This window comes from Photinus pyralis, unplaced genomic scaffold, assembly GCF_008802855.1.
Source record: "Photinus pyralis isolate 1611_PpyrPB1 unplaced genomic scaffold, Ppyr1.3 Ppyr1.4_LG1, whole genome shotgun sequence".
Lineage (NCBI taxonomy): Eukaryota > Metazoa > Arthropoda > Insecta > Coleoptera > Lampyridae > Photinus > Photinus pyralis.
Window position 1 is genome coordinate 60,464,705 of NW_022170249.1, and position 72,089 is coordinate 60,536,793.

Consider the following 72,089-nt stretch of genomic DNA (forward strand, 5'->3'; position numbering starts at 1 on the left):
AGAAATGATGCAGAAGAAGAGGAATCTGATGAAGAAAACATTCCACTTTCACTTTCAGAACTTCAAAGACGACTTTGTCAAATAAACGAGGAAGATTTAAAAACCATTACCGCTTCCTTGCTTGTGATAGATCCTGAGAACAATTTGAATCGGGAAGAAATTGTTGAAAAAGCGACTGAATTAGCAAACTCTAAGGCAGTTCAGAAAAAAATTGATAGTTTTTTCAAAACCATTTAAACTTTTTCTTTGTCTTGTACATATGTATGTACGTATGTATGTACATACATGCATATTTGTTTATACATACGTACATACATACTTATTATGTATACATATTATAATTTGAAATATAAACATAATTTTCTTTGTAATTAGGGTACAATGATTTATTTATACCTAGAAAACAGCTAGTACATAGTTGTATAGTAAAATAAAACTATGTATTGAAATATTAATCCAGCTATCCGGACACCTCGCTAATCCGGCGCTGCTTGGAACGATATGTGTCCGGATTATCGAAGTTGTACTGTACTGACAATACTGTGCGTGAAGATGTAGATGGGGTTGAGATGAGCGTGCGTATATGACGTATCTTCATCACTACCGTTATTTTGAGTAGCATATTCACTAGTGTCATAATTGTTTATTGCCCAAGGTTCATGAGATGGGTGCGTACTTAAGTTTGTTTCACAATCATTTTCCTCCGTTTCCTCCAGATTGCTTTCGGTATTTCGAGGTACAAAAAAACACATTTTTAAAATAAGGCCATTGTGATTTGGTCATCATATTACCAAGATCTCCAGAACGAAGTTCAGGAATTTTTGTTAGTGCATAACTAAAATCGGGCATCGATGCTTGCCTCTTTGACTCGACGCTCCACTATGTTTGTACCTTTACCTAACTAACTTTGCAGTTCAGGGTAATAAGCCTCAGACGTTATGTTTCGTCAAGGCAGCCTTGATTTCTGGGTTTAGTTTTGGTGGAATTAAAGAGTTTAGATTTACCGATTCTTGCACGCAAGTCACTTTTTCCAATTTCACATTTTGACGTTCGACAACTACATGTTGATTTTCATTTCGCAATAATGGATCAGAAACAAGAGGTTAAGTGATATTAAGAATGTAATGGTTAATTAATGAGATTTCATTTCCGTTTTTCTAAAAATAGTAAAAAATAAGGCTGATTTTGTCATTAAGTATTATAGTGAAGGTTCGGAGATTGTTGCTAAAGAACTACGCGGACTTGAAATGGACATGAAGGAACTTAATAACTGGCACGGCTCAGAGGAGTTTAAGGGTAAAATGAGAAAAATTGAAAGGATATGATTATAATTCGCAGAATTGATGAGTGTGACAGCTATTGAAAAATACGGAAAATTGTCAACATTTTCGTGCCAAGCGATGCTTATTGAAAAGGGAAAGGGTGATAATAAAAAGGACCTTATTTCCCCTAAAACATCTGATGACTGTCGAGAAGTTGCTCTCCGATGAATTTGATCTGTCCCAGGAAGAGTCGAGTAAACTAGACAAAACTAGTGAATCTATTGCCAACAATGATTTCGTGCCAATTGGAGATAGCGGTCAAGTTCAAACAACTGCTTCAGTCGGTCCAGATGTCCAGAAGAATGGCGAAGAAAATGATTCAAAGAAGAGTTAAGGAAAACAATTAACTTATAACCATACTCGATAACTTTTATTAAACACAAATAAAGATTAGTTACTGAAACGTAAAATTAATGCTTTATGATAAGAAAAATAGGATTCGTAAATATATGTCTCGATATCCAGATTTGACTTTGCAGAATGCCATCAATTGTCGTGCCAGTATTGGTAGTACATTTTCTTCTTCTTGTGGAATCGTAGGAAATTTTAAATTTGAGTTGTTGATATTGAATCTTGGATATTGTTTCTTGCAAATGTAAGTCATGCAAGTGGCACAAAAATTATATTCATGCAATTGAAACGGTTCATCAAAATCAATATTTTTAAATAATCGATATCGCAGCCTTTAGACAAAAGAGATTCTTTGGTTTGGTGGTTTTAACAACTTGAGTTTTAAATAAGTTTGTCACAGCTGAAGCATCGGTGACCCGGTCCATCCTTGATGTTTTGCTTATAAATTACAACAGCATATTTCCATGGTTTCAATTCACTGCACTTTGCTCGCCGAGTGGTATTGTCTCGTGCCAATTCGTTTGAGCTACAAACTGGATCAGAACGTCTGGCACGACGACTTATACCATCTCGTGTCAACTCATTTGCGCTGTAAATTGGATCAGATCGTATGGCACGACGTGTTCCGTATCACTGAAAGAAATATTCTGTTATTATTACCGAAATTGGATAGACACAACCGTAAAGTATTACTCCACCAGGGACGAAAACTGTTAGCTAGAGCAACAAAACGTTTTTGGTTAACCGATATTTGGTGTTGTTATAAATTGGTTGTTAATTGGAACAAAAAAATATTGTATTGTACTACCAAAACAATGGATCGACTACAAAATAAGAAATGCTGTCCTAAGCAATTTGTTCAGTAATGTATGCCACATCCTTTGCTATTTGCACATTTGACTTTGCTGTGTAAACAAAACATTTCCATTGTATCAACCGCTCACTTTGCTGCCGCCCAAATTCATTCTGTGACTGTCCTGCTACGTTGACGTTCATATTTGCATCAGATGCAAAACTTCAGTAGCGTAGGGTAAGCAGTATAGTGATTGGCCACTTAAAATCTCTGTTTGTGACATTAATAGTTTTTTGGTATAGTATATTGAAAGACAAGTGTTACAATCCGACCTATTGTAATACGACTATCTTGTGGCACGAGTGGCGTAGCGAAGCGGAGCCCACGAGTGTCCACAAGATAGGAGTATTAGAATAAAATTGTAACACGTGTTTTTCATACTATTTTTTCTATTTCGGAGCTTTAATTTACACATAAGCAAGCAATATAATGCGCTGTGCTTCAAAACGTTTGCGCAATGCATCACATAAAATGTGTTGTGCTAAAAAATAAATGCACAATGCACGAAAATAATTGCAGAACGCCATTAATTTTATGCGCGATGCATTTTATTAATTGCATTTGGCACATGTATTTTTGCACTATGCTTTCAATAAATGCATTAGACATAGTTTTTATTTATGTAGTACCTATATTAGCGTATTACACACATAAGGAGAAAAGATTGTATGTCTTATAAACTTAAAAAAAACAGAAAGGTACCTAGTTTAATTATGAAATGTAATATGTAAATTATGTTGGTACAAAGGAAACGTTTATGTAAACCTACATTATATTTATGTGGAATAGAAATCATAAATGTTTCAAAACTACAATATAAAAATTTGTTAGTCAAATCTGATTTCGTTATATGCTTTATTTAAATATTCTCGCATATGATGGTAGAACCTCAGAAAATCCTGTTCTTGAAGCGATTCCAAGATAGTTTCAAGTGCTTCTATCACATTATCGCCTGTACGTGGCTTTGGTCGAAGATGTATATATTTTGACTTTATCATTGAAAAAACTTCTTCTATCGGGTTAAGTAGAGGGGAGTAAGGAGGTAAATATCTGTGCCTAACATTATTTTCCCTAAAGAAGTTAGAGACATCATTGGCATGATGGATGCGGGCATTGTCCATAATTATAATATCGTCTTCTATTTGAGGCAAAGCAACAGTTTCAAGAAAAGTTTTGTAATCGTTAGAGTTAATAGCTCCAACTCTTGTAAAAAATCCAACCAATTGCAAGTAAAAGTGAGATGTTGGTACCTCTATTTCCAGGAACTTCTACTGACGGCGTGATTCCTGGGGAAGTATACCCATATAAAGGCCCTAAATGTAGGTTAAATCCTGATTCATCAATAAAAATCATGTTATCATCATTCACGGCTGCCATTGCGGTGGCATACATTTTTCTAGCTTGAATATGCGCCCGCGAATTTCGTTCATGTGGAATTTTCTTTGCTCTTTTTTTCTTGTATGAATGCTGTTTTAGCACTTTTGCAACTTTATTGCGATTGCATTTCAAATGTCCTGGAAGTCTTTCTATAATCTGCTGAATGGTCAATGTACATTCTTGCAGCAGTATATTCTCTATAGGCGTCCCATAACTCTCCATTGTTGTTTGGTTTTCTTCCTTTCTTGTTTAGTTCAAAATTTCGCAGAGGTCCATCAACAAATTCGGACCTAGTGTGGGAAATGAATTTCTGCGCTGAACGAAGACTTTCACCAGTGGCTTCCATAATATCTTTTGCACTTCTGCCACTAGCATAAAGTTTTCTAGCAACATCAAGTTTTTCTTCAGTAAAACAAACATATCTTCGTGGCATTTTCACAATTTCACAAATAATTCATGAACTGTCATGTACCTTACATGCGCGCGCGTGTGCTGTTTTACATAAGCTACATACTAGATTTTATTATAAACGCATTTATTTGGATGCATTATGCAAAAATTATGGTGCAAGCTGCAATTAATAAAATGCATCGCGCATAAAATTAATGGCGTTCTGCAATTATTTTCGTGCATTGTGCATTTATTTTTTAGCACAACACATTTTATGTGATGCATTGCGCATTATTTACGATGCAGTGCGCAAACGTTTTGAAGCACAGCGCATTATATTGCTTGCTTATCTGTAATTAAAAAGTAATTAGCAAAAACTACAGGAAACTTTAGAATTAATATGTCTTAAGTTGGCAACACCATTTACGTTGACAAATTTTAAGTTGGCAGCGTAGATAAACACAACACTGACATTCGGAAACTTAAATTCCGTGAATGTGTAATTTTTTACTCGTAGATAAATTTATTTATGGTGGATGTGTAAACTGCTGATTTGGAATGTATTAAGTTCTTCGTGTACCAAAAATCAAGGAAAACATAAATTTTACGTAATTTGATTTCACATGCATCTGATGATTTGACGTTGACGTCTTGGCGAACTGCCAACTTAGAGATGAAAAGTTACCAAAAACAATGTTACAATGGAACTCATTGAAACACTGTTTTTGCCGAAAACAGTTGCACAAAATTCTCATTGTAACACCGAAATAGAAAAAAATACTTTCTCATTGCCCCTTTTTGAGCACCGTTGGAAGATTCTTAATACAACGTTTTGTTTCGGAGAAATGATCACAAACTATACTATTTTAAATGTCCCGTGACAAAAGTACACACTGTATTTAGTAGCACTTTTTATTACGAATACAACTATGTACGTCACACAAATAAAAACAAAAGTTGGAAATTGTTGGTTTCAACAGGATGGTGCATCTACGTACAACTTAATCGTACAAGTATACGTATCTAAAATTTTTTCTATTTTCCAGGAATTTATCCGATAGGTATGCTCGCAAGGTATGCGCGGGTGCTGTCTTGTAGAGTTTAAAAAGTGGCAATGAGAAAGTGTCTTTTGTCTTTCTTGTTGTATCTGTTCAAATAACACCAGCAAAAAATAAACATTAAATCGGCAAGTTTCGGTTTTTCTATCATATCTTCGGAAGTAATTGGAACTTTTTTGTTTTCTCTAAAGCACGATAATAATGGTTTAATTGCGCATCTTTTCTCTAATTTGACCATCATCGTATCTTCTATAGTTTCGATCTCCATGATAGACATCCTTATCTTGGACACTCTTTCCAAGAGAGAGAAAGCCCGTACCAATGAGTACCTCGTCGTATCTACTGTAGTTTATAGTAAATCTTGAATTACTTCTTACACCTTTGGTAAATTTAATCCCTTTATGGCTTAATTGTATGTTGGGTCGTTAGACGTTAAAAGGAATTGTAGTCATGGTAAACCTTGCCCTTTTTATAAATAGAATTTGCGGACATGTTTTTAAAGCAGTTGCAGATGTAGGGTAGGTAGGTACGAATTTATATTTTATATCTTGACGATTATTTTCATAAATTAATTAGGCTATTTTTTGCTTTCATTTTTAAGAAAAGAGTTTTTTATTTGCTTGCCTTTAGAGCGTCACATGTTACGATAACGCATCTAATCTGGTGCTATGTATATATATATATATATATATATTGTTGTGATACCTTCCTAAGACTGAAACTACCCACACAACTTACCCTTGCTAGCTCAATCTCACAAAAACTCTTTAAAACACAAATCTCAGGGCCCGTAAAATGAGTCCGACTACCCCTTTTTTCCGTCCGGACAAGGGGTAGCAACCTCGCCAGGTCGGTGGCTAATCCCTTAAATTCCAAATAAAATAATCCCTTGTTAACTGACTTCTGGAATGAAATTTAAGTCCCACCGATGATCCAAATCTTTTTACGTTACCAAACTCGTTTCACACTCGGGATAAAAAAAGAAAACTTAAAATTTGAGAAACTCGAATCCTTGACCTTTACTTAGACACACACAAATAATAAATGACAAACAAAAAAAAAATAAAAATTTTACAAAGCTAAATTTACAAAATCTGAAAAAAAATAATTTACACAAATTGAAACACAAAACCGTCTCAGACGGCGATTCTAACAATTAAATTAAAACAAAAATGACAGTACTCACGGTGCTAATCCTTTTTACAAATGCACAAACTACAGATGCACACAAAAACACAAACACAGCCCCAGGTATGTGTTGACACAGCTACTCCAACAGCTCCTCGGCGATGCTGGCGTTAAACAAACGTTCCGCCTACTCCAGATGATGTAAAATACAACGCAAACGAACTTTTGCTGCTAAAATGGCATTATTGTACCGCTCGTTTCTCTTCAACAAACTCCGAGACAAACTCCTTCCCAAAGACCTTCTTAAAACTCCTCGATGCCGGCGTAATCCACACGTTCCCGGACTTTCAAATAACAATAGACGAAGAATAAACTGGCGTAACTTTAGCAAACGCCGCTACAATAAACTTTCCAAAAATCTTCACATAGACAAACGTAGGCTTCGCGAAACGGTACAATAAGCGTCTTCTCTTCGCTGTTCAAAACCATTTACACCCCAGTATCGTCAAATCTCGGTGCGACGCTTTTCCATGAAAAATTCGAATTTCGGGGCCGATAAAACTTAACGGTCGACTCCGCGGACCAATACCATAATTGCATAAATAAAACTATTATCGATCGTAAATCAACTTAGACTGGCACTTTTACGAGTTTTAACACGCCAAAATTCCTATGAAATTCGCTCTTAAATAACTAAAAGTTTCCTTATCTAAAGTAACACTTGTGCAAAGCGCGTGCACTCTGCTAACTTCCACGAATTTAACAATAACAAGACAAAATTTATTACATTTAAAATTTACTAATTACGGATTCGATTTTCCCAGACTTAAGTTTCTTAATTAACTCCGGCCGAGCATTAATTGAACTAACAACTAACAACGATTCTCTGCATAAAAATGGGAAATAAACTTCTTTCCAGAGTAAATAAAGAGACAGGACGAATACAATTTTATTTACTTACATAAAAACTTTGGAATATCTTGGGTTTCACCGCGTGCGACGTCTTCAAAAAGTGCAGTAGGGAACCCTCTCATGCAGTTCCGATGCCAGTAGGTTATTTTTGTTATCATAAGTAAATTCCCTGACCCCAAAAACATAACTCTAAGACACCTTACACGACCCGGTGTGCCTTAGAAATATAATTCGATTAAAAGTCTGTAATTTTCTAAAAATGGCGGCTTTTCACGGACTTCCTGTATCCGGATTACATTTCTGGCGCTACATTGGATTCCTCGGGTTAAAATCATACGAAATCGACACCCAGATCTCGTCTCTAGGCCATATTTAGTTTTTTAAAAAAATGTTACAATAAATCACCCCACCCCTCTAAAATCTACCCACACGGAAAATGTAAGTGTTCTTCGGCGCAAATCGAATATACGATTACAGAGAAACAGCTGTACAAAGATGGCACCTGGTCATCTCAAAAACAGAACATACGAAGTATCTTGTTGTGGTATACCCGCTAAGTATTACCAGAGGCACGTGGGGCGCAGTGGTCGGCTCAGATGCTATTGGGAGGTTGTGGGTTTCGAATCCGCTGCCGACTGCTCTGCTGGGGTTTTGTCAGCGGGGTTTTCCTCAAGCAGTAGTAAGCTTGCATAATGCTAGCATTAATTTGAAATCTACGAGGCGAATGCTGGAGCAGTACTCTCCCCCCTCAGCACCTACATCCGTTCCTTCGTTCATCCTACTTATACCATCCTTACAATCCAGATATCTGCACTGAGAGGGGACCTGAGCAGCCGCCTCCGGTATCCCTGTAGTCAGGGGTGCCGGAGGAATGAAACACGTTGGCCTTTTTCCTTTTTAGTACTATACCCAAAGTTTCGTCGCAATCGGATGAACGGTTTAGGCAAGCATAAGGGACATTCATACGTACCGACAGACGGAAATTTTTTTATTACATAGAAACCTTCCCGGACATACGTTCAACTATTCCCCAAAGTTTTATCGCAATCGGATGAATGGTTTAGACAGGCAAACAGTCATTTTTATTTATATAGATTGGCCACATCCTGACATTGGTTGCCCCCCCAATTTCTCGTTGGATATCATTGAGCGATGCAGTTGGATTTGCAGCAAAATACGCCAGTACTATTATTTCTTGTTCTTCAGAGTCTACCACAGGCTTCCTTTTTTGTATTTTTGTTTGCAAGATACCGTTATTCCTGAAATTTTGTAATAATTTGCGAATTATAGCCTCTGTGGGTTGTGCCTTGTCAGGGTATCTTTCGGAAAAAAGACGACAAGTCCTGGCAGCTATTCGGCTACATTCACCGTGTACTAATATTAAATTCAAAAAATCTTCATTAGTGTAACCCAAACGAGCCATTATTGACGAGAAGACAGAAGTATAAGTTCAAGCAGCGAAAATTTGACGTTTAAACGTTATCATAATAAAAACAAAAAAATAACATCAAGCGACATAATTTTTTTATCAATTTTCCACAAGAAGTAACTAAAACATGGAATATCTCGGAAACCGTTTGAAACAGCTTTTGACATTTTGTATCAAATTAAAGATCTGGGAAAAAGGAAAACAAGGGTGAGGAATGAACCTCGCAAAAGAGGATAGGAACGAGATAGCTGGTAATTATTTACTTACATAATGTACATAATAATGCAGGTGCCCACGTATCCATCTGTATCATATATTTTTTAACCTTCCTTTACCCGTTCACGGCATCGGACCGACCTAAAATTCAATTCTGCGTAAGTACTTACGACATACGTGGATATGCAGTGTTCACTCCTCTATGTATCTATTGAGTGCACCACCTGCTGTAGACTAGTACATACTAGAAACAAATTGATCACAAGGATATAACGAGCGATCAAAAATGAGTTTCTGTCTGTGAAAAACCGACTAAGAATTGTTTTTTGACGGAGTTATCAAATGGGCGCGATTTTTTAAAATATTTGTTTAAGAGCTACTATCAACGTTTTCATTTGGTGTATAACTTATTTTCTCGAAAAACAACCTTTCAGAATTGGTGCCGCAAGAAGTACCCGCAGCGCCTTAAGTCATACGACCTGAGGCGGCAGACGATCGATTTTAGCATACTCTGATAGGGCAAAATGGAACTCCATCGGTTAAAATTTTGATCATTCTCGTTCAGTGGATTTCGTGCTAGCTCCCCTACTAACATGGCATGTTAATAAAAACTGGACACAACATTTAAATAAAATTATAAATAAAGATAAACGATTGTTGGTTAGTAAAACTTTACAAGTTTTACAAAAAATTACTGATCAAGACAAATTCTTATTATGCCTCCAAAATTTTATAAACGACTTAAAGGATGATTCGGATACTCGAATATTTTATGAATATTTTGAAAAAAGATATGCAAATCGATATCAATTGTGTGCTTATGCTTACCGAAAATATGTTGGTATAAAATTTTAAATGCATTAATGAATCTTGTTCGTTACAAATGTTTGAAAGAGTCATAAAAATGTCAAAAGGCAAATCCTCCACCAAACTTAAAAAAGTAATCAAGTCATGAACAAGGGACTTTCATAAAAGTACAGCATTCAAACATAATTGATAGTAAGCAGTGGCTAGTGAAATCCTCGAGAGATGTAAATATACAATATGTAGTTAGTAAGATTTCAGATTCCTGTAAGCATAAGTATTGTTTAATGTGTTCTGTTTGTAAAATATGTGTACATAAGTGTAAATGTTCATGCTTAGATAATGTAATTAATGTGAGCGTGAATTTGTTACTGCTATGTATTCGTTTTCTTTGTAATAATAATCTTTATTGTCCAAACAGGTGTAATAACAAAACCCTAGAATAGGACAAAATTATAAGTGAGAGAGTAAAAATGAATGAAGTAACTAACTCGTAAAAAAAAGTAAATAACTAAGTAATATAATTAAGAATAGATAAAGGAGTGTGAAAAATATCTACATGACTTGAAATATCATTATAGTGATAACACATTGTATGAATCGTTGAGCTTTGTCTGATATTGGTTCTACATCTTGGCAATGTGGAGGATTTGCCTTTTGTAATTGAAGGGGTTGATGGATAAAGGTGTTAAGTAACAAAATTACAATTTTACAAAAAACTGTTTTTAATTTAAGTAGTTGTAACTTTGTCAAAAATGAATATAAACACACCAGATTTTTTTCAAAAAATATTATTAATATGTGCACAAGTTCATATATATTTTTAAAGACTTAAATAACGGTGATATAATAGTTACACAGGTAAATAGGTGAATAACCCCTTTATCCATAAAACAAAAATACACAGGTAACAAAATATAAATTTGGACAAAAGTGCTATACAACACAGATTCTGTCATACACTGAATTTTTTCTAAGTTTATAGTATCGACGTGAAAAATATACTGCCAGAACACACTTTTCATTAGTTGTAAAGCAAAACTTTCCAGAAAATCACCTTAATATCTGGCCATTTACTACAAATTCAGAAAAAAAGTTACTATAGATGTTCAAGGTTTTTATTTCTTTTTGCGCATTTTTTTTTTAGTTTGATCGGTTCCGCTCATATCGTCTTCCTCATTTATGAACTGTTCATAAAACCATTTATGCTCATCATCTACATACGGAAGCTGTATTTTTCAATTTTTTCTGTTGATAGGCTTCCGGTTGTCTTGAATCCGGGCGCGAAAGGGGTATAAAAAACAGTCGCGCTTACGTCATCAATGAAAACCGCATTTTTATTAACATCAAATGGCATGATTCGGGACCAAAAATAACTTCATAAAAAGTGGCAGACATTACTTTGGCACAGAAATTTGCCCGGCAAACATATATAGTATTGTCAGGGAAGACATTATCTACATTAAAAAAAAATTTCGCTAAATTCCGTGATGACGTAAGCGCGACTGTTTTTTATACCCCTTCGCGCCCGGCAGACATGTATTCAGCACGGGGAATCGGCTGGCACACATATGTTTACGTGATGTGCTCGTTGCCAGCAATAATCCCATATATTTTTTTTCCAATTCCGTCATGACGTAAGTAACCTACTTTTTATGTACACTTAATTAATTAATTAGCAACAATAAGCACAGGATATGCCTGGCAGACATGGCGGTTTTGTTTTTTCCTCTTTCAAACCTACTTATTAATAATATTTTTGTTGAATTCCGCGATGACGTAGGGTTCTGTGTCGCTGGCTCTTAGACTATATGGTTATGATTATAATATTTGTAAATGCATTCATGCATGTCATATGCAGTGCTTACCTACTACGCAACCTATAGTTACTGATAGTAAGCCTGTAAATAGTGATAATGATAACATAAATGAGCTGTTTGTAGATAATAGTATTTCTGTGTCTAATTGCAGTTACGAGAATCAAATCAGGTCAAAACTTGAAATAAGTTTAGGTCTACTTGGTAGAACTTTTTTACAGAAGAAATGTATCTTCTCTGCAACAAATATGTAGATAAATTAATAGGTATTTTAAATGAGGGTAAAGTTAACTTCAATTCCCAAGAACAGGTTAATTGTAAAAAGAATATTATATTTCGCGCTCTTCTACTACATGATTACTGGTAGTACCCTCTATTTTCTACTCAACCAAGCACATATTGAAAGCTAAAAAAGCAAAATCCTGTCGGTCGGTAATGTAGGCAACGCTGCATTTACGTATCATTACTCGCTTTGTGCTCAACCTAGCAACACGTCATTACGTGTTATTTTTATTTTTTTAACTCTACGTTGTTATTATTATGGGTCGACGCCCGTCGAAGAAAATACGTGCGTTGGAAAAGGAAATTAGGCGTCTTAAAAGTCGTAGACGCTCAACATCAAGATCACCATCCTGTTCAAGTGCTCGTTCTAGGAGCCGTAGACGCCATTATACGCCCTCAGTATCAAGATCAAGGTCGCCAACCCCTTGTGCCCGTTCGGTTTCAACGGGGCGACAATTGGAGTATTGTTTCGATGTTTAAAAATCTACGAAGGGAAACCAATAACCAAATAAAATTGGAAAAACAGCATTATTTCGAAACTATCATCTCTCAATCTCGTAATAAAGCAAAAACATTGTGGAGCATAGTCAACGACAAAAAGGCAGGCCATACAGTAATCCTAACGTGTGACGATAATGATGAAGTAATTTCGGACCCTGTTGTGGTCAGTAAGATTTTCGGAAAACACTTTAGCCGCAGCACACTCATGAATAATAAATAGTCGGGTACCACCTCCAAAGAACAAAACCCCAAAAGCATGTTCATCGATTCTATACGTGAAATTGATGTCTACAATGCTATTATGAAACTACCGAACAAAAAATCATCTGGATTTGACCGAATCTCCACCGACATTCTAAAAGTGTGTGCAAGCTCGATTTCGCATCGGTTAGCTGGTTTGATAAACCTTTCCTTTTATCAAGGCCAGTTCCCAGATAGGCTAAAACTAGCAATTGTTACACCAATATTTAAAAAAGGTGATTCCAAACGCGTGCAGAATTATAGACCGATTTCCAATTTGAGTATTTTTTCTAAAGTAATCGAGAAAATTTTTGGTGAAAAACTGTGGTCGTTCTTGGACAAATTTAAACTTATTTCAAAATGTCAACACGGCTTTCGTCCCAACTACTCAACAGCCAGTGCAAACTTTGAGTATATCCAATATTTATATCGCGAGCTAGATAAAAACTTGGTAGTGGTTTCTTTGCAATTTGATCTGACAAGTGCGTTCGACAGTGTAAACCCTAGTTTTGTCTGCAAAAAACTTGATGTTTATGGCATAAGAGGGAATATAAATTCGTGGATTCACTCATACCTCACAGGTAGGAAGTTACGAGTAGCAACAAATGGCCAATTATCAGACCCCTACAAGCTGGACAACGGTACTCCCCAGGGCAGTGTTCTCGGACCGCTCATTTTCCTTCTATTTATCAACGACCTTCCACAATACATCGATGACGCCAAGACCTTTATGTATGCCGACGACACCACGGTGACGGTTAGTGGGGGCAACTACCAAGAGGTAACCATGAAAGTCGAGAGAGTTTTACTGCAATTTGACAAGTGGTGCGCAAATAACCATTTAAAAATCAATTATACAAAATCGTCTTTTATAGAACTACATTCCACAAGGACAGAACAGCAAATATTTACATTCAAAATAAAAAATAATGAAATTCCTAGAGGGCACACTACTTCATTTCTAGGAGTAGCAGTGAACTCTAATCTATCATGGTCCGAACATGTGTCAACGGTGTGCAACAAACTGAACAGTGCGTTTTTCTTAATCATGAATTTAAGAAATACATTAAAGGTTGAAGCGCCCCTAAATGTTTACTATGCATTAGTGTACTCCGTTATTAATTATAATATAATTGTGTGGGGTAACTCGTGTCATGCCAGTCGGGTATTCATCTTACAAAAACGAGTGCTCCGCCTCATATTTGGGCTAAAGTATAATGAAAGTTGTCGTAGTGCAAGGGCGTAGCTACGTTGGGGCAGGGTGGGGCATTTGCCCCACCCTAGCTTGGCCCTCACCCATCCGACAAAATGCATGTTTGTGTGAACTTGCTGGCTATGTCTAGCTAGTGACTTTAGTATTATGGATTTCATTATGCCACGGCTAGCCCAACGCCAAGCACACCATGCAAATCCTTCAGCACAGAACCCTGTCGAGTACTGGAACAGATCGTTGGTCATTCCATACCTAGACTCAATTATTATGTCTTTAGAAGAGCGCTTCTCTGACAGTAACTCGCCAGCATATTCCTTGCCAATATTGCACCCATATCTCATGCTACAAATGACGTTGCAAGAATTTTTAAAGAAGCTAGAAACAGTTTACAATTTTTATGATTTGGGCGCTGGCGCTGCTGGTTTCCTTATAGTGAAGCTGAACTATGGTACGATATGTGGCATCAAAAAAATGTGTCGCAAAATGTAGGTACTTAAGGAAATAGACATTTTGGAGCTTGTGAAAGAAACGGACATGTTTTATCCGAGCATCAAAATAGCTCTTTCAATTTTACTGGCCCAACCTTGCACCACATGCACGATTGAGAGGTCTTTCAGTACATTACGCCGTGTCAAAACGTGGCTTCGTTCCACTATGAGTGAACATCGGCTCTGCGGTCTCTGCATGTTAAGCGTGCATAGAAAAAGGGTCACAGAGGCAGATACAAAATTCAAAGCCGAACTGCTAAGAAGGTTCTGCATCAACCCTCGCCGGCTTTTGCTAAAATAAAAAGGTAGTTAATGTATTTTCAATATAGGTAATATAATTCTTTCCTGAACATATTTTAGTTTTTGTTTGTGTCAAAACAGGTTTACATGGTTTGTATGTCAAAAGTACGTTTGAAATGCAAAAAATAAATCATTTATACACATATAATTACATTTTTTCTTACTTTTGCCCCACCCTGAAGCTGCGACTGGCTACGCCCTTGTCGTAGTGTGTTTCGTGAGAATGGGATATTGACATTTTTTTCCATCTATGTGTACAATTGTCTGGTACATATATATAAGCATCGACAAAAGTTTAAATTCGTAGTGACATCCACAGCTACAACACGAAGGAAAAAAATAAGCTTTTTTTGGAAAAGCCGAGACATTCATTTTATAAGAAGTCGCCGGAATATACCGGGTGCAAATATTTTAATATGTTACCGTATTCATTTAATGAAGGTACATCACTTGTACTATTTAAAAAAAAATTAAAATCTTTTTTAATAGAAAATGTTGTTTACAGCCACCAGGAATTCTTGGACTGTATGAAAAATGTCTAGTTTCCATTATTAATTTATATAGTAATTTCCGCTTGTTATTATATTCTGTTTGTGACGATGTTATACAATTGTGCAATTGTCTTATACTGATTAAATTATTATTATTATTATTATTATTATTATTATTATTAAGTGACGATCAAGGAAGCCATATCCCTATACACATGCTGGAAAATGATACATCGTTTGTATCAGGTACATAAGATGTTGCCTTTTGGCCTTATTTAGTTGAGTAATGGCTAAAATGTCCAGTTGGACACATGTATATACCAACGCATAACAGCATATTCAGTTGAGTAATTGTTATGTTATCCAGTTGGGTATCGTATATGCACGCCAGTTGGCCCTCCTTTCGTAAAGGATTTTCGATAACAATTTAAATTTGAACAATGCAATGAAAGGTGCAATCACGGAGTGAAATTTAAGCGCAAAGAAAATTAGAACGTTAAGCTGAAATACAATCTCAAAAAAACTACTGAATTCTTAACCAAATAGCAATTTACACGGTTTCAGAAAAAACCGTCACAAATTCTAAGAGGTCATCATACTCAACTGAGCTAAAATTATTTAGCGCTGTTTTTATAACAAGCCTATCGGAACTGCAAATAAATTTTAAGAAGTCACTAATGTATTCATCGTCTTCCACTGGCTCGAAGAGGCATTGTTTCATAAAAACTTGTGACAATTTAATGGGGAAATAATGTAACCTTTATAACCACGTACTAATATTTTACCACTCCTCTTTCTGAAAATCGTGTCGTAAATAAGGTACCTTGAAACCTGTACCGATGGTACGTTTTGCCTTTTAATAAATTATTCGACAAGTAAGCTACTACAGCGGTTTAATACTGAACCAGTACTTTAGTCTGGAAGCCAGGCGAAAAAGCTGGAAGTAAGGTACGGTGAAAATTTTTTTGCGGTGTTAGGTCACTAAGTAGGTCTATTTTAAGAATCCGATTGCCACTATGTCACCCTTGAGCATTTTGAGAAATTCAAGATGGCGCTCAAAAATGTCTACATAAAATACAAAAATTAAATTTTTTTAAAATATGGGCATGTAGCACATCGATTTGAGGGTTTTAAAGCCTTCTGAATTTAAATTTTTAATTAAAAATATTTTTGGGGGCGTTTTGGAGGAGTGGGGGTGTTTTTTATATTTTTTCAATATTAACGTGTCGTAGATCCATTTATATGTTTTTATGGATAAGGATCCCGAATTCCATATCAAAATGGAGGTACAGCAAGTTATTCAATGTTAAAAAAGTAGAACGACGCCGACAGACGACCCGAAAATAACATAAAACACGCGGTGCGACATCATTTTAATAAAAAGATAATAATTATAACAAGTGCGATACGTCTTTTTATAGGTTTTTTGGGGTGGAGATTACAATTTTGATGTCAAAATATGATTATTGAATAAATCCTAGAAAGATATACAAGATAGCGTCAAAATTTAGAGTTAAAAAGTTTACCATTTACTCCAATACCCTTACTTAAATATTAAATTTTTTTTTTTTGTATAATTTGATAATTAGTAATTATATCCCTTTAACTTATTCTTTGTGAATCTCTATTGAGTTTAATTCTAAGTTCTCTTTTTGAATATTTACAGTACACTTTTATTTTCATATATGTACACTAGATTTATTTAGTACACAATCCCTGTCCTGTTATTGGAAAATATTCTGTTGGACAATAAATGATTATTATTATAATTATGATTATTTTATTATCCCCATCCCACATATCCCAATGTGTAATTGTGCAAATAACTCTACTAATATCAAAGCAAAAGTTTTGGTTAGTAGTAATTTTCACAGTTACAACATTAACTTTTTTTCAGCATTTGTTTTTTCAGGAACATTGATATAGCGGAAGTTTTGAAATACGAACTATCTTCGGCGCCTCCTTCAATGTTTAATGATGATGGATCGATGAAGGAGGCATCAACAAAATCGGTTCATATGAATTCACTGGCTGTTTCCCAGTCTAAGAGACTAAATACTAGACCGTCTTTAACAATAATTGATGGATGTGCACTGCTTTGGGTATAATACACTGGCCAGTTCGAGGAACGGTTTCTGATTACCTAAAACTCTTTGTTGATAAACTTGTTGCTTATTTACGAGAAGCAGATGTGATTTTAATTTTTGATAAATACTACGATTACAGTATTAAATCATCCACTAGAACCAGTCGAGGAAAACATTCTGCTAGACGTTATGTTCTAACAGAACAAACGATACTTCCCTCTCAACCACTAATTTTGACTTCTACCAAAAATAAAAAACAATTAATGGGGATATTTAGGTAGGGGTATATTGGACTAGATAGTATGTTTTTTTACAAGATGGGATATGTGGGATGGGGATATTTAAGTAAGGGTATTGGAGTAAATGGTAAACTTTTTAACTCTAAATTTTGAGGCTATCTTGTATACTTATATTTCTAGGAATTATTAAAAAATCATATTTTGACATCAAAATTGTAATCTCCACCCCAAAAAAACTATAAAAAGACGTATCGCACTTGTTATAATTATTATCTTTTTATTAAAATGATGTCGTTGTGCAGCGCGGGCGCGACGCACCGCGCGTTTTATGTTATTTTCGGGCCGTCTGTCGGCGTCGTTCTACTTTTTTAACATTGAATAACTTGCTGTACCTCCATTTTGATATGGAATTCGGGATCCTTATCCATAAAAACATATAAATCGATGTACGACAAGTTAATATTGAAAAAATATAAAAACCAACCCCTTAAAAACCCTAAAATCGACGTCCTACATGCCCATGTTTTTAAAAAATTTAAGTTTTGTATTTTTTGCAGACATTTTTGAGCGCCATCTTGAATTTCTCAAAATGCTCAAGGGTGACAGAGTGGCATCAAACGGATTCTCAAACTAGACATCCTTACGAACTAAAAACCGTCAAAAAACCTTCACCGTACCTCACTTCCAGGTTAAGCCAAAAATCCCAGTTTGACATCCTGACTACATTACATATTTGGCGACGAGGGGAACAATGCTTAACAGATCGTTAATTTAATCGTACTTTTTTTTCGACTGTACACGGCGTGCAGTGCGCTATCCTTCACCATGGCGGTGTCCTTACGTCCAGACGATTTCATCATTTTTAAAGAGCGATTGGGGCAATATTTTGTAGCTAATTCCATTAAATACGAGAATAGGGTCGCAATTCTTATAACATCTTTGAGCACGGAAGTTTATACAACCTTACGAGACCTGTACCGCCCGAAGGCACCAAATACCAAGACGTATGAAGATCTTTGTCAAGTTTTAACGAAGCAATATACGAGGCAACTTCTTCGAAGCAACGCAAGCAGCGATAAACGAGTATAAATTGTGCACAACTGTTGTGCAAATAAAGCGCATTTTTTTTAAAGCGAAATAGCTTTTGTTTTGACGGACGGACGGACAAAATGCAAACAATAGCACATTTTTTTTAATTCTTAAAAAATGCGCTAAAAGTAGGTACGCGTGCATATAAAAACTACGGTGATGAAGATATGAACAAGGCGGTAGCAGAAGAAGAAGGAGTGGTAGGTTATCGCAAAAGGCGGCCGCGCAGAAATACAAAATAAATAGGACAACGTTGTTGAATAAGGTCGACACGAGGGCACACCGGGTCACCCAAGTGTTTTACAACCAGAGGAGGAACGTTTGATTTCCGACACTGGGTACTGTCAGTGATTGGGGTTTCCCGATGATCAAAGCGGACATTCGGAATGTGGTGGAAAAGTTTGTAAACAAACATGGCAGAATTATTCCACAATGGGAAAACAATATACCGCGATATGATTTTGTAAAAGCGTTTGCAAAAAGAAATGAACTTTAGTAACCGCTTAGCTACAAATATTAAGAGACAGAGGTCGTCAGTTGGACCACCTGAAATCGTGGAATTTTTTAATAACATTCGCGATGATTTAACTGTCGTACGACCGTCACTCATATAGAACTATGACGGGACTAACATAACTGATGATCCGGAAGCCAAGAAAGCGTTGGTACCGCGGGGTAGAAAACGTGTAGAACGGGTACAGGAGCACTCTCAAAACATCAGTTAGCGTTATGTTTTGTGGTACGGCTGAAGAGGTGTTACTACCCCGGATGGTTGTATACAAATCAAAAAACCTATACGAAAAATGGACCAAAGGTGGTCCTCTTGGTATCATCTACAGCCACAGTGAGTCAGGGTCGTTCGATATGAACATTTTTGAAATATGGTTCTTTAAAGTGTTATTGTTATTATTTTATAGGTGCACCCCGCGTTAGCTCTACTTTGATTTATAATGAAAAGTAACGCTATGTCAAAGTAGCCCCACGCACGGGGCTACTTTGACACAATTTTCAAAAAATAAAAAAGGGTATTTGTAAATTTTTTTAGGTAGTCACTTGCTAGCAATTCTATAGCCAAGGGTTCAATTGTTCCATGTCCATAGTTAAAAAGTAAATAGCTGTAGTTGTTCAATGAATGAAATTCGTCAATTAATGAAAAAATTAATTCAGGCATTAATTTTCAGTCGTTGGTTAATATTCATGCCTTAAAAATAAAAGACCTGTATTTGATTATTGCATGATATTCTTTATTAAAATCAATTCAGAGTAACTTAACAAGAAATAAATTTAATAGTTTTTTAAAAATTAAACCAATTCAGAGCAACTTAACAATAAGACAAAAATTGAATAGTTTTGTAAAACGCTACATCTGGGTATTTATTAAGGCTTCAGATAAAATATGTATTTTGCTGTACGAACGTTTTGGCGCCTTCTTATAGTAACCACCATCGTGCAATCCTAGGTATTATATCCTTTTCTGTACTAGACGCTTTCAGCGCATTACAGTCTGTTGCTACCGTAAAATGTATTCCCAAAAGATACACTCTAAATTTTTTTAAACTGTCGACTACTGCCAAGGTTTCTAATTCAAAAGAATGATATTTATTTTCGGCATGGGTTGTCTGTCGGCTGTAATATGCGACGGGATGCAATCGTCCATCAGATTGCTTCTGAAGCATAATTCCAGCGATTCCTTGAGCACTGGCATCGGTATGCACTTCAGTCTCAGCCGTAGGATTAAATATGGCTAGAATAGGTTTTTCAGTCAAAGCCTTACGCAATTTGTTGAAAGATGTTTGTTCGCTCACTCCCCATTTGAATTTCTCAGTTTTCCTTAGCAGGGTTGTTAATGGTATTGCAATGGAGGCGTAATTTTCAACAAAGTGTCTAAAATAACCAGTGAGGCCTAAGAACTGTCGAATGTTGTGGACTGATTTTGGAGTCGGGAATTCTTCTATATCTTTAACCTTACCTGAACCAGGTTTTATTTGTCCAATTGATATTTCAAATCCCAAATATGAGACAGATGTTTGCAAGAAATAGCACTTTTCCAAATTTAACTTAAGACCTTCCTCACGGAGAAGTTTTAATATTGTTTTTAAATTTTCCATCGCTTCGTCGATGGTATGCGCATGAATTAACACATCATCTAAATAGACAGATGCAAAATCTTTTGTAAACGCCAAAAGCCTATTCATGAATCTTTGAAAAACCCGGGGCGCATTAGTGAGACCGAAAGGAACTCGATTAAATTCATACTGTCCTCCAGGGGTTACAAATGCTGTAAATTTTTTTGAATTTTCCTGCACGGGAATTTGATGGTATCCAGAACGTAAATCTAGGCCGGTGAAGTACTTACTTCCATGCAGTCTATCTATTTGATCGGCAATCCTAGGCAAAGGATATTGCTCTTTCATGCTCTTAGAGTTTAGTCTCCTATAGTCGACGCACATTCGCTCGTCGCCATTCTTTTTCTTGGCCAGTAAAATGGGCGAATAGTAAAGTGAACTAGACTCACGAATAACGCCATTTCCTAGCAACTCACCGATCATTCTCTTTAACGTTTCCTGTCGACTTATAGACATACGATAGGCCCTGTAAGTAAACGGAGTGTCATCATTTAACGTTATTTCCAACTCTGCCGCCTTGGCACACCCCACATCTGTGGAATTCTGGGAAAAACAATCTGCATAATTTTGTAGCAGCCGAATAAGAGCTTCTCGCTCTCGACTCGTTACAGGACCTACGTTAATACTTTCTACCGGCAGTGACATGCCTTGGCCAGTATCAATTCTTAAAATCTTGCCCTTGGCACGAGGGGGACCACTAGCTAGAACACACAAAGCCATGCCCTAACCAAAAGTTCATTTCCTCCAATTTCAAAATCATCGTCTGCCAAGTTTATTATGGGTATAACACCTTCTTTTTGATGTACGTCTCCATTTGTCGATAAACGTTTATGAGTAGAGTAAAATATAACATCGAAGTTGAATAACGTTTATTATAATTTTCCTATGGCTATCGATTTCGGCAACATTGCCATCATCAGGCCTAACTATAACACAGGATATATTTATAGCTAGGCCTGATGATGGCAATGTTGCCGAAATCGATAGCCATAGGAAAATTATAATAAACGTTATTCAACTTCGATGTTATATTTTACTCAACACCTTCTTTATCCGAGCTTAATCTAATTATAGTTCGCGGAATGGAATATTCATTTCCTTCCTTAAGGCGCAAACTAGCTTCTACAAATAAATCTCTAAAATTATTGTTAACTCTGGACCTAACTACAATATTTACTAAGGTGTCTTTAGGTACTAGGCAGGGACCTTTTGTATGCTATTTTCTGTGGTTTCTGATGAATACCTTGTATTTTATTTACCGACGATTTATTTATCCGACACCACATGCGCAGTCACTTGAGCCTTAACATTATCTACCTCTAATAAAAAACTTGTCCTTACTAATGATGAACATCTACCCTCTTGGAACTGTTTGAAATTATGGATTCTACAGGCCACGTTCTATAAGAAAAATTTTTTTTTCGGGACGATCTGAGACAATTTTTTTTCGGGAAAAAAAAGGCAGTGTATAACCTTCATTTTTTCCAAAAATCGACAGCACCAAAATTTCTCGGGAAAACACTTTTTCTTATTAATTTTGGTGCGTAGAATCCAAAACAATTCGTACTTTTTCGATCAGACTTCTCTATCAAAAGTTATAGACTAGAAACCAATTTCGAAAAAAAATGCAAAGGGCTGTAACTTTTGAACTAGTAGCCCAATCTTGGAACTGTTTGAAATTATGGATTCTACAGGAATGGTTTTCAGATTTACTATGAATGCAGTAAAATAATGTCAACCCTCTTTTAAGGGATTCTTAGAACGGCGGGCTCACCTTTTGATCCCGAGTCCTAGACCAATTAACAACCCTAAGTGCATAAACATACTGAAGTAGTTCATCTCGCCGCGCCGCTCGCCGTTCACCTTGCCACGCACCTCGCCGTATATTGCTACAAACATAGTAAAGCAGTTCATCTCGCCGTTGTTACATTTTGGAAAGTGTGTTAAAACGGTACTATAAAAATGTTAACAGACTCCGAAACCGATAGTGATTCAAATATTGTGGTAAAATGGTGGTTGATTTCCAAAGGGACAAGCCGAAGATGGAGTGCCCATCCCGTACAAAAGCAACGTGCGAAACTTGGAGAATACCATCATTTGTACCAACAACTAAAGAACTATCCCGATAGATTTTATGAGTATTTACGAATGTCTCAATCAACATTTAATTACATACTTCAACTCATACAACCAAAGATTCAAAAAAAGTATAATAATCTTCATGTACAGCCAATAGACGCCGAAGAAAGGTTGGTGGTAACTCTCAGGTAAGTAAGAATAAAAAAAACATTTATTGTAAGATAGATATAAAGTATTCCATGTTACGGTATGTTAAGGTATTGTTTAATGTTGATCGTTATAATGGTTTCTTTGCGATCCAATTGGTAACATTGCAGCGTACGAATTCCTCTCAGTAGAAGCGATCTGTTGAATCGGCATTTGTACCAGTGGGGATGACATAGATGCAAGTGTATGTTCGGTAGGTATTGGTGAATATGCATGTGGGTGCTGAGTAGGTTGTGCATATGATGACGACGTAGATTGTTGAGCATGATGAGTAGATAATTGCTCATTTGGCGATGTTGTAGGTAGATCTGGATGATGAGACGTACGATGCATAAGGTACTGGTACGGATTACCGACCATGCACTTAATGGTGACCATTTTATTTTCTGGCCTTAAAAAGGAAAACAAGTTATAAAATATTAATTTAAGCACTTTTATACAACTTATTGATGATTCACCCTGCACTTGCGCTATCAACATAGGCATTTTTGTGGGAAAGTGTACAGTTATTTGCAGAAGTTTGCATGCTTGTCACTGTAAAGTGTGCTATTGATATAAATAACCTTAAAAAGTGCTTAAAGTTTGAATTGTGTTTTTAACAATATTAGGTGAGTATTTGCCCAAAACAATAGTTGGTTATTCGATGTAAACTGTACAAGTTATTTATTTGAAGTTTAAAGTCAGTCTGTATAGCGTAATATTGAAATTATTTAAGATAAACGTTGGTCGGAATGAAGTACAATATTATGGCGGCATGGTCTTAATAGCGACCACGTGGTCGCAAATGGGGAATATTGGGTCAGTCATAAATACTCTCCTAATTTTTATATTAGCCATAAATTATCTATTGGCGGAACAATTTAAAATTGTTTGACATATATCAACAGAAAAATGTAATTCCGACCACCCTTTTTAATAACAGGATCGATGTGTTGGCTAACATAAGTTAAACTAAATGTACTCGTTTCGATGAACTAACTTGCATTACACAGCACTTACATATTCATTTATTTCTAATCTAATTAGACAGAACAACTACTTACCTAGTGTTATATATACAATATTATATTGACGGAGAATAAATTGCCTGTAGACATTAATCTAATAAACCCAGTTTTCTATAATTTGCATTTGAAGTGTGGTCGGTATTTATGGACAATAATTCTGTTCGTGTATCGAACCCCGTCCACATGGTCGATACTAGGGCAATGCATGATTTTTATCGTACAGATCATACCAACCATATTTGGCATTTTTTTATTTAATAAAAAATTTCAAAAAACTACAATAACTTATTTTTGTGCATAGACGAACCATGGAACAAACAAAAAAAGAAAACTCTATACCAATGAGGCATTGCTCAATGCATTGACTAGTATAAAGGAGGGAATGAGCATTAGAAGAGCATCTGCTCAGTTTCACATACCCAAAACAACGTTAATAGATAAAATGAAGAACAAGTATAAAGAAGGGGCAAGACCTGGGGCTCCCACAGTTCTCTCCTCGGAAGAAGAACAAAGTTTAGTGGAATGGATCTTGTACCTTGAGAGGGTGGGCTTTCCAGTAACAAAAGGTCAACTAATGGAAAGTGTTGCAAAATTAGTGGCTAGTCTTGGTCGGCCCAATACATTTAAAAATGGAATGCCGGGGCGGCATTGGTATGAAGGCTTCTTGGCTAGACATACGGAATTATCTACCCGTATATCACAAAATCTAACGCAACCTCGTGCCAGCATAACAGAACAGGCCATCCGTAACTGGTTCGATCGGGTGAAAAACTACTTCGAAGAAAATAACTTCGACGATGTTCTCAAAGATCCACAAAGGATTTTTAACTGTGACGAAAGCGCGTTCTTTTTGGCACCGAAAGAAAAACAAGTCCTTGTTAGAAAGGGCTCAAAAAAAGTCTACACGAGGATTCAAAATGACGAAAAGGAGTGCTTGACTGTGTTGGTAACGGTATCTGCGGATGGGAATAGGCAACCTCCTTTAGTCTTAATGCCCTACAAAAGGGTGCCTCCAAATATATATTATAATATGCCCAAAAATTGGGCAATTGGTAGATCAGACTCTGGTTGGATGACGGGGGAGAACTTTTATGAGTACATAACCAACGTATTCCATCCATGGCTAATGAAATTCGAGATACCAATGCCAGTAGTTTTATTCTTGGATGGACATTCTTCCCATTTGACCCTGCATCTATCAGAGTTTTGTAAAGCTAAAGGAATCATTTTGACAGCTTTATTGCCCAATTCAACTCATCGCCTCCAACCTTTGGATGTTGCAGTTTTTCGGCCACTAAAGGTAGCGTGGAAAAATCAAGTGCAGAAGTGGAGATTAAGTCATAACGGTCAAAAATTAAAGCGTGAGGATTTTTCTTCGCAAATGGAGATCTGTATATCAGAAGTTCTAACAGGGAATACAATTCAAAATGGATTTAGAACTTGTGGCTTTTATCCATTTTCACTTGACTATTTTGACTTTTCCAAACTAATAGATCAAGTTGGACGTCAACATTCAAAAGAGACTTCCACAGTTTCCGCACGTGACAATGACATTCATACTGAAACTTCAAGAATATCACCAAGTATTTTGTTAGAATTAGAGAAAAGGATTGATCCATATACCCTTATGGAATTCCGCATGTCAAAAGAATCATGGACTGGTAAAATCAATGATGAGAGTCTTTTTTTTCTATGGAGAAAAGTTAAGGCCGAATGTAGTGGTAGTTCAGAAACTCATGAAAACACTCACGAGAATACATTAAACGCTAATTTGCCAACAACAGATGATAGCTTGGTTATACTTGACAATATCAGAATTAATGACGACTTATTTCTCGAAAATGACCTATTGGACTTGGAAGTTCAACCAAATGCTATTCTGAGTATTCCAACTATCAACTCAGTGGTTTCGAATACTAGTTCACCATTGCACAGTACACCACTTAACCAAATGCCCATTGAAAGATGCGATTCTTCAATGAATATCTCGGCGTGCAACTTGGAAGATAGCAACGGAATGAATGTAAACAATTACTTACCATCCCATTGTACACCACCTAACCAAACACCCATTGAAAGCAATAGTAGTAATAGTAAGAAAGTGAAACGATCATCGTCTGCAACAGAAAATCGAAGTAATCGAGAAGGGACATCGTCGAAGGGTTTGAACATAGATGTTGCTCGTTTTTACACATCAACCATCAACGATGCTACTCCATTGCCACATCAAACAGAGAAACAAATTAATAACATTTCTAATAATAAAGAAAACGAAAGTCCTCTCATTCCAACACCTTTAAAAGGTATTCCTACACCTTTCAAGAAATCTCTCTTCTGGCCTGGGGAAGTAAAGAAAGGAACCGGTAAAAAAACACATATTAAGAAATTAACTCCAACTGTTGCGACATCTGAAGAATTCATTGAATATCAAAGAAGAATTGACGCGGAGAAGAAAAGGAAAGAGACGGCTAAAGCGGAAAGAACTATAAAGAGAAAAGGAAATGCTTCCAAGACCCTCAACAAAAGTGAGAGAAATCGCGAATATGACGAGGGTTGTTACGTTATCGTTACATATGAGCAGGAACTTTTTCCTGGTTTAATAATAAAAAAAAATGAAGAAGGAGCAACTGTAAAAACAATGGCCATGAGCGGAAAACATTGGAAGTGGCCGGAAAGAGACGATATTTTAGAATATAGTGAAAGTGATATAGTGTCCACTATTAATCCTCCTGTCCCTTTAAATAAAAGAGGAATCTATTCCGTACCAGAAGTGGACATGATTCGTACCTCTTTAAGGCAATAAATAGTATAGCAATTCAAGAATTATAAATAAACGTTTTGAACTAATTGAACCTTTTTTTAATCATACTTACCTATTTATTTAAAGAGCATCAAGTTGCGGTCGGTAATCGGGACGAGTGAGGTCGGTGATAGGGTAGTTGGTAAAGACTGGTCGGAATAATGTTCTCTGTCACAAACACGCTAACTCATAATAAAAAAATATTTTTTAAGTTGTAACAAATAAAATAACGTTAGTAAATCATTTTTATGAGTTACTTGTAGGAAATTTAGATGCAATACCATCCATAACAACAAGTTTAACCCTCTAAATTTCTTATTTTATCCATAATTCCCTTTACATGTTTTTGGAGGTCGTTAAAACGTACAAGTACCTTATATGGTGCATATGATGAAGGTGCCCTAGATGAATATGAATTGCTCGGTATTGTTTGAAGGCCATACAACGTTTCCTATAGCAATTGTTGCACCTTAATGCGGAATCCTAACTTCTCCTGAGGGGATAATTGTTTCACATGCGGTAGTAAGGAAGTAAAAAAAGCCACATCATCGTTATCTTTCTTATTCACTGCCATTTCTTTGCCTTTTCTTAGTTTTAATTTTTCTTTTTCGATTTCTAGCAACCCTCTTCCTATTGCTTCCATTGGGGCTGGTCTTTTTCTATACCCTAGGGAGTCCCCTTGTGAAGGGGTTGTTGGAAAGTGTTGAAGATGTTGGGGTATTAGGAGGTGATATATTTTCACTATTGGATTCACAATCATCATCCTCTCCACCCTCGCTTTGAGTATTTTGAGTCTCAGTCCCTTGAGTATCTTCTCCCTCATTACCCTCCAGATTTCCACTTGATGAACGTTGTGTAAAAATATCCTTAAGGAAGAGCAATAATTTGAAATATGGCCAGTCCACCGTTTCCTCTGGTTCGGGTGCAGGATCTCCGGATCTCCGCGCAAGTAGTTTGTCGAAATGTACTTTAAATTGCTGTCGCAACACTTTCCAATTTTTTTTGGCTACTGCAGCTAGAACAAGCGCATTACTGTCAGTTAATTTATAATTAATTATCATAAAACACTGTAGTACAAACGGAATATAGAAATTAATTAAAAGAAAACATTTTGGTTCTTTACAGATACCTAGCTACGGGGAGCTCTTTCAAGAGTTTGGCCTTTTCTTTCCGTTTAGGAGCACCTACCGTAGCGGTAATCGTACCAGAAATCACTCGCTTATTGTGGGAAGTATTGCAACCACTACATATGGTGCTCCCTACAGAAGAAAAATTCAAAGAAATAGCCAGTGAATATTACCACAGATGGAACTTTCCGCACTGCTTGGGCGCTATTGACGGGAAGCACATTTGAATAAAGTGTCCAAAACATTCAGGGTCAATATTTTATAATTATAAACAATACTTTTCGATTGTACTTCAAGCTGTTAGTGACGCAAATTGTAAATTCATTTTTATTGAAGTAGGTTCATACGGCAAACAAAGCGATGGGGGAACATTTCGAAGTTCAAACGTGTACAAATTAATGTGAGTAGTAACAAGTTGAACATTCCCGCCAATGAATTTTTACCAAACACCAATATCAGTGCACCTTATGTTTTTATAGGGGATGAAGCATACCCCTTAATGAAAAACTTGATGAGACCATTTCCAAGAAGCAACTTAACCTTCTTCCCCGCGACGTGGTACCCGGGTACCATTTCTGTATTCAGGTTAAGCATTATTTATGTTACAATTAATATTTTAGGCCAAGGTTATTTGACATCGTTAATCTCCTTTATGTCAACCTAGAACATAAAAAAAAGCTATAAAAAATCTTCAAATTTTCAAAATATATTTTTTTAAAGTATTTTGCACATAATATCTATGGCGAGGTACCCCGGTACCACTATATAATTTACTTACTAAACGTAAATTGTGGACCTAATATATGGAATACCTTGATGCACAACGGAAAATTAAGAATAAATAACCATAAATTATAAACAAATTAATTTTATTTTCTAAAAATGAACATTATATTTATAGAACACATACTGCTACAGAGCACAAGAGTGGCATTTCGTAATGGTTTTTGTATGTACGGCACACATTGGACGCTTACAAGCGAAACATAATTTTCGGGTCTTTCTTTGCTTTTTCTCAGAAGACCTGCAAATATGGCATCTTCCTGTAACAACCAAACGACCAGATGCATCCCTTGGCTTTTCTTCCTCTTCAGAGATGGCAGGATTGACAAGTGCTCTACCCAGCATGCATTCAATTCCGGACTTGGTGCTAAAATTCTGACACATCCTTGGATTCTTCGTACGGCTCTCGATTGTGGGCATTGCTAAATGTTTCCCTAAAGTCTGCAAAAAAATTCGCCGGCGTTCGTTTTTTCTTGACTCCATCGGATTGTTCTGCATATAGATAATAAATGATGCCAAGCAAGCGATATCCAGCATATTATAGAACATAGCTACAGGCCAACGACGAGTTTTTCGTTTGATGGAGTAGTGCGAAACCATCTTGTCCATGCAATCAACGCCACCTTTTCCAGAGTTATAGTACTCTATAATTTCTGGCTTCCTCTTCGGACCACTCACATCTGTGGTATGGTGCATGGTGGACAATAATATAACAGCTTTTTTCGGTTTCGGCACATAAGATACCATCGTAATCTTGTCATCGCTGAATCCAAAAAGGGATGAAGCCGTAGGTCTTGATTTATGTGCTAACATCTGAGATGGAATGTATGGCTTGTTTTTTTTTCAGCGTTCCAACTATAGAGAGTCCCCATGACAACAAGAGCCGTGCCAGCGGAAGTGTGGTGAAAAAGTTGTCCACTACAATATTTCTACCAGTGTTTTTATACCTGTAACATAGGTCTTTTACTACCCGCTCTCCCTGGTTTTGTTCACGACCTTTAGGTGATTTTCCTGTATATATTTGTCCAGTGAGCGGATAGGAGTTCAACGAGTCACACACCCACCAAATCTTTATACCGTACTTTGCCGGTTTTGCGGGCATGTACTGTGTAAATCTTGTTCTTCCTCGATAAGGGAATAACTGTTCATCGACCGTAAGGCATTCCGATGGTACGTAGTGTGCTCTCAAGTTGTTATTCAATAAAAGCCACAGTTCTGTGATAGCAGCTGCCTTGTCGCTCTCCAGCCGTTGCGGCCTTGTATTGGCATTGTCAAATCTTAGAAATCTTGTTATGGCCCAAAATCTGTTGATTGCCATTGTAGCACGATATAATGGGTAGGCATCCATTCTCCAAAGCTCTTTGACATCTTCAGAGCTAGAGTGACGAACACCCGCTGTAATCAAGATACCTAAATAACCATCAAACTCTTCTTCTGTAAGCGGCTTCCAGATTTTCTGTGGCTTCTCCGGATTTGAAATATTCCATTTAGAGTATACCTCATTAGCCTTTCGATTTGTCTCTTTGATAACAATATTGCACATCACTTGGTTGAAAATGCATCTGAATGTATCGCTCACAGAAAGATTTTTTGTGGTTCTTGATGTTCCACTTCTCTGACGAAGAATATTTTGTGTAGGAGTTTGATGAGCGGAAGGAGATGTAAGTTTCCACAAAGTGCCATCTTTAGCGCGTAATACACGATCATCGGAATCAGATTCTCCATCACTATTTTCATCGCTAGATTCGTCATCATCATCAATTTCGACTTCAATATCGGGGTCAGCGTAAACATCCTCTATATCTGAATCGTCTACTTGTAGAAGATCGGATCTCAAGGCTGGTTCGTCATCAGACAACTCGGGATCATCTGCGATTATTTCAGGATTGTCATTATTTTCATCACTATCACATTCCTCATGCAACCTTTTCATATAAGCCATTTGTTGCTCATAAGTCAAGCTATAAATAAACAACAGAATAAGTGCATGGTACATCGCACAAAGAATGTATCCTACTCATAATAAAAATGTAAAATCTTACCGTCTAAAGTCTGCAGATGAAATATCTCTTACTTTGTCCGACATTATCGCAATCCTTTGCACAACAACAACTAATCACCGCTATTTCTTACACCGAACTGAACCAAATTGCAAATTCGAATGCATACCATAAAATGTATCCTTTGCGCATCATTCTACGGCACCGATGTACCTAATATACCTACACGTATCCTTGTAGATGCGTTGTGGTACCCGGGTACCTCGCTGTGGAGAAACGTATTGTTTTACACCCGTGGGGAGGAAGGTTAAGTGAAAAAAATGAACTATTTAACAAAAAACTATCTAGAGCGCGTAAAACAGTTGAATGTAGTTTTGGCATTGCAACAATGAAGTGGAGAATACTAACCAAAGCCATCGAAACCCACCCAGACACTGCCGATGCAATTATTAAAGCAGTTTGTATTCTCCATAATACTATAATTGACAGAGAACGCGTGATAAATGCTGCTACAGACAATGAACTTACTGCCAATGTTCTGTTAAATGTACAGCAGGTAGGAGAAACAATCCTTCAACGGGAGAAGCTATTTCAGTGAGAAATGTGTTCACAGACTATTTTGCTACAGAAAGAGGTGTTCAATGAATCAAATGATATTGTTCTATATACTTGTTTTGGAGTGTTTCGGAACCGCAGACTTACACCATTACCATATATGTATATTCTAGTAGACATTATGATCGAAAATGCTGTGGACTATTCATAAAGTTCCTTCGATGTTTGAGAAATTCGTCTATAGTTTATAAGTATAAAAATATTTTGTCTTAATACCCCCTAGAACATATGGTCGGCTCAGTACCGGATCACCCTGTATTTGACTTCAATGTTATACGTAATTTTTTTGAAAAGAATGTTCTGATATGTTACTACTCGTACGTAAGAAAGTATGAATAAAACAAGTTCCATTTATTTGCTTACCTGAAATACCACAGTTTGCAGACACCTCCCCCCAACTCTTCTCTAAGACGTATCTATTATGGTGACATTTGTGTCGCTGGTCCCATATTGCCGGTCTTTGGAATATTTCCCCGATTAGTTGCTCCTTATTGACCATTTCAAAGTATATATGATACAGTACGATGACGATCGCGGTTAAAATTAAATTAAACGTAAAAGTTACGGCAATTGCTATTGAATGTACCGGGCGAAGCGATGCGCAGTACGATTTTTATGCCTTCTTATTAACGGCCGTTTTAATACTGCTGCTATGCGAATGCTATTCTGAAAAGGCAAATGTAAACGGCTTTCAAATAACCAATCATAGAGCTAGTTTCGAGCAACTGCATCCAGAAAAAACAAATCATTTTGTTTCAAGAATAGCGGCGAGGTGAACGGCGACGCGCTTTGCTCCACTATGTGCAATATCATTTAATTATGCGAATTTGTTTCTTCCTCGCCGTACGGCGAGGTGAACGGCGAGCGGCGCGGCGAGATGAACTACTTCACTATGTTTCTACCCTAACAGCGCAGTTCACACGTCCCTTTTTTTGGGAATATTTCTATTTTTAAAACACCCTCGAAATTTGGTGGTCATTTGTAAGAATTAATAAACGTACCTTACACTTGTAAGTACTAAAAAATAAAAAGACGTTAACGCTGACTACAGGACACACTGACATTAGCTAATTTACGTTTCCGCGCGAATCGGAATCCACAAGCGAATTTGAATTTTTGAAAAGCTGTTACTGCTCTCTATATTTCATCCAATAGCGCCTCACCGATTTGTTGTCCGCAACCAACATTGCATTTTGGCACACGTGAAATGATAATGATTTCTTTTCGGCATTGATATATAATGTGAACTGTGTGATATATTTTAATATTTTAGTGATTTTTATATTATATATTGCTTTCATTTTTGCATGTTTCCATTATTTTTATAAATATATTTATGGCACAAACGGCGCCTCATAGTTACGTCATACTTTTCGTGTTTATTTTAATAAAAGTTGAAGAAAAGTGAAAACCCGAATAGTTTCATCAATCTAACGATGAAGTACCCACTTTCAGATTCTGCTGTAATATCTAATAGTCCCTTTGTTTGCCTATTTATTTATTATTATCCCTCTCTCGTTCTGGGCCCTCAACAGGCTTGCGCCCAATTACAGAATGATCCGCATAATGCGTTTTAGAGGTGCCTCTGCAGAAGGTTATAAGTTGTTTTATACTACTCCGGTATTTACCTTACGAATTAGGAAAACTGCAAGAAAACCTAATTCGGAGTAGCTGGCAGAATGCTCGAAACTGGTCTAAGGTAATTCCCATCTCTGCCACAGATGAAAAATTTACCACAACCCAGGTTCGAACACCCGACCTCCGGATTTATAGTCCAACGCTCTACCACTGAACCATAAAAGTTAGGAATTAAGCACCGCTTCAATCGTGAAGCTCGAATGGCAGGTTACGACTGGTTGTCTTCTTTCTTAAGGAGAAACAAGGAGTTAAGCATTAGGCAGTCCCAGGGATTATCACTTGCCCGAAGTGAAGGAATGAGTAGAAAGAAGCTAATGCATTTTTCACTTTGCTCTCTGTCGTTTATAATTTGAATTCAACTTTTTTGACCGCTCGGAAAATATTTTCAATATGGACGCAACGGGTTTTCAGTTGAATAATGAAGCTGGTCCTGTGTAAACTACCAAAGGGGCTAAAGATGTACATACTATAAGATACCGAAAGAGGTGAAAATGTGTCCATAGTAGCATGTTGTAGCGCTGAAGGAAGATTTCTTTCACCCGTTATAAATATTTAAAGGAGTGCGTGAGAAAAAGGAGTTTGGTGACGGTTTACCTGCCGGTGCAAAAGTTTTTATGAACTCAAAATCTTCATACATCACGTGTGAGCTGTTCTTTAAATGGCTGAAGGATCATTTCATACCAAGAAAACCGCCAGGAAAAACAATTTTAATTCTGGATGGGCATTCGTCCCACCGGAATTGTTTTGAGATGCTGCAGTATGCCGAAGAAAACGACGTTATTTTGATTTGTTTACCAAGTCACACCACCCAGGCGCTCCAGCTTTTAGACAGATCATTTTTTAGGTCGCTGAAGCATAATCTAAAGAAGGAAGCACGGCAGTGGATGATACACCATCCGGGACGCAAGATTGGTTGTCTTCAAGCAGGGGAGCTCATCGGGAAAGCCTGGGGCAAAGCAGCGTCGGTCGAAATTGCTTTATCTGGTTTTAGAGCGACGGGAATATTTCCGCTGGATCCAGCAGTGATTCCCGATCATTTCTACGCTATTTCCGATGTAAATGCACACTTACCAACTGCAACATCTGAAAGCCGCGGAAGAAATGCGGCCACGGTAGTCACCTGTTCACGGACCGTCAAGAATTACAACCAACGCCAACAATGCAGTAGAGAAGACACTTTCGAAATGTTTGACAGAGATAAGTCCAGTACCGGTGCTTCAAAAACAACTGAAGCGACGAAAGAAACAATCTACGGAAGTTTTGGCAAAAACTGTGACACATGATCCCGCTGACCATAGTGACAAACACGCCCACAAATTCAAGAACGGACGGAAAAACAAAGAATCAGATTCGATCTCAGCAAAACACCGACGATTCATCTTCAGAAGAATGTTTAACTACAACTGCCAAAAACTGAAACTGAACTGGATGAAGGGAACAATAAGAAATCGCATACAACATGTAAGAAGACTAAACAAAACAAGGATCATTGTGTAGAATGCCTAGAGAACTATTTCAAACCAAAATAAACGTTGACTGGATACAGTGCATAAAATGCACAGGATGGCTTCACGAAACATGCACGGCACATGAAGATAAATGTAACAGGTGTGCGTGTGGAGAAGCGGAGTTGACAACGTAAACCAGGTTGAAAGACAAGTTTTAGGAGCAGGGCATCTCTCCCGTTTTGGTGGAGCAACTCACCCGGAAATTACGGGTGAGATGGCCATATGCAGAGTTGCAAGTTTTATTTTTTTTACCAATTTGTGAACAACATTTATGTTTATTGTCAGATTTTGCTTGTTTACTTTATGTTAAAGATGATACGTATTTTTTCAGAATAAAAAAAAATATTTTGTGTCTATGTTTCAATTTTTACGTTAAGTAGGGCATCTCTCCCAGAATGACCTTACTACAATCCCCTTGTGAAGAGCATAAACATTATTGATAATTATATCCAACGCAATATTCCTATATGTATCGATGAGGATAAAGCAAGGGAAGGTATGAAAGCTAAGAAAGCTAGAAAACTGTAGAAAAAAAGAAACCTATCTAAACTATCATAAGTATTTTATTAAAAGAATGAAGAATAAGAAAATCACAAAACTAAAACAGTTCATAAATGAACGATGACTTCAACTGCTCTACAATACGTTCGTTGTGCCCATCCCCCATCCTTTCCTCGGACGCGTAAATACATCGTTTACCACGGTACAGACAGCCGGACCACTGTTGCTGCATCAGCAAGAACACCGGAGCCGCCGATAACATCACGCCGTCCTCCAGCATTCATATTGCTTACAGCTCAGCCATGCTTCCCAGTTCTACGTCCTCGTAGACCATTGCGTTCCTAAATAAATGAAATTAAAGTTAAATTCGATAAATGGCTAACGTTTAGCAACTTCTCTCTTTACCACCACTTTGGTGATTCGTTAACATACGTATACGATTAATTTTGATTATATTCACCGTTAGAAGAACTACAGTCGCCATCGTCTGGCAAAGTAGGATGAAACAGCTTTAGCTTATCAACTGAAACAACCCCTTTTACGTCTTTTGCGCCCCAAGTAAGTCTTCTATGGCATACAAATCGTGTGGCAACACATTGGTACAACGTAAGGACCGGCGTATTTAGGCAAAGTCTTTTTACTTTTGTCATCGTTGGTTGCAATAATTTTTCGTAACAGTACCTGTTGACCTACCTTGTAGAATGCAGGTACCTTACGTTTTAAATCGAACAGACGTTTCTGTTGCTGTTGAGCAGTTTGTTCTGCAGCTCCTAAACGTATATAGGTAATTATATGTGCTACGTTAGAGTCTATATCTTACTCCTGAAATCATGTGCATGGTCTATGAAATCCAGACGCAGTCCGCCTGCAATCCGCCGTGATTTTTGCAATCCACTGTATTCAGAGAAGTTCGGTGCAGTTTTCCCGCAGTTCAGTGCAATCAGCCGCAGTTCGTTGCAATCCGGCGCAGTTCACCCGCCGTTTGGTGCAATTCAGTGCAATCATTGCACAATCTTTCCTGAAATCATGTATGCAAGCACTATAAAATACGGACACAGTTCGCATCAATCCGTCCCGTTTCTCGCAATCCACACATTTCAGAGAAATCTGAGACAATCTTCCTACACTAAGGTGCAATCCGGTTCGTTGCACATTCCTTCAGTGCTGAGCGCTTTCAAATGTCTACAGTGGTTCCGAATCGAGTTCCCAATAATTACGATAAATTGCGAAGTCTTCCTAAACACAGCCAGCATGCATCTAGTCGTTGTTGAGCGAGTGATGTGCAAATGTGCAATTGCCATTAGTGAAGAAAACATGGGTGATGTCAATAAAAGCCTTGCAAACGTAAGTTTCCACATCTTTATGTCTCATATGACAGATATAATTGGCATATAATAGGCAAATGAAAAATAAAAAAATTATTTCCCCTTTTGAAATGTTTCTGATTGAAATAAGTCTGATTATTTTCTTTGCCGTAGTCAGCAGCAAAAGATAAAATTACGCGACGTCGTCAGCACAACATTATGGTTATTTCGAGGATTAACTTTGCAATTAATTCATATTTTGTTATGAATGTTAGTTTAATGATTTTCTTTTTATGAAAAATTACTTGAAAATGCATTTAAACTTTTATTTAGGAATATTTCCAACGTTTCCAATATTCTATTCGCAGCACTATACCTACCTATTAGGTCTGTTCAAATCGAGATTCAAATTCAAGAATCAGGAGTTTAAACTATGCTATGTGTACTGGTATGTTTATCATTTACTTAGGCAATATTTAACCCTTTCGGTCCTGGTTTTTTTTAAATCAAAGTAAAATTTTTTTTAGGCTATTTTGGTGTTACTTTAGACTCAAATATACCAAAAGTTTAACTAAAACTTTTTGGTTGTCCTCCATAGTCAAACCAGGAAGTGGTGGCAGGTTATTACGCTATGAAAAAATCAAATTCCCAGTTCTTTATTAGTTATTTATTTTACATGGTATTTCATGAAGCAATTGTTTTTTTTTTATTTAGGCACAAAAATATTTTACATTTTTCACACATAGTGCGAGATCTTCCACGGCATTCCTCTAAGCTGCAGCGTTGCTCATGCCCATGAGTAGGAATAGGCCAATGGGCGTATTGGTCATAACGTACATCTGGCACTGGACTCATCTGCCTGCGTCTTTCTGAACTGTTTGCAGTATTGTCAGGAATGGGAGAGTCTCTTGGTGATGTGCTCGGCCTTCCACGTTGTGGTATTTTCCTTGCTGCTTTAAAAAAAGATAGAGCTTCTGCTATATTGAAAGTAAATTCTAGTAGATCCATTCCGTCACGAACTTCCCCATGCTTCTCTCTATCCCTACGATACTCCAGCCATGAATTACAGACGGATGCATTAAAATAATGGAATATGACTCTCAACGTCCATTTTCTGGACCTAATAAAAGTTCGGTACAGTGATACTAAGAAGTCACTCTTGTCTACACCTCCCATGCTTTTGTTATAAAGTGCGATGACCAATGGGCGTTGGATTTGTATAAGCTTTTTGTTTCTTGTCTCATCTTTTTACTGTGTCAGTGGGCTCAATGGCTGCAAAATTTGACGCCGTATTTACCACTTTGTTGCCAAACCATCGCACAGCTGCTATCTTGTTATCTTCAGTTATTTTGTGCTCTGAAGTTCCTCGTTCCATTTTTTTCAATTCTTTTTCGGGTCTGAATGTACAGTGATCCATGCGATTAGCCCTGATGGCACCTGCTGCAAATATACCGTTATCCAGCAATTTCCTGAGCAAGCCCACAGAATTGAAATAATTATCAAAATATAATTTATAGCCTTTGTGGTTTGGTAATCTATCTGATAAATGAAGTACCAGGTTGGCTGTAGCGCCTATTTCTTTGTCACTGTTATCACAAAGTGTAGTGGAACCTTGATAAACAACAGACCGGTAAATAATACCTGACTGACCACGTAAGTTGAAGATCTTTACACCCCAAGGATTTGGCTTACCGCGGATATATTGCTTTATAGAAAACTGCCCTTTGAAAGGAACAATTGTTTCATCAATACAGATATTTTCTTCTAATTCTAATTCTTCACATCTTTTATCAAAGCTGTCAATTAGCGGTCGGACTTTCCACAATTTATCGTTCTCATTTTTGTCTTTATTTTCATCTGTAATATGAAGATTATTTCTCAAAGATTCAAAGCGATTCCGACTAATGCCAAGGTCTTTTATTAGAGCAAATTGTGTTCGAGGGACCCAATAAAGTCTCAGCCTGGGATACTGTATTATACCCATGATGATATGTAAAGCAACAAATCGTCGCGTTTCGTTTTCATTGGTGTTGATGGATTTACCCGTCTTGAGAACAGAATAAATATTTGTTTTTTCTGCTAACTCAGAAAAAATATTGATGGGAAAATACCGCATGAAATATTCAAACGGTGTATTTGAGCTACTCTCCGAACTGTCAATCGGTTTATCCAAAAACTCTGTGTTTGGTGGTACAAAATGTTGTTCTTTCCACAAGGGACGATTTTTTTTCTTTACTGTTTTTCTGTTTTATATTTTTACCTTTAGAGCTTTTGCTGACCTCTTCTTCCCCGTTTCCACCTTCTTCCTCTTCTGTATCTATCTCGTCTTCTGCTTCTTGGTTTGGAACCCAATCGCAGTCATTTTCTAAATCTTCCACTTCGGAATCGTCGCTGTTTAGTTGAGCGATGGCGACGTCTGCAGCTTCCAGCGGAATTTGTGGGGCTGTGTTTTTGTAAAAACGAAAAGTTGGAATTGCAGTATTTGGAAATGAAAATATATGTGTTGTCATTTACATATAAAACCGTAAAGGAAAAGAAATTCGCATTATTCCTCATCTTGAAAAATGCTATTCTCAGAGCTAGCACCTAGTTGTGGCATTTGCGTACGTCATCTTGTAGGGGTTATAAAAAATACACCACATGAGTAAACACATTGCAAATGAATGCAACAATTTCCCTAATGTTTGTACAGCAGACCATGATTATATAAACGTATTGCAAAATATATTTACATGTGTAAATAAACAATATACATACCGTCCTCCATTTTCACAGAACACCTGCCGACATTTAAAGATCACTTCTCTCCACTTACAGATAACTTAAATTATGTTGTTGTTTTCACATTACAGAGACATATAAACACAAATAATGACATTTGTTGAGAAGTAACACCAATACAACTACATATCAACAAAATTAGAGACCTAGAAAGCAAGGTAGTTTGTAAGGAATTGCGACAGGACGTTGATAAGTAGTGATAAGAAAACAGGGACGCTGTTGGGAGTGTTATAGCACTGTTTAAGGCGATAGGACGTTTTAATAATAGTCTAGGGCTAGTGCAAAACCGAAAGGGCGCTCGAGGGCGCCTTCGCGCAAGGAGAAGGTGTAACAGACAGGAAGCAGGAGAGAAATGTCCTCTGACGACGGTGCGATGGCGATGGCGAGTCGCCCTCGCATTCCGAGGACACCCCCAAAATCAAAATCGCAGTCGTACGCCCAAGCCGCGGGCCAAGACGAGGATATCGTTCCGCCTACGCCAGGGGTCATACTAGAGACCCCAGTAGAGAGTAGGCGGAAGAGAGCCGACACTGATACGGAAAGTGACAGCGACACCGACTGGTCTACACAGATGCAGTTCAAAAGACCGAAGAGAAGAAGTGAGACGGAAACCGACACGGTGATCGTCTCCCCCAGGTCGACGTTAAGCGAACTGGGGGACTTACGAAAACTGCAGACAGAGGGAGCGATATTGGCAGCCGAGTTACAAAAGGGCATCAATGAGGCGGTGACTTTCACCAGGAAGTCCACCAACACGAGCAACGTACTTAAAGGCCTGATACAGAACATTAGACAGCAATACCGTAGGATGGAAAACCACCGCCTTATGGCCGAAAATAAATGGTCAAAGTATGTGGGGGGGTTACAAGTGGCTTCGATTAATAACGCGGATATACACGGGTCCGGAGGGAAAAAGATCAGCAAGGCAACGGGCATGTCGCCCAGAAACACGCGAGATGCGGCAACCAGCACGGCGACAGGACAGAAAGCGAGCCCGGAGAGGGGAACGTACGCGGGGATAGTGGCCAGCGGGAGTACTCGAGGAGAACCAGTGGTCATGCTCGAGAAAATGGAGTTACCGTCCCGGAACAAGGCAAGTGTCACGGAACGTATCAACGAGGCCAGAAGTAAAAAGGTGAGATTGGTGGAATCGGCCAGGGCCGAAAGGGTATAAAAAAATGTCAGAGAAAAAATTTGATTGTTACTCTCGTTATTACTTATGTACATTTATTTTGAATGATTTTATCATTAATATCACGTCCGTTGACAGAAATACATTTTGCTGCTCGACTTTGAAAAATGTAACTCTTTCAGGCGACAGGCGAAGAATTTTGGAAACTGATGGAAAATGCAGGCTTTCAACTTGAACCGCATCTGGTAAATACTCCTAATATGATGGGGTAAATAACAACATGCATTCTCTGCGTGATTTCGGCGATCAAGATGAAGAACTCGTAAATAAGTTCATGGGCGAAAAGTTTCATCAGATTTTGGCAAAAAAATTAAAGATGACGAGGAAAAATTTAATCACGAATTAAGCAAATATTATGGCCCAGTATGGTCATTCATGCCCGAGTGTTATAAAATACTGGGTGGCCATTCAAAAACATTGAGAGTTGTGTCTGACAAACTGCGCAATACTTACTATGGGGAAAAACATGGGACTCGGAGTAGCGGTGTAACAAGCAGTTTGCCTTCAACTCGATCTTTAGCAACTTCGAACGCTTCGGAGACAATCGCAACATCCAAACATGACGAGGAACGAAAGAAGCTATCAAAAGTTGTCAACGAATGGATGTCGAAATCGAACTTTGGAAATTTTGATACCTCTGCTAGAGTTGAAGAGATTACCATCGCGGAAGATGGGGTGGGCTCTTTTATCGCTATAATTTCCTGTCCTACTTGCAATGAAAAGTGCAAAGTTAGTAAGAACCGAGGGAGATGGACCGCTTCAAATTTTTATCGGCACGTGGAAAGGAAGCGTATAGTTGGTGCTGCAAAAGAAGTGATGAAGAAGAATCCAAGGACTGTGATCAGCATGTTTCTCAACAGTAAACCCTGTGCTACAGTACCTAACGCACCCTCGGACGCAGCTCGGAAGGACACGTGCCATGTCGTAGACTCCAATCCTGAACTTTCTCGTAGCCAAGCTCCAGTTACTATGAGCGGCAAACCCGAAAGCAAAAATTCTGAAAGTATCAAAACTCCGGGCCGAAATCTGTCTAGACTCGGATGAAGACGAATGTATTCCCATCAGTCAGAAACGTAAGAAAATGCAGCCCATTCCTGAAGATGAAGATGACACTGAAATAATCGCGGAAAGAATAGAAGATCAAAATTTTCAAGCAGAGAGGAAGTAACGGTGACCAGCCTTCCTCAATCGAAAATAAGAGACTGGTCACAATATTCACGGTTTATTTCCCAATAATTCAGCAAATAGACAAAATGTTGATGGAAAATCTGCAAATTTATTGCTTCGCATCAATTGGTTTTTACAGACGAAACTTGGATTTTTCAGAACGGTACTATTGGTCGTTCTTGGCAAGATGATGATACACGAAGTGTAAGGAGTCTTAAAACAGATGGGAGAAGGTAAATTTTACTAAAAGTTTGTGTTATGTTGCGATGTGTCGGCTGTTGCAGATATATTGTCGTTCATGCTGGTTGTGAAGATGGGTTTATCCCTGGTGCAGATTTAGTATTTGCTTCAAAAAGTGCAACTGGAGATTATCATGGGGAAATGAACCAAGAAAATTTTATGCGTTGGTTTGAAGAAAAATTACTGAAGAATTTAGAAAAACCGTCAGTGATTGTGTTAGATAACGCACCTTACCATAATACATTGCTCACGAAGATACCGAACACTTCGTGGAATAAAGACGACATTAAAGTGTGGTTAACTGATCATAATGTGCAATTCTCCGAAAATGATTTTAAAGCCGAACTGTTGATAAAGGTTGCACAGTAAGTACGTCCGCAAATTGTTTGATATTATCTAAATCTTGGTTGATACTTTTAGGAATAAACCAGCTAAAATGTACCGCATTGACCACTTAGCCGAGTAATACGGTCACTTCGTTTTACGTTTACCACCCTATCATTGCGTTTTAAATCCTATCGAACATATTTGGGGCATAGCGAAAAATTACTACAATCGACACATTGGTAGGGATGGAAGAAGCATTGAAAATTGCATGAACATGTGGCAAGAAGCACTACAATCAATAACGTCCGAAACGTGGCGCAATTAAGCATACGGAAACTGTAATAAACGAGTGGTACCAAAGAGAAAAGCAATTAGATTTTGAAAACGTTGCTCCTATAATTATAAACCTTGGAAACGAAAGCAGTTCCGATAATTCCGATTAACTTGAATATCGTCACATAACCTGTAAAATTTTATATTTAGTACTTTCTCTATATAAGAAATGCTACGTTTGTACCGTTCATATTTATTAAGTATATTGAATGTATATTATGGTTCCAATTAACGAAATGAATAATAAAAATTATTTTTATTTCATTTAAGGTGTGAATTGTTCACATAATACACTGTCTTGTTGACAAGTGACAAAACCTAAATCGGTCAAAACTAGATGTGCTTAGTAATTACGTCATAGAAAATGATGACGTACAATGGAAGTTATACGGAATACAGTGTACATGTGCTAGCGTTCACACATTGCAAGTTTCTGCATCGTGTGAACCCTACTGCGTAAGTTCAGTTTCCAAAGTACAGCAATGAAGAAACGTGTGTTATACCGATTATACAAATGTGTATAGAAGTAGGGGAAGAAAAAGAAATCCAAAAATTAGAAAAAGGAAAACGAATATATTTATATTTATATTTGTATTAAATTGTTTGTGGTTTCCACAGTCCACTGAATTATTTCATTATTTAAATTTTGCTATGACGAAAGAACACCAAACAATTTCGCAACACGTATTCGGTACTCTTCCAACAGCTCGTAAATTTGTTAACTTGCGAAAAGTGCGAAAAATGTGGCGTTCAAGCGATGCGTTTTACTAAGCAACGCAAGCTAGATCGAGTGGGTGGAGTCAACTTGGCGCGGAGACCGAAGCGAGCTCTACTAAGGCCACTGCACTAAAGCCGAATTTTACACGTGTCAAGTAGCTTAAAGCAAGTTACTAAAGCCAAGTAAGCCTAAAATTTGTCCTTTCGTTTTAGTGAGCGTTTACATGATTTGTTGTGTTAGTGTTGATGTAAACATGGCCGGAAAAAGTTACGCGTGCCAACCAATGCGGAATGTATATTAAAAGTATGTGGCGAATTAATCCGAAATACTGCAGAAGAAATGAACAAAATCCAAAAAAGAAACGTTGCTGGGTAGAAAAATGGTTGAGGTCAAAGAGAAATATATGGTGCTTCATCTACTTTATTAAGAGAATTAGCCAGCTGAAGACGTGCCAGATATATACAAATGGCTGAGGATGTCTAAAGAACATTTTGATATATTGCGGCTCAAATTTGTCCTCAAATTACGAGAAAAAAAACACTGTAATGAGATCGTCTATTCCAGCTAGGATAAAACTGGAAAATCACATTGTCTATTTAGCCACAGAAATATGTTACCGAACTTTGCAGAGGTTATTTCGTGTGTCAACACCTGCAAATCGCCACATTTAGACCCGAAGGTGGTGATGGTATTTATGGGCTAGTTGAAAATTCATTATAATTCATATTAAAGGTATATTTTAAATATTTTATTACGAAAAAGTTGTTGATGAACAAAACATTTGTTAAATGTTGGAAAAAGCTTTTTTGTTATTATCTCGTGATTCGCTAAACAATATCATCGTCAACATAGTTATATTTGTGGATCCATCGCTATGCGAAGAATGCATGTCGCGAATTACTTGCTAGGGGAACTGCAGTGTGCGTGTATAGATGGAAGATGCAGGCGTTAACACTACTGGTATGTGCAGGATTGTGTTCCGGTACTGGATTTACTCTGGGCCTGGAGGTCTTGTAGTTTAAAAACTTGTAAGAAGAGACTGAATGCGGGTCCTGTTGCTTTGTATGGCGGAATTGAAGGAGTTAACCGCGCGATTAACCCTAATCCGGTTAACGTGTGTCCATCGGACACATTTTCCATTTCTGATAATCATATATTTATTTCTGTAGGACCTATACCCAAATGTCTTTACGACTTCCTCCACCTACAGATATGTTACAAAAATACCAACCTTGATTATGAATTGCGATTATAGTTTTTAAAAAATCTTACTTTTAAAATAATTTTACTTTATCCGGTCAACGTGTGTCTATTGGACACTTGGTCTTAACACTTTGAGAAGCGAGCGTTTGTGGTGTTACAAAGCGTTTGTTTGTTTTGTGAAAAGGTGCTTACGTGTTTGTTTATAATAATATTACATATTTTTATGTGTACCGGAAGTGTGCTACTACTAAGGTAAGGTTTGTTACTACATAAACCGTTTTACGGAATATCACGAAAGTTACAAAATTTGTTGTGTGATTTATAACCTCATTGTTTTTCAATTTGCGCTTCTGATGATTTTATTTATTAGATGTGAGAACGTGGTGATAAATTTTTTTTTTCTACCGTTCGTTACATCTTTTCAAACAAATAATAATTGAATGATATTACCTTATTTTAGAAATGGATGCCGATCAAAATAGACCGCTCAGTGATAAAGAGTTGCGAGAAATAGTTGCGAATTTGGCCAACAACATTTCAGACAGCGACCATGAATCAGAACTTGATATAGAAGACTCTACTGATGAAGAAAGTAATCACGAAAGCATAGCGTCCGAAGAAGATGATCTACAATCAGAATCTGAGAACGAAGAGAGTGATGCCTTACTCATAGAAGAAGAGTCGGAAATCTTTACTGCAAAGGATGCAACTGTGTGGTCTTCATCTCCCTTGCCAACAGGTCGCGTTCGTTCTACCAATATTCTCAAAGGCGCTGTAAATAAAGTGATATTGCCTCCTGGAAAGATACTTGAAGAACCATTAGATTCGTTTCTCCTCTATATGGATGATTCCATAATTGCCGATATTGTAAGGTTTACTAATAAGGAGGGAAATCGTGTCCGTGAATCCAAACCTAATCTCAAGTGGAAAGATTGTGACATTATTGAAATGAAGGCCTTCTTCGGACTATTGATTACAGCAGGTCATTTGAAACAAAATCATACCAGCTATGAAGTTCTATGGAGTGCTTTGTATGGGCCCCCAATTTTTAGAGCTACTATGGGATTGTCGAGATTCAAAAGTATCATGAGATTCATGCGATTTGACGACAAAGAAAGTAGGAATGAACGCAGAAAACGTGATAAGTTTGCGCCATTTCGAGAAATTTGGAACAGACTGAACAAAAACTTTGGAAAATATTATATGCCAGGAAAGAACCTCACTGTAGACGAGCAACTCATTCCATTCAGGGGTCGATGCCCATTCATACAGTATATGCCAGCAAAGCCAGACAAATATGGCATGAAGGTGTGGTGGTTGTGTGATTCCGAAACAGCGTATCCCTTGAATGGTATCCCATATCTAGGAAAAGAAGGAAACCAAAGAGCGCAAGGGTTAGCTGCAAAGGTGGTGGAATTATTATGTCAGCCCTTTCATCATACGAACCGCAACATAACATGTGACAATTACTTTACCGACCTAAGTTTGGCACAGTCATTATTTTCTAAAGGATTGACCATGGTTGGTACAGTCAGAAAAAACAAGAGGTTTATTCCTCAGAAGTTTTTACAAACAAAACGTACCAACTGGGAGACTTCCATCTTTGGATTTACCAAAAATTTCACTTTGGTCTCATATACTCCAAGGCCTCGTAAATTCGTTATTCTTCTGTCCAGCATGCATTACACGCCGTCGATTGATGAGACTAATAATAAACCTGAAATTGTCAGTTACTACAACAAAACAAAAGGTGGTGTGGACCTGCTGGACCAACTTGTCCATGAGTACATGTCTAAACGAAAATGTAATCGTTGGCCCATGGCATACTTTACTAGTGCCCTAGATTGTTGTGGAGTTGCTGCGTATGTAATTTGGACTAAGCTTTATCCCCAATGGAATGAGAAAGTAAACTACAGACGTAGGCTTTTTTTAACAAGTATTGCGGAAAGTTTAGTAAAACCTCACATTTACAGACGAAGAGAATGTCCTGGACTTCAGAAACGCACTAGGAAGCTGATAGACCAATTTCAAAATGACAAAGAAGTAGAGAGTGCACGTACTAATGAACCTGGTCCTTCCAAGAAACGACGTTGCCATATTTGTCCAGCGAAAAAAGCTAGAACACAAAAACAGATATGTTCGTTGTGCAATAAAAATGTATGTAATGAACATTCGACCACAAAAAGGTCATGCAATGAGTGTGACAATGTAGACTAAGCGATATATCTCCTTATTGTATTTTACGTAGAAACAAAACCTTGTTTACACTTTGTTTTATACTTGCGAACACTTGAATAAAGGAATTTGCTTTCATTTTGTTGAAGTAATTACCATCTCTACTATCTGGAGAGTCCATAAAACGTGGCAAAACTGTACTATTTGGAGTCTGGTATGCCGGTGTCCGATGGACACACCTTAACCTTTTACGTTATGAAATCGGGTTAACCGGAGTAGGGTTAATTGTGCAGCGACACTGCGACCAAAAGCTATGTATTCATGCTCATTGGCAGGTTCATGTGTCATAGCTTCGCTTATTTTTTTTAGGTCTTTAACTACTGCAGTAACTTGCCTCAATTTTGACGTAGTTCTACTTTTACTTCCTGAGACCTTTCGTTTCTTGCAGCGATTATTTCTTCTTCATTTTCTCGTTGTTGTTCATCAACTGCTTCTTCGCGTTGTATCTAAAATAGAAAAAATATTTGTACCGTATTAGCCAAACTCAAATACTTGTAGGTAATACTAATAATACAACCAGCAGTAAATTTTATAGTGTACCCACTCCTGGGTAATCACTTCCAGCGTGCTCATTAAAGTAAATTCTCGGTGAGAAATGGTCGTGCGTTCACAAATCAAAAAACCTTGAGGGAGTTTGTCTTTAATACATACAAAATGGTTAAATATCATAAATGATAATAATTAGTTTGAAATGATTAATACGGCCTAAAGCATGCTCCAGACTCTGCATTAACGTACAATGTTTGATAAAAAAATGAGATATTATAAAACCTCCTTTATCTGATTCATAAAGGACTTGCAGAAGTGGAAGTAGGTATAGCTGTACTTGATTATGTATGTACGCAGTAATCAATTGCGCGACTCACCAAATACAAGTTTAAACTGGTCCTTTAAGGGTGATTACTTTTTTACAGTTGTGGTACCCAAAACAGGTAGCTACGGTTATATATATTTTTGGTGTAGCAGTAGATTAGGTTAAGCCCAGTCGCTTTCTCTTTTTTTATTATTGACAAATATTTAATTGCAAATCTGCCCTGAGCGCTGGTCTTGTCAATACGGCATTTTGCAGGCAAGTCCTTTATCTTTCAATGACATTCTATTTGGTATAAATTGGGAAAACCGTAAAACGTAGCAAGTATAAGAATACATCCTGATTTGTATGCAACAAAATATACGTTTTATTGCTATAAATCTCGCTGTTTCTCAAAAAATTAACTTAAATTAAGTAGCAATACACTGAAATGCTACATTAGGTGCCGCCGTGCCGGAGTCCCAAGAAGAATGGAATGTTATTGAGAAGGGATTTCGTTTGAAGTGGAATTTCCCTAAATGTTACGGTGCGATTGATGGGAAACATGTGACGATTCATGCACCGGCAAATTGTGGCAGTGAATTCTTTAATTATAAGGGTACTAACAGCATTATTCTGTTAGCTCTGGTAGATGACACTATTGTTTTTCCTACATAAATGTTGGATGTCCTGGAAGACAATCCGCTGGTGGAGTTTTCCAACAATCGTCTTTATTTGAAGCCATAGAGAATGGTTTATTACCAGATGGTGGTTTCATTGTAGATGACGATGCATTTGCGCTGAAAACTATTTGATGAAACCGTATTCAAACGTAGCACTTTCGGTAAATCAGAAAATATTCAATTACCGCCTTTCACGGGCAAGACGAATAGTAGAAAATGCTTTCGGAATTCTGGTTAGCAGATTTCGCATTTTTGAAAAGCCTATGGCATGTTTACCAGAAACTGTACACAAAATTATTAATGCCTGTTGCGCAATACACAATTATTTGCGAACCACTTCTCATAACACTTACACACCAAGTGGACCGTTAGATGGAGAAGATATACAAAGCGGTCAGGTTAGACTAGGTTCGTGGAGAAATGAAACTAATACTCCCTTGCCGTCAATAAGAACCTTAGGGGGTAATCATTCTTCAAGATGTGCAAGAGAACTACGAGATCGACTCTGCCAGTACTTTATGGGAGAAGGTGCGGTGCCATGGCAGGAACGGATGATATTTTGACACGGTATATCGGATTAATTACTTATAATATGAACACTACTACAATACACTTACATTGAAATTATCCTGCGTAGGCCTCTTATTATCCTCTACGTTACGTAAAAATGTGTCCATTTCCTTAAACCATTTTACACTGGGGACATAAATATCCTCCGATCCTGCTCCTGACTTCATAGAGTCCCTTATTTTCTTTTTTTCTTGAGAATAAGTTGACCTCAACGCCCGTATTTTGTTCTTGATTTCAGGTACTCGGAATCCTTCTATTCCCATGATCTCCTCAATTTCCTTATACGCCGAGTCCCGAGCTTGTTTATTTTTGTAAATGGCAGGCCTCGTATCCCATAGGCATCGCCTTTCTCGATACTCTTCTACGAACTTTATTGTTGTTGCTTCCTCCAACGAGACATTTTTAAAACACACCACAAATAAAAGAAAAATCAACGTCGCAGTCTGTACTAATGAACTCGACTAAACAACCTGTCTACACTTGTTTAGTCGGCGGTTTAATTGCTAGAAAGCAAAGGTGGGGGAGACAACTTGCTCAGTAAATAGAAATTGTTTCTATTCACTTGACTAAACATCTTACTAAATTAGGTACTTGCGCAAGTACTAAATCAAGTGGTTTACACGACGCAAGTAACTAATTGCTTTAGTAACCTGCTTTAGCTACTTGACACGGGTAAATGAGGCTTAAGGCGAATTTACACGAGGACAGTAACTAAAGCAAGTGACTAAAGCAAGTTACTTAATTTAGCGACTGGCTGCGTGTAAACGTCCGATTTAGTACTTGAGACAGTAGGAAATTTAGTGGAAATTTTAGTCCAGTAGATAGAAGAGTATTCTATTTACTAAAGCCAGTAGGTACTCCCACCACATCATTTCTTTACTAAATCATGCACTTAGCACATGTAAACAGCTTTTCTTTAGTAACAAGTCATTGTTGAAATTGAAATTACGTATATATTTACAAAATGTCCACTTTGGCACGTTGGAACGAAGATACTACATTAAAATTCGTGCAGGAGTACAGGGTTAGAGAATGCTTGTGGAATACAAAGGCGGTAATATATAAAAATAGAAATGCTCGCGAAGCAGCATTCCGAGAACTTGAAGAGGTAATGGGAATAGAGGGTTTCGGTGTTAGCGAAATCAAAAACAAAATAAAGGCTTTGCGATCTACATATTCCCAATAATTAAAAAAAATCAAAGATTCTAAGAAATCGGGAACTAGTGCAGACAGCGTGTATACACCTCACGTAAAGTGGTTCCAAGAAATGCACGCATTTCTACATTGTCTGGATAATAAAAGACCTACGCAAGATAATTTAGCGGTAAGTACATTTCTATACATAATTACAGTATTTTATAAGTGTTAACATATGTTCGTCAATACATATCTATTAATATTCAATATATCATCCGTTCTTGCCACGGAACAGCACCTTCTCCCACAAAATAATCACACAGCATGTCTCTTATCTGTCGTGCATATCTAGAAGAATGATTGCTTGTGCCTCCGGAGGTGGATCGAGGGATATTGGTAATATCATTTCTCCACGACCCTTGTGTAATGCAACCATTGTCGATATCCTCCTCGTCTATAGATCCCCTGGGCATATAATTGCTTGCAGACGTTATTCTTAACCAGTTATGGAGCGCACAACAAGTTCTAATGATTTTGTCTACAGTTGATGGTAAACATGACATGGGTTTTTCAAACACTCGAAATCTGCTCACAAGGATACCAAATGCATTTTCAACTATACGCCGCGCTCTAGACAGACGATAGTTAAAAATTTTTTGACCTTTGGTAAGCGATATCCGTGAATACGGTTTCATGAGATATTTTTTTAAAGGGAACGCATCGTCTCCCACTATAAACCCATCGGCTGGCAATAAATCATTTTCCAAAGCGTCGTATAATAATGAATTGAGAAAAACCCCTCCATCTGATTGTCTTCCATTACATCCAATATTGATGTAGGTGAAACAATAATTGTAATCCACAACGGCCATCATAATAATGCTGTTAGTTCCCTTGTAATTAAAATAGTCGCTACCACAGTTAGCTGGTGCCCGTATATTGAAATGTTTCCCATCGATTGCCCCATAGCATCGTGGAAAATTCCATCGTTGACGAAAACCATTTTCAATTATTTGCCATTGTGTGTGGTTTTCTGGTACCTAGAAAAAAAATTATCCAACAATATTCTACGTAATCTCTTATTAATTTTATTAATTGCGTTATGGTTTTAAGATTGCAACTTCAACGCCAAATGAGACCTCGGACGCTAGTGATCAGGATTCTCCTTCCGGAAATGCTCAAGATGGGGAAGCAAAAATAATGGCAAGTGGATGCCAGAGTCACCCACAAAGCATCGCTGCTTTTGAACTTCCAAAAAGTAAAAAAAGGAAATCTAATATAGAACAAGTTTCTTCAGCAATTCATGATCTGAAAAAAATTGCAAAAGATGTGAATAAAGAACCTCTGGTGGAAAACGAATTTCTGGTTTTTGGTAAATGTGTAGCAGCACAGTTAATGAAATTAAGCACAGCTAGTGCTTTATTGGCCCAAGAAAAAATTCAATCAGTTCTAACACATTTTAGAATCCAAGAACTTGAAAAAATGTCTGGCACACCTTTGCGTCCTGTTCAATCACTTCATAGTTCTTTGTCTACAACGCCGATAGCATCACCATCGCCTTCATATTCAGACACGCATGAATTCCAACCATCAACATCATTTTCTTCACATCAATTTGGAGAACCAGGCAAAGATCATAATACAATGATCTTTGAACCAGGTATTAATAGTTACAGTGATATTGTGGCACAGGCGATATCAGCTATTCAGTATAATCCCTAACTTTTTGTACCTTCATACACATATCATATTGTACATCGTATTGTATCATACATACTTGTAACAATAAAAATATAAAATAATACTTACCTTAATGTATTCCTTCAGTGCGACATATATTGCGTCACATACTTTGGGAATAAATTTTGAAATGGCTGGTCGGGAAACTCGAAACTACCTTTGTAAAGTTCTAAAACTATTTCCGGTTGCTAAATACGTCAATGTGATTTCTAGCTTTATCTTTGCCGGAATTGCATCTCTCATAATTGTATCACATGTTGTGATAAAAGGACTAATCTTGGCTAACAATATGTCAAATGCTTCCTTAGACATTCTCATGCAATTTCGGTATTCTCCTAAACCTTCCTCAGATAATTCTTTCAGCAGCATAGAAGAAAATCCATGGGTGCTTCGACGAGCTATCCATTTCCTAACCCACATACGCCTTTTTTTGTTTTGTTCGCGTCTTATTAGATCAATAATTTCGTCACATAGTACTATAATGCACTGGTTTACTGCGACACGAAGACCTACACTTTCAGTTGCTGCCATTTTAAATTAGTTACTAAATGAAATGTGACCTAAACTAGTGTAGACAAATACTAAATGCGTATGTGCTAAAAATTAGTAACTTGCTTTAGTCACTTGCTTTAGTTACTGTCCCCGTGTAAATTCGCCTTTAAGCAAAAACCGTGCACACGATGCAAAATTGTTGCAAGTATTAGTATTTGCGCAAGCTACTCAGCATCGTGTACAAATTAGTTATTTTTACAATCAGAAGTATATATTACATAGTGATATCTACTTCATAGCGACATGACTATTAATACACAGTTTGTATACGATAGTTGTAGTAGGGGAGCTAGCACGAAATCCACTGAACGAGAATGATCAAAATTTTAACCGATGGAGTTCCATTATGCCCTATCAGAGTATGCTAAAATCGATCGTCTGCCGCCTCAGGTCATACGACTTAAGGCGCTGCGGGTACTTCTTGTGCTACCAATTCTGAAAGGTTGTTTTTCGAGAAAATAAGTTATACACCAAATGAAAACGTTGATAATAGCTCTTAAAAAAATATTTAAAAAAATCGCGCACATTTGACAACTCCGTAAAAAAACAATTCTTAGTCGGTTTTTCACGAACTTTCTGCGGATATAACTAGGTTACCGTTGGAAGAATGAAGCTGATTTTTTTTACAGACTAATGATAGGTACAGCCAATGACTATGAGAGTGTTTCTTTTTTAAATTTTTTCTCTAATTATAAGATATCTTATAATGTTAAGATAATAAGATAATCTTGTAATTAGAGAAAAAATTTAAAAACGAAACACCGTTAAGTCATTAGTAGTACCTATCATCAGTCTGTAAAAAAAAATCAGCTTCATTCGTCCAACCGTAACGTAGTTATATCCGTAGAAACTTCGTGAAAAACCGACTAAGAATTGTTTTTTTACGGAGTTATCAAATGCCCGCGATTTTTTAAAATATTTTTTTAAGAGCTATTATCAACGTTTTCATTTGGTGTATAACTTATTTTCTCGAAAAACAACCTTTCAGAATTGGTACCGCAAGAAGTACCCGCAGCGCCTTAAGTCATATGACCTGAGGCGGCAGACGATCGATTTTAGCATACTCTGATAAGGCAAAATGGAACACCATCGGTTAAAATTTTGATCATTCTCGTTCAGTGGATTTCGTGTTAGCTCCCCTACTATTGACAGAAACACACAACTTGGGTAGTGTAACGTGCGAATAGATTACGTACATATAAATGCGTTCAGAAGCGGACGGAATTTGCTCTCTCTCTCGCACACTTTACGCCGGTGACAGCGTACATGCTAGACGCGCTCGCCGTATCACCAGTCTATACAACAGTGGTCTATACAGGGTGTTTTTTTGGGAGCTTTAGTTAAACGTTTCTGGGAAAGTAAAATACGTAGGTTTTTGAAAATTTGTACTTAGGAGTTACTCTGAAGGCCGAATCTATGTAAAATATTTTCAAAATGGCCGCACTTCCGGAAACACCGGAAGTAGATAGTAACTTCGTTATTTTAAATGGCAACCCCTATTTTTTATTGCATTTTTGGATTCTACGTGAAATTTCAGTTCTTTTGATACCCATATGTCATATCTGCCATTTATGGTTTTTAAGTTATTTTGACTTTAAGAAAAAAAATGGCGGATGCTGATGGTACCTTGATAATTGATTACTTGAAAAAGGTTATAGTCATGACAACCCATTTTTATCAGTGCATAGAGAATGAATAGGGCTTTCTTTTAGTGTACTTAAAAAAAAGTTAAGTTGCGTACAACCGCACCTATGGAGATCCAAATTTAAGAAACTTCAAAGTCTATAAACTCAGTTTTTTTAAATGGAATGACCATGTTCTTAATATTGCATGAGATAGAGAATCGAAATTAGCATATTTTGATATTACATGTTCCTATAGCTATCTTTAACAGTTTCTGATTTATTCCCATTTCATTGAATTGATCTCGGAATTGATGCAATTTTTTTTCGCATTTTCTTTTTAGTAGTTGGCCATGATTTTATAACAATCGAATTTTAAACAAATCAAGGAATGGATTCTTTAATACCACTGATTCTAGTTCTAGTCTAAATAATTCATTAATAAATAACTCATTTATTAAGGATGTAGGACGGAAAATTTTTGAAAAATCTAAACAGAGTCGTTCAACTGAATTTCTTAAACAACGTATAAGTCTGGAAATTAAGAAAGGTCTGTTCTAGCAACAATTCCATACCAAAAACGAAGTTTTTTATATTTTGCATTGAATTTATTTTGTTAATCTTGCATTTGCAATTCAATTCATTTTCTTAAATATTCTCTTCTAGAGCTTTGTATCACTTGTGCTTCAACGGTCATTAGGAGTACAAAATTTCCAAAATTCATACAATTTCGTTCTAGTTTTCGAATGAATGTACGGAAAGCACGCGCCGCGATTCTGCCCATTTCACCATAAATAACAATTAAATTCCAAAATAGGTGAAACCACTGCGAGTCATTTTTCGATTTTTGAAAAACTTATGTTAACCTATAACAGTGGGTGATGGATTAGTGTCACTAGATTTGTTTAAAATTCAATTGTTATAGAATCATGGCCGACTACTAAAAAGAAAAACCTAAAAAAATAGTGTCAATTCAATAAAATGGGAATAAGTCAGAAACTGTTAAAGATAGCTATAGGAACATGTATTGTCAAAATATGCCCATTTCGATTCTCTATCTCATGGAATAGTAAGAACATGGTCATTCCATTTAAAAAAACTGAGTTTTTAGTCTTTGAAGTTTCATAAATTTGTGTATCCATAGGGGCGGTCATACGCAACTTAACTTTTTTTTAAGTGCACTAAAAGAAAGCCCTATTCATTCTCTATGCACTGATAAAAATAGGTTGCCATGACTACAACCGTTTGCAAGTAATCAATTATCAAGGTACCATCTGCATCCGCCATTTCTTTTCTTAAAGTCAAAATAACTTAAAAACCATAAATGGTAGATATCGACATATGGGTATCAAAAGAAGTGAAATTTCACGTAGAATCCAAAAATGCAATAAAAAATAGGGGTTGTCATTTAAAATAACGAAGTTACTATCTACTTCCGGTGTTTCCGGAAGTGCGACCATTTTGACAATATTTTACATCGATTCGGCTTTCAGAGTAACTCCTAAGTACAATTTTTCAAAAACCTACCTATTTTACTTTCCCAGAAACTTTTAACTAAAGCTCCCAAAAAAACACCCTGTATACTGTAATATGTGGTGATTAATCTATTAATATATTTACACTGCTTAATTTGACCAACATTTTATATGGATATCTTAAAAAATTACCGAAATACGCGTATATCATTTGTGGTATGAAACATTATTTTGTATTACTAAAGTTGCACATTCCGTTGCACATTAAAATCGCTCATTAGGTGTATGACGACATGACGCTGAGTATGCTGAATAGCTAAATCTTATTTTCTTTTTATTTAATTTAAATTTATTTTCGTATTTTGGTTAAACAGAAAGAATGAACCTCCCTTTTTTTATGCTACACGTATTGTATAGTCTAAGTAGTAATATTGATTATCTTTGTATTAGAACAGGGTATTGACGTAGAAAGCTTTTTACTACTCGATGGGGAAACAATTGCATTACTTTTTCCAAAATGCGGGCCACGTCTAATATTTAAAAAGAAATATGAGGAGTATATTTTATTACAAACTAATAAGAAATCGCTACAGCTATCAGTTAATTTAATGTTAGATGTATACTAGAAATGCCAGCGACTACGCTGCTGGCAGCTGGCTAGCATTCGAAAATGGTTTTGCAAGTAAGTACATCTTATCTTATCTCTATTGCAGCTGTTGAGCTTCTGTTTGAATCGGACGGATTGTATAATCGCTGCTTTAGATGCATGGCCAACGTTCATTGTAACTTTACTTTTACTATTAATGAATTAATCGATTCGGTAAAGATAGGTCCCTATATCTTGTATGGCCGTTTGCACCAGTCCCTGGTTTGCACCGACACATTTAACCTTTGGCGTACCAAGGGGGTACATAGCGTACCCCAAGCGTAAAAATTTAGGTGAATTTAAATCGCAATTTGATTGCGTCATATTCGACCGTATACAATCCCTGTTTTATTTAATAATAATGATTATATACGATGGGGTACACTTTGTACCCCCCCTTGGTGTTAAACGTTATTGCATGTTGTAAAAGTGGAAGAAAAATCAAACAGACAGAAGGAGATCATTTCTACTTGAACTGATAAAACCACATGTAAACAGAAGATTGGAAAATCTAAATGGTATACCAAAAAGAGTAATACAAGCTATGAGGCATGTGGTACCTAAAAAAATGGAACCCAATCCTCCAAAACAAACAAGATCTTTTGGACGTTATCATTATTGTCCAAGGAAAGAAGATAAAAAATGCCGTACTTATTGTGCTAAATGCCAAAATTTCTTTTGCAAAAATTATGGACAAAAGCGGCAAATTAATTACTGTAATCAGTGCAATCAGTGTAATTGATATTGTTTCTTTAGTACCTAACATGTTTTTTTGAATAAATTTTGTAAAAAAAATGTTGTTTATTTACTTCTAATAGATTACTGCCATAAAACCTCAAAAATAAAGTGGGGTACATTTTGTACCCCGCTTGGGGCGACGCGTTCCTTAAAAAGCTTGGTACGCCAAAAGTTAAGCGGAGCTTAGCTTAAATATAGCTTAAAATCCATGGTGACGATTATTACGACAATGGTTGCCTTGGATTTTATGCTCCGTTTAAATTTGTAGGTGCAGGTCATAATTTACATCATTTATTCGTTTTTGTTGTAGGTACTGCTAAATACTGCAACATGAGTGGACGTTTAAATGAGAAGTACGATCTTGTTAAACCAAGGAGACTGGGAGATGTCGCGTTTAAAAAGGCGTTAATAAAGGCCAGACAATTAATTCAGCAAGAAGAGGAAGTTAAAGATCTCTCTCAACAATACATCGATGACGGAGAGTTTCTTTGTACCAGGGCGAAAGAAAAGCAGGAAGATTCTGAGCATGACAACCGAACAGACGTAATGCCAGAAGAAAATTCGTAGGTTGTATGTATGTAGGAAGAAATAATGTTCATCCTGAAGATATAAATGTAATATTAGAGTATTTCACGATACACGCAGTTATAGGTGTAAATAAAATTATCATTAAATATTTTTCCCTGTCGAGATCCTTTTTCTATTTGTACGTACAACTCCTTCTGGCTACGCACTCTGGAAAAGGCAGTGTAGAGCAGAGAATTGCTCTGTCCGCAAGCTGCTTTCCTGACAATACATTCACATATCCATAGATTACCTCTATGGCGTCGTCTGTGAGGTTTTCTTCTTCGATTTTCACAAAGTCTGCTAGCTCATTTTTGGTATTCATCCCAGCGCCTACCTTCAGAAGCATGGAAGCAAACTCCTTTCCGCCTTCTTTGATCCGCATATACTGGGATAGCTTTAGCTCCTTGAATGAATTCCAGACGGGACTACTCTTCACACATGATTCAACAATCTTCACTCGGTTTCCATGTGCTTGCTGTCGAAAATCTCCCCCCACCACAATTGGGATTCCGCCAAATGGTTTCTTTTTAACTATAAGGTCTCGCAGGCTGTGATCAACTGCATTCAGAAGGTGAGCATGGCACCTAGAGATTTCATCCCATATAATAAAGAGAGGTTTGTAGGAAATCCTTGTACTCCTTCGATCTCTCCGTAATTCGAGACACCGTGCTTTCATTCATCCGTTCAATCACCTTGTCAGCTCCTTGTTGCCGTGTTTGCCACGAATTGTTTCTCCATACATATTGGTAAGGAATATCCGTATATAAAAATTCTCAGGACGGAGGTCGGGAGGAACCTTTTGTTGGAGTATTCAGCTCAAACAATTTGGTCAGTTTTGTTCCTCGTTATTCGGCTCGGCCGAAGCTCCCTTTCTTCTTCACCTACGTGAAAAACGACTTTCTGATCCCCGGAAAGATGAACAGGTAATCGCTCAATGTGGTGAGACCTTGTCTACAGCACAGAACAATACACACATAGAAACGAATCGCCAATACAAAAATGATAGCATGTTTTTGAGGGCCGCTCAATTTAAAAAAAAAGCGGAGCTCCTGCTGTCACCATAAAATAATGGAAATATCAAAAACAAATGGAATTTTTGGTTCCATATATGCCAAACAGACTACGTGAAGGTAACTTAGAGTTGCGGGTCACAACGGCGCACCGGCACAGCGCACCGCACTAAGCCTATACCATAGTATCGCCTCTGCCTCGCACAGAGCATTGCCGACAAGTGTCCACGTTGGCGCACAGCGCACAGTACGTTTTCCGTAGTAATTTGTTTTTACTTTTAAACATGGCCTCATCATCGTCAGATGAGGATGATATTTTATTAGATTCTAACTTAACAAAGTGGTATTTAATTAAAAATAAACCAAGGATGTCAGTACACCCTCTAAATAAAAAACGAAGTTACTTTGGAGAATTCCATCACCTTTACAAGGATTTAAGAAAAGATGGTCGACGTTTTTTCGAGTACATGCGAATGAATATTAAGACATTTGATTATGTATTAAGTAAAATAGAGAATAAAGTAAACCTATCTTGGAAGAACTGTCATGCGCTCAACCAATAGCAGTTGAAGAAAGGTTAATGCTAACACTGCGGTAAGTTTTATAAAATGTTTTATTAGTAATAACATTGCTATTAGCAAAAACTTTAAACATTATATTTAACTTCATATTATTTATACATTTTTCCTTTCCACCTTTGTATTTCTATTGATCCCAATTTGCGTTATTGGTAGAAAAGGGTTGCTGGGACGAGATGTCACGTTGGTGATGATTATCGGGAATGATGTTTCGTTCGGAACTATCATGATAGGACTGAGTAGAAGTAGAGGTATGCCAAGTATGTCCAGAAATTTCGTTGTTCGATAACTGCATGTTCTGTTCAGAGTTTTCATGTAAATACCGAGGTTGCAGTGTCAATAAAGTAGGTGTCGTAGGTGATGGTCCAGAAGAAACATCAATGTTTAATAACTGAATCTTCTGTTGAGACTTTTCCTGAACACGACGAACAGGATTAGATCGTGGCAAAGTATGTGACGTAAATGAGGGTCCAGGAGGAACCTCATTGTTTAATAACTGAATGCTCCGTTGAGAATTTTCATAAACATGATGCTGAACAGGAGTGAAACTTTGCGAAGAATGTGGCCTATTGGATGGTCCAGGAATTTCTTCCTCCAGTAATTTCATAACTGCTATGCGAAACTTTATTTTTTGCCTAGGGTTGAATACTCTTACATACGGAAGTAAACTGTTAAAAAATGATTCGTCTTCATCCATTTCCTTTTTGAACCGATTTTCCTCCCTTTTTTTTAAGTAAGCAATTTTTTCTTGTTCTGCCTTTAATAAACCTTCCCCGATTGTATCAGTTATTTTTCCTACTTTTTGGGTTTTCATCTTTTTGGGTAATGCAGTAGCCGAAGGTGAAAGTGGAGTCGATGAGCGAGAAATTTGTGCCGAATGGGGTGTGGTAGGCTGTGATTCTACCTCGCTGGTAAATTCGTCTGTGCTGTTTGCTACGTGGTCCACCTCAGTTTCTTCAAAAGTCTCAGTTTCAATTGTATCAAAATTTCCTGTAGATTGCCTAGGTAAACATTGATCTTTTAAAAAAAGGAGTGACTGAAAATATGGCCAATCCGAATGTTCACTGTCATCGTCTTCAACTCCATCCCCTGAACGCTTCGATGGCATTTCTAGCAGTTTCTTTTTAAAAGTTTCCCTGAGTCGTTTCCAGTGTGATTTTGCAAGCGTAACTGAAAAGAGAAAAAAAAATATGTTATTAGTATTAACCTTCAGTTGTTCTGTTAAAATTTCTTTTATAAAAAATCTTGTAAAAATAGATACATTTCTACTTACAATTACTTGTAAAGAAAAACATATTCTCACGACAAGCTTTTATATCACATAAAATAAAAACACCCTGTACATATATATATTTTTTTTTCTTTCAGATATTTCTCCACTGGTATTTCATTTAGAAGCTTAGCTTTCTCATTTCGAATGGGTAAAACTACAGTAGCAAATATTGTTTCGGAAATTTCAGAACACATTTGGATCTCTTTATATGAAATTCATGCCTGTTCCATCTCAAGAAGATTTTAGAAAAATAGCAATAGACTTCTACGAAATTTGGAACTTTCCCAACTGTGTTGGAGCGCTAGACGGTAAACACATCCGTATGCATTGCCCAAATAATTCTGGATCAATGTATTTTAATTATAAAGGTTTCTTTTCAATTGTACTTCAAGCACTTGTTGATGCAAACTACAAGTTTATCAATATTGACGTTGGCGGTTATGGCAAACAGAGCGATGGTGGTACATTTCAAGCTTCTGCTTTATATAAAAAATTGACCACACAAACCCTTAATTTGCCTGGAGATACAGCTTTTCCAAATTCCGATTTAATTATGCCACATGTAATAATAGCCGACGAAGCATACCCACTAATGAAGCATTTACTTAAACCATATAGAAAACAAGAATTAAATGCAGATAAGGAATATTTTAATAAACGTTTGTCCTGTGCGAGACGAACTGTGGAATGTGCCTTTGGAATTCTGAGATCAAAATGGCAAATTTTAGATAAACCTATATTGACCCATCCTGGACATGCAGATAACATTATTAAGGCAATTTGCATTTTACATAATGTAATTATTGATAAAGAAGGAATAGAACATAATTTGAAAGAAACTCAATTTGTCTTTCAAAACGAAAATAGACAAGCACCCGCAGGAAGACTTAATAATGAAGCAAAAGTAGTACGAGATAATTTTAAAGCTTATTTATGTAATAATCCGTAAAACTTAATATGTACCATCCTTTTTATAAATAAATAAACTTATATTTACCTGTTGTATTGCATTCCTCAGCCACCTCTTTCCACAACTTCGATAATAATATCGAATTATGATGATTTCTACTATTTTTGCTCCAGATCGCCTCCCTGGTAAACACACTGGTAATTAATTTATCCTTATCCATCCCGCTAATAATTTTTAAAACAAAACAAACGACCATGTGCGAGGCTCCGAAAAATACTAAGCTCAATTTACTGTGCGATGCACCTATGTACAAGGGCGATGCGAAGCGAGGGGCGGTGCGCCGGTATGGCCGCACGCATTGAATTCAATAGTTAAATTTGCTTAGCACACGGATGCTAAGGTACAATGCTAAGTGCGGTGCGATGTGCGGTGCTTCGTTATGGCCGCCCACTTAGCCGACATGGCATGCAAAAATAATTTAATTATTTGAAACTCCCGCGTTAATCAACGCGCTATGATTGGCCACAACATGTATACCTATTGAAATAGCAACATAACCTAAGAAATGGAAGAAACTGTTATTTTACTGTAAATATCAATTTCTTTCAAATAAAAAGTAACAAAAATTACATCAAAACACTAAGGAATAATAAACTTACCACAGCAGCTACCGTTTTCACAATATAAAACTAATATTTTTACCCGGGATAGACGTTATCACAAAGCAAATATTGGTTGTACTAGCCGGTAATATAAACTAATTATAGGTTATTAAATTTTGATTCGTACTCTTAACCGACGCGTACTCTTAGCCCACCGTACCCTATACACGATACTCGCCAACTAAAATGTTTTATAAGAGTGTCACAAAACACAATTTTGCGTCATAGAACAGATTAGCACTATAACTATTTTATAAATGTCCTATTACTATCTTCCTTTCAAGTATAAAATAATTTTATAGCAGCTGCGCTCAAGCAAAATAAGATATCTGCAACAATTTAATTTCATTGAAAACAATAATAAAACAGTTTTATACTTGCTCTCACGAATAGCTAAAAAAATGTTTTATAAGTGTATCAGTTATGACAAATAAGTTTTAAAAGTGGCTACGAAATAGTATATTAAGATACAAGTGTATAATCAAGTCTTTAAAGCACGCGCAACGAGTTTAAGGGCACGACGCAAAGCGGAGTGCCTTTAACGTTGCAAGTGTTTTAAAGACCAATTATACACGTGTATCTTATAGTATTTTTTATTATACCTGCAGTATAATTTAAAAATAGGAAATTCAATCAAATCATATTGACGTTATACTAGAATACATGTCTAATTAAGTGGGCTGGGTGTTCGTAATTTCACGATTGCCATGGAAATGTCACTTGACGTTTGCTTATAAAAATTGTCGTCTTTGTGAATAAAACGATTTCCGTTGAAAAAGATAATACACCGTCCATTAAATCGCTTGTTGTAAAATCTAAACAAACGTTGGTAGGTGTAAAATCTCAATCCAGTAAAGCCTATTATCAAGCATATGAAAAGTTGTTTCCATGGATGAATAGGAAGTTACTTACGAATAAAGTCTTAAATGCATCCATAATGCTGGCATATACAGGGTGATTCCTATAGTACCTGCCACCGTTTGGGAGCGTATAGGGGGTGCCTAGGGGAGTATTTTGATATAGGACACTTGGGTTCGGAAATCTAAAATAAGGGCGCCAGAACCAAATTTATCTTCTGGAATTTCACGCCTGTATGTAGGCAACCCAACCGACCGACGTTTCGCGCGGAGCGATGCAGAGCGAGTTAGCGCGAGGAAGCGACATGGGAGGGAAGGAGGGAAAACGACAGGCAAAAGCAATAACGTTTACAAGTGTTCAACGTGGCCACCGTTGTTCTCAATGCACTTCCTACATCTAGCCAACTATTATTATACTATTGCCATAGTGTTATTCACTTGATACGCGTCGTTGCAGACGGGATTTCGTGGGTTTAAACAAAATTCTGATCAAGTGTCAGCCACACATCGCCGCCTGAGATCGCTCCGTGTGCACCGCCGGCCGGTTGGGTTGCCTACCTACAGGCGCGAAATTCCAGAAGGTAAATTTGGCTCTGGCACCCTTATTTTAGATTTCCGACCCCAAGTGTCCTATATCAAAATACTCCCCTACGCACCACCTACACGCTCCCAAACGGTGGCAGGTACTATAGGAATCACCCTGTATGAAGGAAATGTCAAAGGTATTTAAATCTTCTATCTTTTGGTGCATTCATTCAAAACTTCACCTATTGCTGGGACTAAAAAGTGGAACAGATTTGGAAGCATACCCTAAATTACGCGCGTTTGTAAAAGCTTCAACCAAAGGATAGGTACAAGCCAAAGAAATGTTATGCATTTACAGAAAGCGACTTAGGAAGATTTTTTATTTCACCCAGATGACAGTTTCAAAAGTCATACTTGAAGTATCGTTACTTAGCAACTTTAAAGCACGTGTGTTTTAATAGCTATTTGTGTATTAAGAGCGCAAAATGATATATTGTCGATTGAAAGAGACAGTTGACGCGCGACGAAGGAGCGCGGCAATCTCTTGAAATCGACAATCAATTTGCGCTCGAATTACACACAAGATTTTTTCTACAATCGAGCAGTTCACATATTTCCAAAAATTTAAATTTTTCACTCAAATATAGATTATTATTTTAATCTTATGCCCAAATGAAAGATGTCATTTACTCGTTGTCATTGGATACTCTGAGCAATGCATATTTGATTTATAGTTAATAATTGGGAGAGCGAGCGTTTTTTCTATTTTGTCGCTTATAAGTGACATTCCTCGAAAATTATGACGTTTGCGTTGTCAAATACGAGCGCAAATGCCTACTTTGGATATCGATTGTAGAAAAAGGCCTTTTTTCGCACGCATTTGAGTGTTTAAAACGGGGATTGTGATTCAGGTATAATAAAAAAGCTTTTATAGAATCAATTTGTTCTATACACCAAAATGTATAAGATTGCTGCGTAAACGTTTACAGAACCACGAAATACTAACTCCCTAGAACGTTGTATAATATTGTTCTAAGAACGTTCTTATAACAAGTAAAAAAACAATGTTGCTCCGAACAGCAAAATAGAAACTTTATCCGCCATTACAAAACAAAATTGCTCTTCGGGAGCCACAATACAATGTTAATAAAACAAAATAGTTATTTTATTTTAGAATTATAGAACAACTTTGTTAGTTGGGAGGTATTCACAGATTGTTATGCAGGGGAAGCTGGATAAATTCATGATGCCTTACTGTTCCGTAGATCAGACCTAAGCAAAGGTAAAAAGTTTCACATTATGTACATGTAATGTAGGGGAGACTGGTGTCAATAGTAACAGGATGCAAAAGTAACAGCGCCGATTATACCGCCATCTTTGAAAAATTGCATGGATTGTGGCAATCGGTTTGTGAGCAAGTAGGGGGGGGGGATAAAAACGCATATATGTGCACTTTTAAAATATGTTACCAAATCCCATCATTACATGTTCATTCAGTTAAAGGATCAATAGGTTAGTTTTGTGAAACAAGAACCGCACATGCCGTGGGTGAATTATAACCTCTTCAACTCGTGTTGGTGTCGATTGTAACACAACAAACGGTGTTGATTGTAACATGTTACAACTGACACCTACATTTTTTATGCTCTTTCTTACCTGCTTTGATTAAAATTTTCGTCAGTATAGTTATTTTGGTTACGTCTTTCAGTAATCAAACGTTCACATCATGGTCAAACCCAGACCTAGGAAAACGGAGAGAGGGATTATTCCGCAAACTATATATGATGAGGCTGCAAAAGAGCTGATCGATGAGAACCGCTCAATCAGGAGCGTGGCAAAAAATTATGGTATGTGGTTGAACAATCAATTGTTCAATAGAACCACGTCCCTTTAACTGGTTATGTAAGGTCCTTGCGACAAAATGAAAAACGCCGGGTTGGCTATAATCCTCATAACCGTGTGTTTGATGAAGAACGGGAGAAGCAGCTTGTATAATATTGCAAAACTTCTGTTGACTTATATTTTGATTTAACCACCAAAGATTTAAGGAAGCTGGCTTTTCAGTTTGCCACTATGAATAATCTGAAGTTTCCTGAAAAATGGAAAGAATCGGAGCTCGCTAGTGAAGATTGGCTTATCGCATTTATGAGAAGAAATTCGAGTCTCACACTGCGTACACCACAAGCTACCAGCCTAAACAGAGCTATGAATTTCAACAAGGTAAATTTTTTGATAACCTGGCTTCTGTGATGGACCGATTTCATTTTGAACCTCAAAATATATACTTCTTCAAGTAACGGTATGATTATAATATATTTAAAAAAAAATTAAGTGGATGAATTGCTACAGGTACCTGCAGAAATTGAAGCTAAACTCGAATTAATAAGAAACAGGTTACTTTCACGTGGCCAAACTTTGCAGCCTTTTTTAGTGTTTTCTGGCCCGTTTCATAACCCCACAGCGTTTTACGTGAGGATTAATAATTTATTAATACAACTTGAGTCGGCTATTAAAGCTTTAGATTGTGTTTTTAAAACTTTTTATGCGTTAAATCTAAAATATCCAGCAGAAAGCTCCCATGTATGGTTATACATACAAAACTATATATATGATATCTCAGACGATACAATTATAAGTAGCGTAGAAGCTGTGAACGCAGACATTCAAGCGTGTATGAAAACATAAGAACATTTCCATTTTCAGATTTGTGTTTTTTTTTATTTTCACAAATTGTTGAAATCATACCAACTTGTTACCTCTGTTTAAATAATTTTAAATTGCTGATAAGTCATTATAAATTAATACATAAGTTTACTAATGCCAGTCATTATGTTTGTTATGAAAATGAGTATGTTAGAAAGTTTTCATCACTTAATTCATTTAGAAAACATGTAAATATTCATAAAAGTTCTAGTTACCTAACCACTTCTATCACACCAACAGTAACATATTGCCAAGATACTGCAACTGATACTGCCAACATAGCAGAACCTACACAATCGGATAGTATTTTTGAATCTCAGCACCATACCAAAACTACAGAACATATTGATACCGTTGATAAGTTCATTAGTTCAACGAACTAATTAAGACTCAAGCTGGAAAATTTATTTCCGAAATATATAGTCGAGGTTCTTTACCGCGTAACGAAACACAATATATGATAGATGATTTCCGCGATTTCTTCTTGCTTCCTGTGTCCATAATACGACATGAACTTGAATCTAACTTTCAAAAGGACACTGTTATTAACATGTGTACTCCTTTAGAAAAAATGTTTGAAAATTTAAACTCAGAACATATGCGTTTTAAATTTTTAGAAGAAACTGGAAAATTTATAAAACTACAAGAAGTCGTAGTCGGTCAACATATGCAACTAAATTCACAAGAAATTATGCAATCAAAAAACTTAACATATCAGTTTGTCTCAATGCGTAGTATGTTAAAATTTTTTTTTTAATTGAGTGGTGTTTATAATTCGTGTTTAAATAATTTTAACAGCTTTTGTTCTTCTCACGCCGTTTTATCTAACGTGGTGCAAGGAGAAAATCAAAAACATTGAATAATAATAAAATTATTCTTCCTTTGTTAGTATATTTTGATGAATTTGAAGTTGGAAACGGACTTGGTTCTCATTCAGGTATCCATAAATTAGGGGCTGTCTGTATACTATAGTATTCCAATAGTTCCATTCAAATACCAATCAGAGTTAACTAATGTATTTAAGTAAATTTGGATCAAAAGTAATATTTTCTAAGCTTGTTGAAGAAATAATTTTTTTAGAGAATAACGGAATAACAATTCCCATAAACGGTGTGGAAATCAATATATTTTTTAAGTTACTATTAATTCAAGGAGACAATCTCGGTCTAAATACTATTCTTGGATTTTCACAAAGTTTTAGTTCTAACTACTTTTGTCGTTTTTGCAAAACAAATAAAAAAACGTCATTAAGGCAAACAAATTTGGACACGTCTTTGTTACGAACTAGAGAAAGCTATCGTACAGACCTTGTAAATTCTAATTTTTCTCTAAGTGGAATTAAAGAAGACAGCATATTTAATAAAATTCCATCATACCATGTTACGGGAAATTATTCAATAGATATAATGCACGATTTATTGGAAGGAGTGCAAATACGAAATATCATTTATTTTATACCAGTTGATAATCGTGGATAAATTTTTTAGTTTGGATGTGTTAAATTCAAAAATTCAATTTTTTGCTTTTGGTTTTCAGTCTTAAGAATAAGCCTCCTTTAATTAAATTTGAACAATTAAATTTACAAAAAGTTAAAATGTCAGCATCAGAAATGCTATGCTTTTATCGATACTTAGGAGGTATGATAGGCGATTTAATACCAATGAATAACAATTATTGGCAATTGTAGTTAAGCTTACGACAAATAATAAAATAATAAGTTATTTCTGCAACTATTTCCACAAATGTCTCTTAAACCTAAGCATCATTTAATGCTTCACTATTCCCACATAATACTTCAAACGGCGACCACCAGTACACCTGTGATCAATGCGTTACGAATCAAAGCACAAACAACTTCATCATTTGCTAATACTATATCAACGAAAAGTAGTATGTTGAATTGTCTATTTTATGTATCTATTGTTTGTCATAGTTTATTGTCTCATTAATTGTTTGTCATATACCTATACTTGACGCTTCCTATACAATATCGATAATTGTCAAAAGGAATTATAAATAAATCTAAATCTAAAACGCGCGTTAATATATCTTTATTGTTGTCTATTAAACACCAATTAAGAGTATGCAATAGGTTTTTGTTAGATAAAGGATTTGAAACAAAGTTTACTATTGGAAAAAGTAACACACTTGACAAAATTGAAGATTGTTCTTTAACTAAGCAAGTTAAATTACTCTTACAAACTAATAATTTTATTAATGATATATCCGAAACAAAATCAATAAATGTGGATGGTATACTATATAAAAAGAGCATCCTAACGTCCTAGCCACTCAGCTTATAGACAATCGCGACGAAATTAGGAGACTAAAACGGTTCAAACCTTCGGACCTGTCAAACAGATTCGATTAATTATTTATGTATGTACTTTGATCAACATGAAAATTGGAATACTTACATAATCAAACAATATTAATTTATAAGTAAGAGTATAGTTTTCAATAGATTGCTCTCGGCATGTGTAGTTAATTTAGTGCGCTATTTATTACAAAATTTACTTATTGTTCATCTGGAGCAGATTGTAAATATGCAATAAAAATTTCAAAAAAATATATTTTCTATTTTGTAGGAATGAACTGCAATGCATCACTGTAGGTTAGGCAACACTGATAGCAGTAGAGTAGTCAAGATGGTCTATGTCAATGATGTCATTACGTACCTTTGTGTTAACAAATATTAAATAAAATATAATATAGTCTATATATTTCTAGGCATTAACGGCTACCGTACACAGCATTTATTTTGGCGACGAAAACGGAAACGAACTCGATGAAAAAGTAAAGGAAATGTGCAATTGAGTGGCGTCTGGCATAATATGCACGTGAGTCATCAAAGTCTATTTTAAACGGAACGGATAATAAAGTATAAAGTCAAGTCAAAAGTCGAAAGTTATTATTAACAAAATTGCACTAATGGGTAGTATTGAACCTTTTAATGCTAAAGTCGGTGATATCACATCGTGGATTGAACGGTTAGAGCAACTGTTTGCACATAACGGAGTCAATGAAGCAAATAAAGTTTCATTTTTAATCACCTTTATCGGGGGAGAAGGGTACAACATTCTATCTAAAGGATCTGGTCGCACCTGATTTACCGAGTGCAAAGGAATATTCCGAGTTAGTGGAAGTGTTAAAAGACACTACTGTCCGAAACGGTTGGTTAGATCAGAACGGTTCAAATTTAATACAGCGGTGCAGGAGAGCAATGAATCGATTACATCGTTTACAGCTCGCTTGAAGAAGTTATCCAAAACGTGTGAATTTGGAACATTTTTTAGATGACAGGCGACAGGTTTGTGTGCGGAATTAAAGCTGACAATATTATCTGTAACCAATCACATTTTGACCAATTACGATAATAGAAAGATTACTGTATTGATTTTGCTAGATTTTTCGAAGGCTTTTGACACGATCGACCATGATCTTTTATTGTCAATATTGCACTTTGCAGGATTGGAAATAGGAGCTGTGAAATTATTATGCCATTACTTAAAAAACCGCAGCCAGTATACTTCGTATAATAATTCTGTTTCTTCTAGTCTCGAAATCAGTTGTGGGGTGCCGCAAGATCAGTGTTAAGCCCTCTTCTGTTTTCTATATACTCTTCACATTTAATTAACAAACTTAAATACTGCGATTACCACCTCTACGCGGACGACACGCAGATATACTACTCGTTTAAAAGTCACAATGCCCTCACAGCTGGTTTGGAACTAAGTCAAGACCGAAACAATTTTGTAAATTTTGCTGCCGAAGATTCTCTCTTCGTAAATCCAAACAAATCAAAAATGCTAATATTTGGCAGTTCAACAAATGAGAAAACTACCAATGATTTATACTCTATTCTGAACATTAAAATTGGCGATACAAAGTTAGAACTAGCAAATTACGCTAGGAACTTGGGATTAATTATGGATTCAAGTTTAAGATTTGAGCGTCACATTAAAAACTGCATTCAAAAGGCTTTTTTAAATTTACGGTACAGCTATAGCATTAAGGAATTATTATCATACCATTCGAAAGTAATTTTATGCAAATCTCTTGTGTTGTCCCACTTTTCTTTTTGCAGCAGCGTGTATGGTCCTTGTCTCACTAGTGAAACTGCTCGTAGAGTTCAAGTGGTTCAAAATGCATGTGTACGTCACATTTATGGCATTAGAAAATACCAGCATATTTCTCATAAATTGATGTTAATTCCGTGGCTTAACATGGAAAAATTGCGACTTCTTCATTCTTTATGTTTGCTTCAAAAAATTCTGCTATTCAAAACACCAGCATATCTTTATAATAGAATTACGTTCAGAACTGATGTTCATAATGTCAATATTCGACGGAAAGATCTAATAAGTCTTCCAACCTACATATACGCTTAATATTTTCAAAAGGTCCTTTACTTATAATGTAACAGAGCTTAATACCTTTCCGTCGTATATGAAAAACCTTACCCCGGCTAAGTTTAAATTAAAAGTTAAAAATTCACTTCTTATCGGGTCTAGATACCGTTTATGTAGTTTGAACAATATATCTAACTATATTTTTATTACAGTCACCCTTCCTCCTTAATCATTATTCCATTCATCCTTTCCCTATCCATCCATTGTTTCTCTAGTTTGCAGTCTTGCTTATTGAAATTCCATTAGTACACGAGCTTATGTCTATATTATTTGTGAATTACGTATGGGGTTCAGTGGAAGAGCACAGCGTAGCAAGTAATTGCCCCCTGTGAACTGCGCCTTTAGCATGTGCATTTGATATTTAATTATGATGTTTAGTTTCTTTCTTTTTTTACTGTAGTTATTTTATGTTCGTGCTAATAACGACATTATTATTATTATTGTTAAAGTTACTCGCCGAAAGTAATTTGGAGTTTAAGGGTGCGTATAAAATAGCAATTAGCATGGAGCTCGCGGAAGGACAAGTTAAAGTCATGGGTAGTGGGTCAAGTCATGTTAATAAAATTTACCAAAAATCCCATAATTATCCAAAAAATTATCAAAGTCCTCGTGTGAGATCGAAGGGACTTCAGCGCATTTTTGTGTGGCAGATCAGTATTCTATTAGCCACTTTTTACTCAACCATGAATAAAAGATCTTGTCGAAGGATACCACGTTCTCTTTGACGGTACCCACTTCCGATGTCCCGTTCACCCGCAATTCGCGTTTGCAGATTTGACTCCACCATCAGTAAGATCATGTCGGGAGCTACCACATTCCCTTTGACGGTACCCACTTCCGACGTCCCGTTCACCCGCCATTCGCGTTTGAAGATTTTTCTCCACCATCAGTTAGATCTTGTCGGAGGCTACCACATTTCCTTTTTCGGTGCATACTTATATTACACCCACATTTTGGTGGATCTCGCTAAAAACCTTCCACAAGATAGTACTTAATTTTTGGGGGGCACTTCTCATTGCTCGAGCTTCTATTGGCGACACGAGAAAGAGAGACAGCCATTCGAGATTTACGAAACGTTAAAACGCGTGACAGAATTCGCAACAGAAGGTAAAAGGTGCCCGAAGTTGACTACCTCTCGAAGACGCGCGCGCGCGCCTTGCAAAAGGTCTTTAATTTCGCCCCTAGGGCAAAAAACAAAATTCCGCCACGCAGGAGTTGTGCGCGTTTACAACTTTCCGACGCCACCAATTTGAAAAGAATCGGACCAAAACTGTAGTAGAAGATAGTAAAAAATTGAAAAACCTTCACGTTAGTATACTACGCTCGAGGATGACGCCCAGATGTCGCCAACCCCACATCATGTAGCCCTGTCCCCAAGGTTTACAAATTACACGGCCTTGTAGATACACGTACACCCGTTGCCTTTCTACAAGAGTTCTTCTACGCGCCCACGTTTGCTGCCAGCCAGCCGACCAGCCAGCCAGCCAAAGTAACAAACAAATTTGCAAAAATGCGCTAAAAAGGCTAATCACAGTCAAAACACCTCCCGTACCTAGTCAAAGTTCGAGCAAATCACGTTCGGATAAAGGAAGTCAAACGAAATGCAAAAGATGTTGCAGAATGCATTTTGATGTGAGCAAATGTCCAGTCATAAATTGTAAATGTTTTTCATGTAATCAAATGGGACACACGGGGAAGTCACAAATGTGCAAGAACAATAAAGTTAATGAGGTGGATGAAGACGAAGAGGATGTCGGGTGCGGGTCGCAGTCTGATGAGGATTTCGAGTTAGGGTTGTTAACCGAAGAGTGCTCAATTAGGACACTTCAAGTAACTCAAACAGGAATATTAAAGGTAAAAGTATGCATTGATGAACAAAGTGTGGAAATGGAAGTGGATTCTGGAGCAGTCAGATCTGTAATGCATGAGCTAGATTGGAGGCAACTTTTCAATAATTTAGCATTAGCACCTGTAAATTTTAAATTAAGAGTATTAACTGGTGAAAAGGCTGATATTAGGCGAAGTTTATGTGCACGTCAAGTACTTGGGAAATTATATTATTTACCATTGGTCATATTAAGGTCAGATATAAATTTATACCACTATTAGGGCGAAATTGGTTAGATATTTTAAATAATAAGTGGCGCGTATCTATGTTGAG

The 72,089-nt window shown here is 36.8% G+C and overlaps 2 protein-coding genes and 1 pseudogene across 3 annotated transcripts; 2 read left to right on the forward strand and 1 right to left on the reverse strand.

Annotated features, from left to right (window-relative positions):
• Positions 1-28,848: 28,848 nt before the first annotated feature.
• LOC116166899 (piggyBac transposable element-derived protein 3-like) lies at positions 28,849-30,998 on the reverse strand. Of its 2 annotated transcripts, XM_031482107.1 has the most exons (3): positions 30,759-30,998; positions 29,713-30,677; positions 28,849-29,663 (listed from the first exon to the last, which is right to left on the reverse strand). In XM_031482107.1, the coding sequence occupies exons 1-3, from the start codon at positions 30,800-30,802 to the stop codon at positions 29,635-29,637; spliced, it is 1,038 nt and encodes a 345-aa protein (XP_031337967.1). In that variant the 5' UTR covers positions 30,803-30,998; the 3' UTR covers positions 28,849-29,634. The 2 variants fall into 2 exon arrangements, with proteins under 2 accessions (XP_031337967.1, XP_031337956.1); XM_031482096.1 differs by having other exon boundaries at positions 28,849-30,677.
• Positions 30,999-44,705: 13,707 nt separating this feature from the next.
• LOC116164679 (piggyBac transposable element-derived protein 4-like) lies at positions 44,706-45,642 on the forward strand. The gene is made up of 2 exons (XM_031478879.1): positions 44,706-45,551; positions 45,610-45,642. The coding sequence occupies exons 1-2, from the start codon at positions 44,706-44,708 to the stop codon at positions 45,640-45,642; spliced, it is 879 nt and encodes a 292-aa protein (XP_031334739.1).
• A 3,585-nt stretch (positions 45,643-49,227) lies between these two features.
• On the forward strand, positions 49,228-51,462 carry LOC116163403 (annotated as a pseudogene).
• Positions 51,463-72,089: the final 20,627 nt, after the last annotated feature.

Excerpts from the sequence above, each read along its gene's own strand:
- LOC116166899 (XM_031482096.1), bottom strand. The coding sequence starts at position 30,802 with ATGTCGGACAAAGTAAGAGATATTTCATCTGCAGACTTTAGACG. Across the intron at positions 30,678-30,758 it reads TCATCTGCAGACTTTAGACG|CTTGACTTATGAGCAACAAA; the intron begins GTAAGATTTTAC and ends GTTTATTTATAG.
- LOC116164679 (XM_031478879.1), top strand. The coding sequence starts at position 44,706 with ATGGATGCCGATCAAAATAGACCGCTCAGTGATAAAGAGTTGCGAGAA. Across the intron at positions 45,552-45,609 it reads CAGACAAATATGGCATGAAG|GAAAAGAAGGAAACCAAAGA; the intron begins GTGTGGTGGTTG and ends TCCCATATCTAG.